The sequence below is a fragment of the Helicoverpa armigera genome, chromosome 12, assembly GCF_030705265.1.
Source record: "Helicoverpa armigera isolate CAAS_96S chromosome 12, ASM3070526v1, whole genome shotgun sequence".
NCBI lineage: Eukaryota > Metazoa > Arthropoda > Insecta > Lepidoptera > Noctuidae > Helicoverpa > Helicoverpa armigera.
Window position 1 is genome coordinate 7,493,652 of NC_087131.1, and position 70,604 is coordinate 7,564,255.

At 36.2% G+C, this 70,604-nt stretch overlaps 8 protein-coding genes and 1 long non-coding RNA gene across 12 annotated transcripts; 4 read left to right on the top strand and 5 right to left on the bottom strand.

Annotated features, from left to right (window-relative positions):
• The first annotated feature begins 970 nt into the window (after positions 1-970).
• On the top strand, positions 971-9,041 carry LOC110384021 (leucine-rich melanocyte differentiation-associated protein). Of its 2 annotated transcripts, none has more exons than XM_064037259.1 (6): positions 971-1,164; positions 5,152-5,237; positions 5,785-5,926; positions 6,456-6,595; positions 7,654-7,862; positions 8,216-9,035. In XM_064037259.1, exons 1-6 carry the CDS (start codon positions 1,114-1,116, stop codon positions 8,278-8,280), a joined length of 693 nt encoding a protein of 230 aa, XP_063893329.1. In that variant the 5' UTR covers positions 971-1,113; the 3' UTR covers positions 8,281-9,035. The 2 variants fall into 2 exon arrangements, with proteins under 2 accessions (XP_063893329.1, XP_063893328.1); XM_064037258.1 differs by lacking the exon at positions 971-1,164 and adding an exon at positions 3,145-3,539 and having other exon boundaries at positions 8,216-9,041.
• Positions 9,042-9,730: 689 nt separating this feature from the next.
• On the bottom strand, positions 9,731-29,482 carry LOC110383914 (SH3 domain-containing kinase-binding protein 1). 3 transcript variants are annotated; one of them, XM_021344876.3, is made up of 15 exons: positions 29,289-29,482; positions 27,314-27,494; positions 24,758-24,863; positions 24,073-24,205; positions 22,482-22,664; positions 18,381-18,510; positions 17,811-17,934; positions 16,926-17,029; positions 16,070-16,231; positions 15,287-15,372; positions 13,539-13,773; positions 13,247-13,355; positions 13,027-13,129; positions 12,397-12,818; positions 9,731-12,087 (listed from the first exon to the last, which is right to left on the bottom strand). In XM_021344876.3, exons 1-15 carry the CDS (start codon positions 29,311-29,313, stop codon positions 11,935-11,937), a joined length of 2,256 nt encoding a protein of 751 aa, XP_021200551.3. In that variant the 5' UTR covers positions 29,314-29,482; the 3' UTR covers positions 9,731-11,934. The 3 variants fall into 3 exon arrangements, with proteins under 3 accessions (XP_021200551.3, XP_049694655.2, XP_049694656.2); XM_049838698.2 differs by lacking the exon at positions 29,289-29,482 and adding an exon at positions 28,870-29,014; XM_049838699.2 differs by lacking the exons at positions 27,314-27,494; positions 29,289-29,482 and adding an exon at positions 25,659-25,976.
• A 2,186-nt stretch (positions 29,483-31,668) lies between these two features.
• Positions 31,669-32,985, bottom strand: LOC110383955 (NADH dehydrogenase [ubiquinone] 1 beta subcomplex subunit 2, mitochondrial). The gene is made up of 3 exons (XM_021344945.3): positions 32,783-32,985; positions 32,400-32,526; positions 31,669-31,826 (listed from the first exon to the last, which is right to left on the bottom strand). Exons 1-3 carry the CDS (start codon positions 32,878-32,880, stop codon positions 31,740-31,742), a joined length of 312 nt encoding a protein of 103 aa, XP_021200620.1. The 5' UTR covers positions 32,881-32,985; the 3' UTR covers positions 31,669-31,739.
• Positions 32,986-34,275: 1,290 nt separating this feature from the next.
• LOC110383967 (complex III assembly factor LYRM7) lies at positions 34,276-35,580 on the bottom strand. The gene is made up of 4 exons (XM_021344957.3): positions 35,408-35,580; positions 34,972-35,115; positions 34,807-34,888; positions 34,276-34,708 (listed from the first exon to the last, which is right to left on the bottom strand). The coding sequence occupies exons 1-4, from the start codon at positions 35,426-35,428 to the stop codon at positions 34,584-34,586; spliced, it is 372 nt and encodes a 123-aa protein (XP_021200632.1). The 5' UTR covers positions 35,429-35,580; the 3' UTR covers positions 34,276-34,583.
• Positions 35,581-35,654: 74 nt separating this feature from the next.
• On the top strand, positions 35,655-37,881 carry LOC110383966 (major facilitator superfamily domain-containing protein 9). The gene is made up of 5 exons (XM_021344956.3): positions 35,655-35,854; positions 35,931-36,062; positions 36,143-36,272; positions 36,626-36,844; positions 37,118-37,881. Exons 1-5 carry the CDS (start codon positions 35,813-35,815, stop codon positions 37,819-37,821), a joined length of 1,227 nt encoding a protein of 408 aa, XP_021200631.1. The 5' UTR covers positions 35,655-35,812; the 3' UTR covers positions 37,822-37,881.
• On the bottom strand, positions 37,813-38,420 carry LOC110383968 (protein PET100 homolog, mitochondrial). The gene has a single exon (XM_021344958.3). It carries the CDS (start codon positions 38,321-38,323, stop codon positions 38,105-38,107), a length of 219 nt encoding a protein of 72 aa, XP_021200633.1. The 5' UTR covers positions 38,324-38,420; the 3' UTR covers positions 37,813-38,104.
• Positions 38,421-42,550: 4,130 nt separating this feature from the next.
• Positions 42,551-43,229, bottom strand: LOC135117677 (uncharacterized). The gene is made up of 2 exons (XR_010277044.1): positions 43,039-43,229; positions 42,551-42,777 (listed from the first exon to the last, which is right to left on the bottom strand). It is a non-coding gene; the product is annotated as an uncharacterized LOC135117677 (long non-coding RNA).
• A 7,035-nt stretch (positions 43,230-50,264) lies between these two features.
• On the top strand, positions 50,265-51,862 carry LOC110384029 (tRNA-specific adenosine deaminase 1). Its single transcript, XM_021345057.3, has 2 exons — positions 50,265-51,338; positions 51,544-51,862. Exons 1-2 carry the CDS (start codon positions 50,404-50,406, stop codon positions 51,845-51,847), a joined length of 1,239 nt encoding a protein of 412 aa, XP_021200732.3. The 5' UTR covers positions 50,265-50,403; the 3' UTR covers positions 51,848-51,862.
• A 9,909-nt stretch (positions 51,863-61,771) lies between these two features.
• LOC110383971 (ras-related and estrogen-regulated growth inhibitor-like protein) lies at positions 61,772-70,138 on the top strand. Its single transcript, XM_021344961.3, has 6 exons — positions 61,772-62,175; positions 67,187-67,243; positions 67,612-67,688; positions 68,770-68,951; positions 69,385-69,571; positions 69,688-70,138. Exons 1-6 carry the CDS (start codon positions 62,112-62,114, stop codon positions 69,754-69,756), a joined length of 636 nt encoding a protein of 211 aa, XP_021200636.1. The 5' UTR covers positions 61,772-62,111; the 3' UTR covers positions 69,757-70,138.
• The last annotated feature ends 466 nt before the right edge of the window (positions 70,139-70,604 follow it).

A 70,604-nucleotide genomic window follows, 5' to 3' on the forward strand; every position in this document is an offset into this window, starting at 1 on the left:
TCTCAGGTCTGTTCTAAATGATAAAGATTTTGCACAGGTATCTATTTATCTGGTATGTTTCCTTTATAGTAGATACCTATTCTAAATTTAACCTTACCTTAGATGTAAGAGAAGTTGTTTGTAAAAGTCAAACAGGTCCTTCTTTTGAAAATAATGTCCGTACCTAATGTAATCTGTATGTTTTCATACTTGTGGTATCTACTGCACCTACCTAGCCACCATTACGATACCTAGATACCTAGATAGGTATCGTAATGGAGCGTAAGATGGATAAAAGTTCAGTTCAGGCAAGTTTAGGCAAACTGAAACGCAGAACGCCCTTTTTTGTTTTATGGGTGTAAGTATTTAAGTATGGGTAAAGTGTAGGTACCTACCATACCAACTCACCTTGTTCTGCGTACGCAAACTATGAACCTACAAACTTCTAGGAAAATATTTCCATACCTACGTCAGCATTGTAGTACTTATGTACAGTACTCGCTGTAGATGTTACTGCAATCTCCGTTGAAGTCCCCGTTGAAACCCCGTGACCCTCTGAATGAGTGGAAAAGACAAAATTACTTGGGAAGAGGGAAGTGGATGGGGAAGAATCTGCCAACGACGGGGCACTCGATGCCGACCGGCCAGCGGGAAACTTCCTCCTCACTTTCTTCAGTAAAGCCTTTCGTCGGGTCTTGGTGATACGGGAACTAGCGGACAGCACTTCTAGCTAGGGTTTTATAGTTTTCTTTCGCACAACGGACCGTGGGCGAAAAGATATTTGACAGACAGAAGAAGAAAAACAAAAGCGAAACCCGTCATGGCAGGAAAAATAAAAAAGAAAGAAATGAGAAACGACCAAGAAGTTTGTACAGTATACGTTAGTATTAGTAACAAAAACTAACTAGAACTATAATAATTTAACACAACTCTAAAAGATCAATTGTCATTTTAACGTCAATGTCAAACTGCTGTCAACTTACTAATGTAAACAAATTATGTTCTTGAAACAAAGAGACGCTCACGAAGCTCTATGACTTGTTTTCAATAATTTTTCGAAAGCTGGAGTGCTACTGATCTCTTTTGTAGTGTTTGATAATACTATAATTGTTAATATCGTGTGTACAAGTTAATATGGAGGAGAGCCACGTGAATCATTCTGCATTATATTTTGAAAAAGGCCAAGTAAGTATTTATTTATCAATTTATTTTTAATATCATAGATAACATTATTTGCTTAGAGATTTTGAACTTACATTGTAACTTGTAAGATATCCAGTGGAAGTCTCAGGGTGGCAAACCTTTAGACCTCCACTACTCAAATTATGATAAAAAAGTTATCCAAACTTTCTTTAAATTAAATCTACCTACCATAGAAACGAACTCATTGTAACTCAAGCCTTATTTATTATTTTTACTATTATCCAGTTATGTTATTACAATTTATATTTTCTCAACGTTATAATTTTTTCAAATTCATAACATTTTTTAACGCTTTTTAGTTGTTTGTTTTACTAGGATAGTTTTTGATATTAATTGTAAACATGTATTGTTAATATCTATGTAAATTCATAAAATAAAATATTACAATCGTAAAACACGTCCTGCCTAAAGGTTCATAATAAATAACAAATGAATCAGAACTTTTCCACTTTAATCAAGTTTGCAAAAGAACTGCCTTGCATTGCGGTATCCATAGTCATGCTGTCTGTTGCGAGTATTCTACAAATGATTCAGGATCCTCGCCTTATTAGTTATTGATAAAAATACAAGAACAAATGCACTCTCTGTGCAACTAGAAATGAGTTTGCAATGTTAAATTAATGTCAATGTGTGTCCTTATTTTGTATGCTCTTTAAACTTATTCCCGTGGTACACATTCAAAATATATTTCTTAAGTTCCTAATTAAGAAATTGCAATGGCATTTGACAGTGATTAGCGTTAAGTCCTAATTGTACATGGCTAATTAAGTGTAATGAACCATATTGTAACCGCATTCCTATGCTCATGTGTGCCATGAAATCACTTTATCAACACCGACTGCCTCGATGGTCTAGTGGTCGCAAGCGCGGCTGCTGTGCCAGAGGTCTCAGGTTAGATTCCCGGGTCGGGCCGAAATCGCTTTGTGGGTTTTCTTAAACTTTCACAAAGCAGCCCGTAGTCTGAAAGTTGGTGATTGATTCACCCGTGCATCGGAGAGCACGTAAATGTCGGTCCTGCGCCTGATCTCTTTCCGTTTGCACTATAATATGTCCTGCGCAGCTGGCTGATCTCCTTACATGAAAACAGCGGCCGTGGCCGAAACCGGCCGTGGACGCCATTATTATTATCAACACATACATTTTATACAAGATCCCAAGTCCATACCAATCTTCAACAACTGACCCTGTTCAAGGTCTGCCTAGCGTTTGCTACTATGAATTCCTACCTACCCTTGGTGGTGTTTAGACCATTTTTAGCCAATCCTGAAACTGTACCTAATCTCAGGCTTCATGTTCCCATAATCGCGGTCTATCCTATGCTGGGTTGCAACAGACGCTCCCACTATGTCGCTATGAGATCGCAGCTTAGGCCTAAACACCAAACTTCCGAATGCAGCGGCAACTGAGTTTCACTCCCGGACCATGCGTAACTCGGACATTTCTGTGCTATTGCCTCCAAAACCCATAGCGAAATGGTGGTTATGGTAGTATCTTTAAGGAGTTTAGTAATAAAAATAGCTCTTGTAACGCCTTAAGTCTTTCTGAAATGATAACTGTTCTACTTATGAACGGTTTCACGCTATGGATAATACGAAACGCACTTGACATACTTCAGTGGAATCTTGTCAAGAAATATAGCCTATGTAGGTACAACAAGTATGCACTAATTAAATTATGTGCGGATGCCATAAATACGATGTCATGAAGGTGATGCAGTACATTCTTCTAATCTTTCACAAATGTTCAGTTAAAAGTGTATCGCGACAGTATCTTATAACAATGTGATGTTAACAAGAGTATTGAGTACCTATAAGAATAGCAATTAATTAATTTTATCAAAGCATTAAAGTGCGTGATTTTCTAAATCGTGCACTCGGCATCTGTATACGGAAGTTATTTTAAAGTATGTAATTGACAAGTCGCACTACAAGATAGAACCTATTGTAAAACATAAGTTTTCCAATGTTGGCTGAAAAGTATGTGAAAAACGTTTATCGTAATTAGCATTACCGGCATTAGGTACAGTGTTGTTTCTGAAAATGCCATCGTACATCGATACAGTGTCTAGAAAACTGTCGGCGAATTTCGGAAATGTTTTAAATGTCGGTATTATAATTCTAACGTACTTCGAATCGTACTTGTTTCCCTTAGCCATTTTTAAGTTATTGATAGTGGTGACAAAGTATGGCGGCGTAATATCTCGGTTAAGAAAAGAGGAAGACTTGAAAAAAGTGGTGAAAACACGTTACAAATATAAGTTACAGCTTCTGACAATAGAAAATTATGTGTTGCCGGATAATAGAACAGTCGAACGCATTTCTAATGTTAGTATGAGTATTGAAGAAGAAGAAATTCAGGTGAGATTGATAACAGTGGACAATCATAATGTTATGTCATTGGTTAATGTTTCTCTGAATGTAAAATAAACTTCTCGTATCGATTTTCCCTCAGAATTCTAGACAAATGTACCTACCTAAGTAAATCATACACAAGATTAACGTTTGTACCTAAGTGAAGCTTGTCCCCAAGATGACCTCATATCGTTACTAAATAAGAACGATAACCGACCTACAATGTTACTGGGCAGGGCTAACCGGTCTGACTGCATTTATGTATTCATTTATACACAAACCAAACAAAGAGCAAACAAGATGTTTGGCTAATCAAATCTCAAAAATATTTTCATTAACATACCTAATATGACATCACTACTATTTTCGGTTTCATATTATACAGCCTTGTAAGTCTGGTAATTTAGTAATTGCCCATATTTTGCCAGTTAACTATAGGCTAACGCGTAAACCTACTTTTGCGTCAAAAAAGATTTTACGTCCAAAAATCTAATATCAGTAAAAAAATATAGCTATGTATGAAGGAACGAATAAACCTGGACATAACTTGATCTTAGGGTCGTAATACTATAGCGGTACTACAGTTATGTATCGCTCATACGCATCTGTAACATCGTGGGTAATAAATAAGTTGTTATGAGGCAAATAAAATGACCCGTACTCGCAGTAAAGATAAAGCAAGTACAATACGTGCAAATAAAACTGGAAAGTGACACGGCCGTAAAGTCCTTCCAGAATATGTAACTTTACCTTGAGTTAAGGATGTTAATTTTTTACGACATCTTCGAGCTTTTAGGGTGTTATAAAAGCTTTACTAACAATTAGATACGGCCTCCATGATTCTTACTCTTTTTTTTCATCTAATTTTGTAGATTAGGCGCAATGTCCATCTTTTACCTTATTTATCATTTGAACAGATTGATTCTTGCACATAAGTACTCAACCAAAGATTAAGTGGCATGCAGTCTCTTAATCTTGAATCCGAACCGGTTTGAAAAACTTTTATACCGTAGATCTATACTTGGCAAGGCGCGACTATTCAATTATTTACATCGATCCCAATAAATAAACATTTATAATTCTTATCAATACTTAAATGGATATATCTTTGTATTACTTGATTGCGTTTATGTAACATATCATCCTACAAGTACCTACCTAAGTGGCCTGTAAATGCAATTTGTGATCATGGTATCTTATCAACGATATAGTTGAAATCAAACAACATAAATCAATTACATACAATAATCTCTATGTAATTTCGTGGGTATAGTAGGTACCTAGGTAGTATAAAAAATCTAAAATCTATCTATTGGCCCGAATCGCAATTATCTTTCCCTGGAATCCACGAGTTTTGATTTTGACCCCTGCAAAGAAAGGCTGTTCTGAATTCAGGTATTGTTTGTTTGTCTATTTAATGGTTCTACTGACGTATACAATATCTTTAACAGCGTTTCTGAAAGGACACTGCAGGCCAATAGAATAATTTTATCGTCTGTAACAGATTTCACACATTCCTATGTGTGAAAACAACAAACCGCCATACAACAAGTTAAAATGATATCGTAATAAGTAATTTACCTTAGAAATATATTATGTATATTATTTATTGTTTTAGTTGAGCTACTGCGGACAGGATTGCAGAAGAATACCTCCAGCGCTGCAAAAAATGTATGGCGGCAAAGTGAGGTGTTTGGATTTAAGGTAAAGGGACATGCACAAAATACCTACATAATTAACAAACAACTGAAGTGAGGCATATTTTCCTCAATTAATACCCAAAATTCAATAAAAACTCCCCTGCTAAGCCGTTGGTAGACTGGTTGCGTTGGCAGGGCAGAGTTGTAAAGCACAGACTTTTTTCAATCATGTCCTTAATTCTTTGTCAGTTAATCAACAGCACATCCCTGTATGTCTTTAGATTATGATTTATCCATATAAGACTGTCCTACATTCATTATCGTTTAAGTATTATATTAAGTCTCGATTCGTAGATATAATAGGTAATAGACCGATATAATGAACCTAAAATAGGTACGTCAGATATAATGCACCTAGAGAAATCCTTTTGATCAATGCAAAACTGACAAGTATCTAAATGTTAAGCTCCTTTTCGGGCGGTATCTATACAAGAAACAACCATTTCGCATCTAAACGCCAGGTTTCTAAGCTGCATTAAAGCTATAGGTATCTGTAACAGAGTATCCTACAAACATAAATCCAATGTTCTAAAATATCAAAATGCTTGCAGCTATAACAGTATCGAGACGCTCAAAGGATTGGAACAGTTCGGTCGACTAGAGGAACTTATATTAGACAACAATAAGCTGGGTGATGCTATAACGTTCCCATACTTATCCAATTTGAGGACACTTTCGCTCAATAATAACGAAGTGAGTACAATTTTAGTCTCATATTTTTTTTTCCTAGATTTCAGATTAATTTGTTTATGAACGCCACCCACAAATAACCACAGGCAAACCTTGTGATTTCACTTATTCAATTTGGCTAGCATCCTGATTTGGGTACATCAAGAAAGAAGAAGAAATAATGGACTAATCGTACTAGTAACAGTACTATTTTTCCTACATTCAGATCGAACAGAAAGTTTCGTAAATAAGTTGTACACATTCTGTTAATAAGTTGGGTACAAGGAAACTTCGATCAATTTAACAAAAACAAAGGCGCCTTATGGAAAAGGTTCAGATTGCTAAAACAAGTTTATAAGGCACTTAACAAATTACGAACATAAAATCATGATTAAATTAATTAAAACTCACGTCAAACATTACTCAATCAAGTTTTGTTCGACAAGAAAATTAAATGTTTTAATAAAGGGAAGAAAATTAACTGTCTATCAGCTGACTTGTATTGTCACTATCAGGATAGTAACGGGTAATTAAAGCCGCTGTCTTTTTTCAGATAATAGACTTGGAAGAACTGGTTAATAAAATATGCAAGCATTTCCCTTCACTGACGTACTTGAGTCTACTGAGTAACAAAGCGTGTCCCAACCAACTGTCAGATAGCGACAAAGATGGTTCGGATTACCAAAGATACAGGTAGGTAAATTAAATTTAGGATTCTTATATCACATTCTTGTCCCTACGGCGAATTAATAAAATCAAGGAACATCTCTAAACAGAGGAAAACATGTAAGTCGTCATACCACAATTCATTATTTCAAATATACGAAATCGTTGGTAGGTATTTCATAATTGAGCTTCAAAAAATATGTCTTGACTAGCTGTTTTCTGCGGCTTCACCCGCGTCCGAAGGATTCCTTCTTCCGGATAAAAAAATACTCCTTCATTGCTCCATCAGTTTCTGCCAATGAAAGTCCCGTCATAATCAGTTTACCAATTTCAGAGATTAGCCGGAACAAACAGAATGACAAGTTTTTAATATTTTTGTTTCGGAGTATGTAAAATGCTTTGCAGATATGTAGAGATTTGTATAGGTGCCTACTGATATCGATACGTGTATGAGGAATGTCGCCACACGAATACTTCATGCCACAAATTAAATTCCTATTCAGGCATTCGAGTGCTACCAGAAATTAATGTTTACATTTCGATGGTTCATTTCGAAGCGAAAAGGTATTTTTATTAAGTGGAACAATGTAAATCGCGCACATAATAAGATCAGATTATGTGTATGGTATGGTGTAGGTAATACCTACAACAAAAAATAATTCCAAGATAAAAAAAAGCGAAAACAAAAAACACTGACGTCTAGATTGAAGCTTGCTATTTAAATTAGCATATTATATAATAGGCTAATTTGAATAATAAAATAGTCTGTTATATTATAGGCTAATTTGACATTATGATTAATGATTTCCCGTGGATTCACCAGCTTCCCGCGACAAATGTTATTCGCCTGTTACTCGGGAATAGTGTAGCTTTTCCAACACAAAGAATTTTTCAAATCGGTTCAGCAGTTTCTCATCTTTCACAAATGTGTACAATCAAACAAAATTCATATAATATACAATCAAACAAAACATGTTTCCTCTTTATAAATATATTAGAATAGATTTAACTTTGACAATATTATTTTCGAATTGGTAATCACACAGAAAACCTACTGTTTTCTATAAACATTTTTTTATATTCAGATACTTCGTGATACACATGATACCGAACTTACGGTTCCTGGATTCCCGGCGCGTTTCGTCAGCTGAGCGTAAGGAGGCGGCCATACGGGGCGAGTTCATGCGAGTGCGCAGGCCTCCCTCCGATGTGTTCGATGCGCCCGTCACACCGGCCCCACAGACAAGGCTGCGACCCCTGCCTGTGGATTTAGGCGCGTTGGGCAAACATAAAGGTATGAACTGTGAAGAGTTTTTGGCTTTACAATGTTTTGTGTGTCTAGTTGCGTAAAGCTCGCGCAGATGTATTATTCGTATAAATTCGAATACAATCCAATATGGGTCAAGCAAGCAATGTAGAAAGCATCTTTCTGAGCAGTTTTTTTGTAACTTGGTTTAAATAAATGTAGGTGAAGCAATTAGCTTTACCTTTTTTCGTTTCTCCTATTTTCTTAGGCGCTCTGTAGGTGCAAAATTAAAGATTGCGCAATGATTTCGTAGACTGAGGGGCCACCTTACTTGATTTCGAATATTATGTCAGAATAAATAATAAACTTCATCTTTACTTAACAAAACTTGTTTGTTTCAGGTGCCTACGGCAAATGCAATTACAAATACACAGGCAAGCATTCGGAGGAAATCGATTCATTTTAAATAGTGACTTATGACCGCATTTACTAAGAGTCTACATACTTACTATTTAACCAAAAGTGCTAATAAATATAACTTTACGAAAAACCTTCTCCAATTATAATCAATTTTGATTTGACTCCATAATTATTGTGCAGCTTACTTTCAGATAAAGCCACATGATAAATATCTCTGTTCAAAAAATCATTCGAATATTTCTTATTTTACGGTAGCTTATTGAATAAAGCTATAACGTAAATTATATTGCCATCTTGGATCAATTTATGGTACAAAAATTGATGAAGCAACTTTTAACAGCCAATATATAGCGAGGCAAACCCAAAATCGTATGCATATTTATTCACTATCTGGCATTCCATTTAAGTATCAATGATATGCATAAAAAATTAAAGTGACATTATTACATACTAACAAAAACAGTTTACAAGGTTCTGCCAAAATGATAATTTTTTGTTTAGGGAACTTGTCGCTCACCAATATTATTTTTTAACAAAGAAGCAAATGGTTTGCTCGCTAATCATGATTGACATTAAAGGTATTTAGGAGCATTTTTATTTAAAATGGTTTCTATCAAGTGCCTTATCTAAGACAATCAATAGTTATTTTTTAAACTATCTCTGATAATCAAAGAAACAAAAAACTACTTCATAATCATGTTCATGGAAAAGCCATTACCTACTTACATTTAAGGACTTTATTTTTGTTATGTTTCTAGTATAAGAATTACACCTGTATTTTTTTTGTTTTATTAAATGTTGTTTTGCAAAAAAGTTGTTTTATAATGTGGAGCAAAGTGTCCAACCCAGTGGAGCAACGTACCCTTTTCCATTCTAGTCTTGTACGAGATAAGCCATGGGGTCAGGAGGTTGCATGCAACCATCGTCTGTTTTTGAAAAAAAAAAAAACAATTTTATCCATAAACATAGTTTATTATTTAATTTTATTAATCATTATGAATTGTTTAAATTGTAGGAATGCATCGTCGGAAGTACAGCATACATAAAAATAAATTAAGTACTAAAAATTACATCAAAAATTGTCCTATATCATACAACGTTACCTACGGTTTATCATATAAACCTTTAACATTATTGTTATGTACTTTTCACCAAGCTTGTATATACAACATTATAGGAATAACTAGTTATTATGTATTTATATGTATTTACATAATTAATTAAATGCAATTACAATTGGCTGAATAACTGTTGTTACAAACGAAAACATAAGCTTGGTGAGTCTTTAGAAGCAATAGGAGTAAATAATACAACCGACATATTCATTCAAATACGGATTTGATAATTTACACAGTACTGACAAATTACTTTCGATTAGCAATCTCTTTAGTCATTAGTATATGTAAGTACTTTCACTATTTTTTTTATACTGACGATCGTTGATCTGCTGCAAAACAGTATGTTTTTATTTTATTTGATAATCTTGTATGTATGTGTTGTCGTAAAAATGCATTTTTTCTTAATCTGCAAATGGATATTAGTTCCGTCAATGCTAATCTCAATGACAAAGACGCCACGCTTAAAACGAATGTCACGTTTGTATCGACTACATGATCATTACTTACGTAAGTTTAGTAAATATACATCTGCAGTCTATAAAAATCTCAGGTACAACCCCGTAAAAATAATACAACACGAATCTCACGTTTTATTCACAAAAGCTGCTTCTGAACGACTATAGTTCAAGCTTACTATTAAAATACGTGGCATTAATTTCAAAGTTTCAATAACAACTATATCGCGGTGTTGGAACGTATAAGCAAGGAAAATTGCAATTTCAGTTTCATTTAAATATAGATACAACAGTGACTTTATTATTTTTAAATATATTCAACAATCGGGGAAGTCTGATTTAATAATCCAATCAAATAAAAATCTATAAAATGCTTGTGTGACTCAATTTGTGCATTATTAAAGCCATTGAATGTTTTACAAAGTTAGTTTAAAACATACCGTTAGTTAGGCATCGTCTATCACATAGTAGCCTAAAACTACATCTTCTAAAATAATACTAAGCAATTATTATTAATAAACAACTATAGTAATCAGTTGCCATGATTCAATTTTTATTTTTATTATATCTATTTCGAATAAATTAATTGCCAAGACGAGGTATACAATGGATGGCCAAACACAACCTGGGTTAAATTTTTCTCAAATAATAATTACATCTGAAATTAGTACCTATTATTCATTTTCAATACAATAATATTACAAAATCGATTTATAATTAATTCAGAAATAAATATGTATCGAGATATGTCTTACAAAAAGGTACACTCGGTGTCTAAATAAAACGTAAATAATCTCTGTACAAGTACAAAAATATATTAACTGTTACATAAAAATATTGATCTCGATAAATATAATATGTGTACATATTCTATTGTGTTAATGCCGTTCCAAATGAAGCTTTGGTTAATACAATGCGCCCTATAGCAGATCGAATCAATATTACGTACATTATTCTTACTATACAAGTCAAAATGGAATGTGTTAATCACAAAATATTAGGCTGTCGTAATCTACTTGCATCACATGTTACATTATTTTGTATAACACATAAAAATACACTTTGCGTTATATTACCATAATATGCATCGATCAAATAAAATGGCACAAAATTTTGTTAACGTACATGACGCTACTATTATCTACGCTCTTCAGACTAAAGCACTTAATTACATTGAAAATAACAAAAATACTCTAAACAACGCAATCAGCTACAACTTGAAATCGATACATCAATGAAAATAACAAAACAGGCAATAATATATAATTTTATTTCAGCACTGATAAAGAATATACAAATATTGAACAATTAAGGTACAAGTAGTTACCCTCTTCTGGTCTTGATTGTACATGATGTAAAAATTACTCTTAATATAATACTACTGTTGTTAGTGACCGTTAAATGGGGAGAAATAACAAAACTGACTAAATAAGTACCTGAATCACTAAGCGAGCTTGGGAGCATCGCTAAAGTTAATGATAAACATCATTGTAAAATAATAATACATAATACATCTTGAATGTTGTAAACTTACAAGTATGACTTACAAAAAATAAATCGCTATCTGAAGATAAAGCAGCCTAGTCGATAGGTCTTTGAAACTATAGCCGGTCGCGAACTGAACCTGAGCTTTCACGCGAACTATCACTCGACGAATAGCAAAAGTCTCTCACGTTTAGGCCTAGCTACAAACACTGCACCATAACACCGTTAACGCGGTTTCGAAATAAACCCTGTCACAATCTCTTGAAACTTTAGACAAAAAATTCAAACACCATGGCCAGTATTTTAAATATCAACTTTCTGAAATTTAGTACTTTTTTTATAAAAATAAAATAAAATTGAAGTGACGAAAGAACAATAACATGTATTGAAATTGAGTTTACAGTCTCGCTAAGTTACGTCAACCTACTTGTACTTGGTGTAATTTTAAATGCAGCTACTAACTTATAAACGCGTGTACAACTTAGCAGTCACAGTTTCAAGAATTATTTCCGCATTATCGAAACCGCGTCGGGCGGCACACAGAGCACTAACATGCCGTAACTAGAAGTGCACATAGCTGGAGTATTCCCTGGTGAGGGCGCGGCCGCGGGCGCAGTGCTCGGGCGTCGGCCGCAGCGAGGGCTACACTTGCGTCACGCAGTGAGCCAGTTTCTCTAACTCCGACTGCAAAGCTTGTCGCTTCTCACTCTCTTGACTCAGCTTGGCTTTCAAATCCTCGATGGCCGTGTTGAAAACTGTGTTTTGTACTTCTATGAGCTTTTCTAAGTTTGTTATCTGTGGAAGAATTTTTTGTTGTTAGTTTTTTTTTTTTCAACAATACACTTGACAAAGTGGTAGGTGAGAATAGACTGCACTAAGGGGATACAAAAAAATCTTGACATTTAAAATTACGGGTTGGTTTGTCTTTGCAATGCCTTTATTTAGTTTGCAGTAAAAGAATAGCAAGTAGAAACGTTGCAAAAAAAGTCTGCTAAAAATATGCAGAAAGCTTTTTATCAAAGGCAGAACCACCTGAAGAACGGACCATGATCACGGATATCTTCACAATCTCAAACATAATGAACTACAAAAATGATAACTCACCCTATTATTGAGCTGCGCAATCAAGGCATCGTTGGATTCGACCTTCTCCGTCTTGACGGAATGTAGTCGCCTCTCCAGCGTCCCCGCGCTGGGCTTGTCCCCACTAGCGTTGGTCGCGGGAACTTTCTCTACTGACTTCTCTATTCTCTCAAGAGTGCTCGTTTTACTTATTTGTCTGGTGAGGGCCGCTATTTCTGGTTGCTTCTCAGGTATGACGGGCGATTTGTCTGGTTTGGCGGGTGATTTGTCTGGGATGATAGCAGTGAGCATGGTGGCGGCGAGGGGCGGTGACGTGGCGAGCGGGGGCTGCGTGGTGGGGGCCGGGGGCGGGGCGGCAGTGGGGGCGGCGGGGGGAGCGGTGGTCGGTGGGGGCGGCGCCGGCGGCTTCTTTATCTCGTCCAACATCGACATGATTGTTCGGCCTAAACATTAAAGAAAAACTGTCTTAGGAACGATCCATAAATAAACTAAGGGAAATTGATAAAACAACAAGCAAACAGACGTCTTACGATAATCGCTCGTTCTGAATTGAACCTTTCTTAACAACAGACAATCATATTCGTATTTACAATAATATCATGTATCAAAACAGGCCCTTATGATAATATAATAACTAAAGCAAAGTCCTACCTGCAGCGGTGGGTGACTGTACGGGCTTCACAGCGTGGGACTCCATGTCGCGGGGAGCTGGCGTCGCGTCCTTCTTCGAGTCCAACGAATGACGTACTTTTGTCTGGAATAATATCGTCTTTATTAAATAGATGTTTACATTAAGGGTAGTCAGAATCCAAAATCTGTCGAAACAAACAAATATGATGTCATATTATAAGACAATGAGTAATTATATTACCTCCTCGAAGCTCTCCATTATGGACATTCGACTGCTAATAGACGAGGTGCTCTTCGACATCTCCATAGAATGAGTTGATCTCTTTTCTTCTAGACCACAGTCTAGGATTCTGAAATTAATCATTTGGACCATTAGATTACCCCAAAATAGTTGGGAAAAGTATTTCAAATCCAAATGTCAGGTATATAAAATACAGTTCTTCTGGAAAATACCAAACTTAACAATTTAAGATAGAAGTTTTTTAACATCAAAAATAACTCAAAAATCATACGGAATAATTGAAAAACTTTACCTGTCTGTGCTGCCACTTCCCGCCTTACTAGCGACGCCGATTTCAGGACCCGACAGTCGGGTCTTCCCGTCTGCTATGAAACTGGTCTTCTTAGCTTGGTTTAACTTAAGCTCTTCCATCCACGGCGCCTTACGTTTCTCCCATTCACGGGCGCGAGGCTTAATCTCCTCTGTAGTGTCTGGGACTGGGTGTTCAGTTCTCACTGCTTTCTCTGGTGGCTTTTCCGGTGCTGGAACTAAAGTACAGAAAATTTTATTAGTATAAATTCGACTCAGTTATGGTAGCTGATGCTAGGATTCTATGAAGTACCATCACATCGCCGAAGTTTTTCGTTTATCAGAGTGGCTAAACGCACCAATCTTCGGATTAAGGGTATATATTTCATTGCGCTAAATGTTTACTCGGGAGACGGCGAAACCGCGTGAAACAGTTACAGAATTTACTAATAAATACTTTCTGATGAAGCAAGGTCAAAGGTTTTTATTTCAAATTATTTCAAATACACTGGTTCTCACGAAACGTCCATATCTAGGTGCACGGTTCCAAGAAGTGAGCCTTATAAAGGAAAACTGGCAAGAAAGCCCATCGGCACTCTTTTGTTATTTTTTATAAATAAAAGTTGTTATCCTTTTGATGACTAATATTCATCAACTGTACCCCAGATGACAATTATGTATTGAAGTCTATTGTGCGCATTGTTCAATTCGTATTACATGGCGCGGGGCAAGGCCAAGGTTGACGGAGACAATCAAATATTAAGATGTCGGCCTATCGAAGCGGAATCAAGCAGAACCATTGCTCTTGATTAAAAACTTTAAACACGACACTTGTAAAAAATACTTAGTAAGTTACTTGTAAAAGTTTATTCAAATAAGCCTGTTAAATAAACACTTTTCGAAACGTCAGAATCAAAAGACAGCCTCCATAACGCCCATCCTTCACCACTTCCTATGTATTTTTGCTGGGAAGAAGAAGTGGCACAACCAACTTCGCAGCTAAATTGTGTTTGACATCACTACATAGTATAAAACAAAGTCGTCGCTTTTTCTGTCCCTATATCCTATCCCTTATCTCTTTGAACGCTTAAATCTTAAAAACTACGCAACCGATTTTCATACAGTTTTTTTATCAGATAGAGTGATTCAAAAGGAAGGTTTATATGTTTATACATAAGTACTGTTATCCCGTGCAAAGCCGGACCGGGGCGCTAGAATTATAATAATGACGTTACATTTAACTTCTTCATAACAAATTGCAATGGACATACCTATGTATAGTTTAGTAGTTTCTAAGGAAAGTACTACGGAAAAGTATGAATACCAAGTAGATCACATTTCAATAGATAATGTAGGTCAAATATAATTCCATTCATAAAAGCTAGATAAGTAGACATGCTTTATACGTGTTGGGTGGCAAGAAATCGGTCAAAGGTTACACTTATCTTAGGTTAGGCGTTACATTGATTTATTGTGGTCAAATGTTAGTAATTATTAAATAGGTTTGGGGTATAAGTCCAGTCGTGATATCGTGAAAGATATGGAGTTATATAGAAAAGGTTTTTGACTTTGTATTCCAGGAATAATTCATGTTTATGACTGCATTTTTATCATCAGATGACTGATCAAATACCGTGTAATCGACTTACGACTATCGTTATTTATAATATCGAATACCTATCGATAAATTGGGCTTCTAGGGGTCCCTATAAATTGTATTTTCATTATGGATTTCATTTTTATTAAACATACCTTCGTGTCCGTTGCTCAGTCCTATTTGCTGTGGCGTGTCTTCACGAAGCGCTTGACTGGGCGGCCGGCGCCGAGGTGCTTTTACTCTGTAACAACAAATTATATACGTTAATATTTATTTAAAAAACAACATCCGAATCGAGAACCCTCCTTTTTGGGACATCGGTTGATTAGTTCACCAATCTTATAAAGTTGAAGAGTTTTGTTTGCTTGAACGCGCTTATTTCAATGTTAGATAGCCCAATCATTGAGGAAGGCATCATTTATCCGGGTTCGTGCAGAGGTCCCCACGGGACGCGGGTGAAACCAGTGGCGGAAGCTTGTCAATATCTATGTATAGCTATGTGGTTCACATTGTGCATGTATATTTCATTTAAGATAGTTCGGTATCAAAATACTGGAATAATCAATAGACTAGACGATTCACCTAAGCAGTTGCACAGTAGGATCCAAAATCCTGACATTGGATTTTACACATTGATTTGACATTTAATCGAAGCCGAAAATCGATCTCAGTGGCGTGCACTTGGAGAAGCCTATGTCCAGCAGTGGACTGCGATAGGCTGATGATGATGATTTGACATTTAATATTGGAATAAATGGTTTTAATGGGACAACAAAAACCATTTTTACTCTAAATCATTTTTAGTAACATCCCTGTCCCGCGACTCATGTGATACACACCTTTTGTTTAACTATTGTGTATACATTGTGGACAGGGAAGTGGTTAATTCCATCATATGAAGAGAAAGTAAAGCTAAAAATAAAGTTTTCTTAGGTTACCTGCCAGCCCTAGGGTCGTTGAGCAAGGAATTCCTCTCGACGTGATCGAAAGTATTGGTATTAGTGTTAATGTTGGCGCGACTGGCGGCGGCGCCGTCCGGCCGGTCCCACTCGCCACCACTGCTGCTCCCACTAGATACCGTCGTTGATGATGATTTCTCTCTGAAAACAAATATTATTTCTATGTAAGAATACTTCTTTATAAATGTTGTTTTAAGGGTGCATGTAGCAGGAGCAAGTTAACGTAACAAGTGACAAGAGCACGCAGGTGGGTATGTTGCTTTGTATATGTACAGGCGCGAGTCGCTGGATCAGCTCATTTTTGAAATGCATGTAATCTACGCATGTATCTCAACATGCGCAAGCTACTTGCGCCGTGTGGATGTACCCTTAGTACTAGGGCCCAGTTCCATTGGTTAACAACGTGTCAGTTAGCTATCTGATAATTAACGCTGTCTGCCAGATAAAGCTGCTTATGCCTTCTGCTGGATATTGCTATCCGAGACTTCATCAGTAACCGATGAAACTGGAGACAAGTCATGAAAGAATTTGTAATCATGGTGTTTTGTAGGGATTAACTGGCTTTTCCTTTCACAATCGAGTTAAGCAAACATGGGCTTCATATTTAAAATTGTTAATATATCTTGAACAAGCTATAAAATCCATGATCTTGGCTTTTATAATGGCTAAATATTCGTGTTTGAAGTGGATAAAAAAGAAAAATATTTGGAATCAGTAGGTCTGGGCCAAATCCAATAGGCCACACACTATACTAGATAGATCAAATCACGTCAACTACCACGCAAATATTATAATTTTAATTACAAATGCAGAAGGTTAATACTCAATAACTTACTTTTCAGTAGATGATAGCATTTTATTCTTAAGCCCACTGAATAAACTGCCGACGCCTGAAGCAGGAGTGGGGCTCTTTTTCAATGGCACTGGAGGTTTCTTCACCTGAAATACATTAAAATAAACTTTTATTAAATATTATTTATTTTATTATAAAAAGAAAACTAAGCAAACCGACAATGATACGTAATGCGATGTTATCTCAAATGTACAAGGATATGCACTTTAAGCAAATCAAACAAATTCAGATTAAAATCAGCTACAGTTTACTAATTGCATTGTTTTCTTCAGTTATATTCAGTAGCTATTTATTTTAGACTAGCTTCTGTCAGTGATTTCACTCGCATCCCGTGGGAACTACTTCCCGTACCGGGATAAAATATATATATATATATATTTTATCCTTATATATAGCCTTTCTCGATAAATGGGCTATCTAACACTGAAAGAAATTTTCAAATCGGACCAGTAGTTCCTGAGAATAGCGCGTTTAAACAAACAAACAAACTCTTCAGCTTTATAATATTAGTATAGATTGGTCATTAGCTACTTTGGATAATAATTTGGATCAGTAAAATAATTATAATTAACTTACACAATATTTCTTCAAGTATTGACTAAACAAAGTGAGGAAATACAGAAGCTATTTATGCAGAGATTGCAGCTGACCTTTTCCTAATCTAGAGTATTTGAATTCATGTATTTGGAACTAATATAATATAACTACTAATAATATAGTAATGTATACGGCAGATTTCTATATCCAATCTTTGTTTTGCGATTTAATTTTTACACTACCTTCATATAAATTATGCCTTGCAATTTCTAATCTTAAAACCACGGATAGGTTATAGAAATCCGCAATAGTGACGTTAAACATTCTCACCTGTTCCAAAGATCCATCATTGACCGTCTCGCTGTGAATAATCTTTTCCGATTCACTCTTGTTTGTGTGCGTGATAGTACTGTTTGTGCTCGTCTCCTTACTAACTGTGTTTTCCTTGTGTACGCTGAAACGTTAAAAAGTCGTTAAGAAACTTATGAACACCTTAAACGTCGTGTTTTACGATGAATACTTTATGAGTATGTTTGGCAGATCCGTTAAAGTTCGACCTGAATTAGTGTGTTCGAAAGTCTTAGGGCCAAAATTTGATCATCAGTGACAGAACAAAACCTTTAGAAAGTAGTAAGCTTGGCTGCATTATGTGCGCTCTAAACATACAGATGATAATAATATTCAATTTAAGACCGTTCTATGTATTTTCAAGATAATATAAAAAAAACAAAATATAGGTCTTTAGTATTTTGTGCATTACGAATACTATTTATAAATTGCATATTTTACCTTAATTTGCATTCTGCCATAAACGGCTTGACTATACTTGTAATTGGCAACAGAAAATATCTGCATTCATTATTATTCTCTCTCACAGTGTGTAGGTAGTAAAGCAAATACCTGATTTTAGAAGTGGTGAGTTCCTTGACGGAGGCTGTTTTCTCGGAGTATTTGTTCAAGATGGGGTAGACAGCATTCGTAGTCTTCGCCGGCGGTCGGTCCGGCTTTTTCTCTTCCAATTCATTTGATACTGCAAACAATAAAGCAAATCTTAGTATTGTTGATTTTTCATAAGTACTTTTATCTTAGGACCTTTTCAGTTATTTTTGAATAGTTTTCGGTTATACTCAATGTTACGAAATAATTTGACAATATTCGTATAAACTTACATATTTTAGAAAATATTGTTTGCTCAGTTGAAAACATCTTTCTAAACTGCAGCATAATAATCCAGCAACAACAACAATTTTATTCTCCTTTTTCCAAAAAGGAGTAAAATCATAAATGCGCGCGAATGTCAGGTATACACTTCATTATCATAGGAGCTCCTTTCAAAATTCACGAAAGAACACTTAGGAACACACTCCCTTATAACTTAACAAACATTCGACCAACACTGTAAACAATATCGAGTCACACTCGAAAACCATTTCAGAGAATCACAAAATCGAGGCAATTAATTGAACGGAGTGCAATATTAGTGTTACACCGACACGAAAAGTGAGGCAACTAGTTATAAAAAGACAGTGTCGAGACACACCGTGCTGAGGCAAGTTACGCAAAATCACGACTCGGCTCGCAACCTTCATGAGAAATGTCAATAGCAGAACACTGAACAGCGAATACTAGAGTGGGCGGACTGTTTACCAACAGGCTGAGAATGTATTAGTGCGCTCACGACGCCAACGATACTCCGCGGTGCTTAATGGATCTATGTTATTGTTTATAAGGCAAACGATATCGTAAAGTTTATGTGGTCGCTGTTAGTATAGGCGAAGTGTTAAGATTTCAAGGTTGCTTTTCGTTGTGCTAGTTGCCTTAACATTGTAAATATATGCGCATGCGACAAAATGGTTTATAACATACAATTTAATGCCTCGGATAACTAACCGATAAACTTATTTTTTTTAGTTCCAATCACAATTTAATAGTGGACAGTGTAATTGGACGGGAGTGGGCATTCTACATTGTTTTATTGACAAATTAAAAGCCTTATGAGGTGTTTCTATTAACCATGAACTCAATAACAACATTTTTGAATACTTCTCCATATTTTATACATAAACAGTGTGATAGTTACGATAGGCATAAATTAGTGGAATCTGCGCTTCTTGCAAACGACTGCTTTCTAGTGAGTGATGCATAGTTTACGTCATATGAGATTAAATTAATACGTATGTATGAATTTGTAGCCGGACTTAATGCTAACCTTGCAATACATTAGAGTGTTTGGTACATTTAAATCATGCAAATATCGACAGCTTTGCTAATTAGAATACCAAACTGCCTACTGATGTGATAGTTTATGTTTTTTTTTAAGTATGTAGTTATATACGCAGTAACTCTGTCTATTTGCCTATCAGGTTTTCGTGATTCCTCGAGTGAACAAAATATGAAATTTTGTGAGGTTGCGAAATAGATATAAATTAAAACTTAGGCTGGGGTATTAAGTAGTTCTCGCATCCGTTTAATGTTACAATGGTCATGTATTCTTATTCAAGTCTACATATTCGCGCATATTTTTACTTTATTATCAATAACATCTTACCTCTCTAAATTCAATTGTTTCAGTAAAAGCGTGAAAAGTATGAACGCTGCAAAAAATTCAGAACTAACCTTGATATTAATCCAGATATTTTAGACAGTCTAGTTTAAAACGCTCTCGTATTAGAACTGACTTTTAGCACAAACTGTTCTTCTTGATTCAAAATCACCTATTGACTGATCATTATAACAAAACTCGTTTCAAGTTAAGCATCAATAATCAACATAGTACATATAAGTTGTTTAGGAGACTGAGTACAACAAACTATAAATAATCTCAAGGTAGGTGTGGCGATTACATCAGTTATCTGTCATTGTACTGATATACAACGAAGAAGAAGTTACCTACTAAGTAGCCAGAGACCGTACACTTGATTTTTTTGTATGAGTCATATATTAATTTTGCAAATGAATAAAGTGTTAAACAGTTTCATCAGTGAATTCTTTGCTTTGGATGTCTTTGATTCACGAGCGGATTTAATGAAATAGGCAATAAAGTGCAATCTGTGTAATGTGTCTGATGATGATGACACAACGCAATGTCGTCACTTAATTGACTAAAGTTTCGCATGCATGGCCCAATATGGCAGATTATTTTACAAGACATTAATCATCAAAGAATTTTGTGATAGTTTTTCCGGAAAGAAGGTTAACCTGGTCTTAGACATTTTTAAGGTGTGAGCAAAGCCAAAATCCACATTTTTACATTTATCCATTTTCGGCTAAAGTTACATCTCACAACTACTTGTGGCGTCAATAGTAACAAATTCCATTTAAAAAAAAGTATTGTATAAGTGAAAAAGTATTTTTTTTTTAACTGAACGTCTATGGAATTGGTAGAGCAACTAAAGCGTTCTGGAGCAGTGAATTTAATGTATTCTTGCACATATTGTACTATGTGCAAAATGTAAACACAAATCTCTCCAAGGCCGTATATGTAGTATCTAAATTACCACCAAAGAATCCTTCGGACGTTTGAAACAAACGTTATCAAATGATCTATAATAACTACGATATTTGATGGAAATGACTGTAGATAAGATAATTATAATAACAATATGTTTTGTCACATGCAAAATTACGCTTTAGCTATTCATCATACCTATGTATTTATAAGTCTAGTCAGTACCTGATAATATAATTAATTGCATCCGTATTAAAATTTCATTAATATACATACCAGCAAGCAGCTAACAATATAATGTATGCAAATCTTTAATATACTGCACATATTGTGATACGCTTTACTATACATATTTAAGATGGGTACCCATAACTCCGCAGGGGAACAATACCATAACGCTAATGCGCAGATTCGTATTCAAGACGTTATGGACATGATGCAATCAACTATATTTACAACTGTAATTCTACTGATGAGCGGAAATAATTGAGAGCACAGAAAAATCCGTAACTAATTCTACCAAAGGCATGCATTATATTATTTTTAACAGTTATTTATATTACAGGTAGTAAACATAGATTTCGTAGTAATACAGTAGGCCTTGTGTCGTCAATTTAAATTAAATTGAACAACCTTGATTTTCACGCCTCGAATTTATTTGAAGTTAGAATTCGCTCTTCTCGAAAAACATACTTTAAATAAATCATCATCCACCTAGCCTCTTCCCAACTATGTTAGGGTCGGCTTCTCGAACTGACCCGCTTAGACTATAAGTCCCAGTGTTTTACAAGGAGCGACTGCCTATCTGACTTCCTCAACCCAGTAACCAATACCCAAAATCAAAACCCAATACCCCTCAGCAGGACTGGTTATCAGAAGTTCGGGCTTCTGAGTACTCGTAAAGATTGCCAAAAATGCTTCAAATGAAAGCAGGGACCTACAGTTTACCGTGTTTTCCGAAGCTCTGAATAATGTGGACGGTAGAATCAACATTAATTGTTGTCGGCATTTCTTGTTCTACATAACATTAAAGGTACATGTACGCAAAAGGTCATGTCGATTTCCTCGAGGAAACAACACAAAATGTTAAACAGAGGAATACCGGAAATTTTGTTGTTTAGCTAATAAATGCGAACATAAACTCCGAAAACAGTAGACCCAAGCCCACGCTAGATAATGTCGTGATTTACTCGTATATTTTTTGGTTGTTATTTGTATAACTGTGTAAGGGAAAAGGCTTACTAAATTCCAGTTCTTTATCTCCTAAAATTTTGTTGTAATAAGCAGTTTTTATCAAATTACTATCTCCGAATTTTCCTCCAAGTTACACTAGCTATCGCGGATTCCCAGGTGGTTTTTAGGAATTTTTCACAGTATAGTTAGGTATAGATACATCCACAAAGCCTGTCGGTCCTGCGCCCGATGTTTTTCCTATCATGTCCGTTTGCAGTCCTATTAGGTAAGAGAGTACCTACATCTTCATCTGTAATTCGCTTGTCAAGTTACTATAGACCCTTTGATAGTATTATAAAATTATCCTGTTATAGTTTTACCTGCAGGCAGCAATTGCACGAAGTTGTCAGGAAACAGTCCGACTCGACCGTTGAGTTCGCCGCGCCACCAGCCGCGGTCCGGCGCCTCCTTCGACACTATGGTCACTATGTCACCTTCCGATAGCGTCAGTTCATCCTCATTTACAGCCTGATACGGGAATAACACCCGACATAGCTCCTTCACTGTGAACAAATAAAGACCATTATTGCATATCACAAACAACTAATGAAGCATGAGGATGTTATCAACCTTCAAAAGTTAAAACGTTTATTTTTCATCTACGGTAGTGGATTTAAAAGACATCATTTATTGACCTTAAGAAATGTCTGCATTTAACACATCCGGGTTTCTATGAGCTCATTCACTTCACTTACAAAGTTTCAAAGATATCAAAGGCGCTCGAAAACTAGGATACAGTTGGACAAAGACGTCTTATTCATCACACACACAATAGTTTCATTTGTTCGCGATAATCACTTTTTTAAAGTTATCATTTTCTGATAACATAAACAAAAAGGGCTTCGACCTATAACAACAATGTCATTCAACATACCTTCATGACACACTAATACAATAAAAGTAGGTACATTCCTAATAAAAAATACGGTTTTTCACAAGCTAATTTAAACACATCCTGAAATTATCGCCAACGGAAGACACAGTCAGTCACTAAAATGATAACCAGTGCTTCCCCCACAAGTTGTCATCACTTTTATTAACGCAAATATACCAACAATGTATCAATAAGACTGTGTGACAAACGAGCTTCCTACAAGTATATACTACGGTTTATGAACATGAGTCAGATCCTATGAGAAAAATATCAACCAGTAATAGAGCATGAATACCATAAATAACTGCCTGCATTGTAGACTTTTAATCTAAATATGAGATTGTGAGAATTAATTTAAACTTTATTTACTGATAATTTAGTTTATTTACAGTTATTAAAAAAGGAAGAAAAGTACCTTATATGTATTTGCTAAGAGATAATCTTATTTCAAATAACTCATGTACATTAAATCTGCATAAGTATATTTGCGTGAAGTTTATATTGTGAATATTTGTATTCCTATTTATAGACGTTTAGTAGATAATAATGAGCAAAACAATTAAGACTAATTAGTACAACTGGATGTCATCTGCATTATTGGTATGAACTCTAATATTAATGTAGGTCATGAAACTAACAGAATATTCAAGGCAAATTACGAACATTATTACATACACTGCAATGTTGGCACTTCCTCATTGGAACAGCAACTAAAACGGGTTTAGAGTGGCAACAAATCGCTCAGTATTCCCAAAATAATCACAAGTTAATTAAATAGGCATTAATGATTTTTAAGGACTATAAGCATCATTCATAAGACAAAGCAACTTTATTACTACACGCAAAAAAATAATCCATGCCTTAGTACTAAAATCATAAGGAGGATTTTTTGTTTATTTATATCCTCCTAAGGCTCCTAAACAACAGATTTGAAAAATTCTTTCATTGTTGGGAAGCTATACTAATGCTATACTTTAAATACTATCCCCAGCTGACATTAACTATATTTATTATACATATATGGGTACGGTACTTACCAGGTTTAGGCGGGAGCGCTGGTGCCGGCTCGAAGGGCGGCGCTGGCTGCGGCGGGTCCAGCATTACCACGAAGTTTGAGGGAAACACCCCCACGCGACCCTGACGGCGGCCTTGCCACCAACCCTCCTCTACCTGTACAATGAAAAAGTATATTAATTATTGTTATATCCAGATAACCGAATAAAAGACGATTTACGAAAGTATAAAATGATGGGAAAACAATTCTGCCACCTTCTCAATCGTACACGAGGATACCTATTCACGAAAGACGTTTTATCAAAGTACTTCAAAATACTTAAGACAAATGGTGTGAAACAACTAATTACTAGGATTGTAATCTTCAGATAAAACACAAAAAAAACATGTAACAAAAAAGTACAACTGTCTGTTTTGTGATACTTTCGAAAGAGGACTGCCAACTTAGCACCTAAAGTTAATTGACAGTTAATTAGAAAACGATTACCAGTTGTTAGTTCAAGTTGAGTCATATTAGAATGATTCCATTAACTTAGTAATTCACCTTTAGTCCCATTTCGTAGTTTTATAGCTTTATTATATTACCGAAATTGATATGAACTTGACATAGATGGGTCATCAGTTGCTAAACTATAAAACTCAAAATTCCACTGGCAATATTATCATTTGACTTTACTATAAACCTTTGAAAATTTTATATTCTGTTACCTCTCCAAGTACTTCGAGGACGTCACCGACGCACAGTGGAAGTTCGTCGGGATTCGCTGGCTGGTAGCTGAACACCGCCCGACATCGGCCCTGCACGCCCGTCGGTCTGCATACAAAAAACTTGACCATTACTAACACATAACATTTCTACATTTAAGTAGGCACTTAAGGTAAACAATGGTTTTAAAAAATTGGCTAAAATCAATGTAAATGTAATAAATAACAATTACTCAATCATTTAAAACATTATTTCAAGCAGTAGTTTATTTTTTAGATATGTATTTGTGTTCTATCAAGATTGTTTACCTTTAGGTCCTTTAGTTAAGTGGCTACTCAAATGATTACATACACATCAAATGCTTAACAAACTGTGAAACAAAATTAACAAATTCCCAACACTAGTTTTGATGTTGCGTGCTAAATGTGGTGCCTTGACTGAACATGTAAAATTGACGCCAATTAACGGAAGCTCAGAAAGGAATTTGGTTTGTATGTAAATTATTGTTATATTTTGTAAGACTTATTTCATATTTATTTTGTGGCACAATTGGAAGAGAATAAAAAATACTTTTAGTTCGATTTATATTTTCCCGGTTGCCGGAATGCTCGGTTTAACTGCAAATTTTGATGATACGAGAAAATCATGACATATGATACGATTAAATCAGGATATTATTATTTAAAAAAAAATGTTTGTATCCTCATATGAAAACATTAGCGGGGTTTTCTGTTAACGATAGTTCCTCGATGAAAAAACTGCAGGATTTGCATTAAATTGTCATAACTAGTCTACGACTAAACATACACCGTATATGTACGAGTATATTTTATTATCAATGGATACGTGGGCAGTGTTGACCAATATCTATAAAATATGAAAATTTGTAGCTAGAGCACGTACCTTTTTAATTTTCCACTTAATATTGCCAATATAATAACACTAGAAGATATTGTAGCTAAAACTTTAAGACAGACCAAATATATCAGTAAGGGCCACACACACAACAAACACTGACTAGCGGTCCGCGCGTCTTATCGCGCTATCCAAACTGATTAGATAGTACGTACACTCATTATTCTACTAATCGAAAATATAATTTTAAAGACATATCAAATCGTTTTACAATGAACGGTTGCGGTTATACAACGATCGACTTTCTCCGGGAGTGACCGTCAACTCAGACGGATGTCGATCCGTATTAAAAACAACAACATTGAAGTTACACTGAGACCTCTACGAAACTTTAAAACCATACTGCTAACTAAACACTTTGTAATACATATAATCATTCTTTAAGAGAATGACATCACTGATTGTGTTAGCAAGTGTATGACTAAAATGGAATAACTTTGTGTGTACGACTTACGAGTAGTTACGAGTAACTCGGCATAGAAAATGTCTTTGTCATCAATACAAGTTTTTAAGTTTTTATATACAATTGATTACTGAGCGATAACATTATATAGGTAGTGTCTGCTTTCCTATGCCACGTTTTTGATGTATTATAGACTATTTAATTACGGAGTAGCGGCTATTAATATCCAAATAGGGAGAACATAACACTATCGTCCATAGATAGTTAATTGCCGGTTTTGTATTTCAGTTTGGTCTAACATTCGCTCCTTGTTGTACCTACATATGATGAGTAAGCTGATAAGACTGCATTACGATATCATTAGATAATGTGAATTCGGATTAAATTATAAATTAATACCAAAAAAAAATCTCAAAATTGGTAAGCAAAAGCGCTAACAAAAATACTAAAATGTAAATTAATAATACATAATGTGTGTCAGTGAACTAGACATCAGAATACACATGGTAATTTTATGTCGTGTCGTATGGCACAGAAACCTGTTCCTCATTGTAGGAACTGTGCGCTTAGCTAGATATTGCTGGGTACCGGCCGGTGTTCAAATACGCTAACTGTAAACTGGTGTGACCTTAGCATCAATCTCTACACTTGGTATTGAACTTTGACATGCACATTGTTCTATTTGACCCAGTTTATCGAAAACCTTATAATTTAGGCTAAAAAGGCTAATATTCTAAAGCACAAATCGTAGTAGAACATTTGGTTAAATTACATACGTAGTAGTTTATAAGCTGGACTAATCGGCTATTCCTATAACGCTTTAAGTTAAAGGCAGAGCAGTTGTTTAGATAGTTTTAGAGAGAAGATAAGATATTAAATTGATGTGCAACAGTTGATGCATCTAAGTAAATACTTTCGATATTGAATCATCAAGACAACAAATACGATGACGTAAAGATTAACTACGGTTACGGCCCCTCAAAAGAGTCTAACTTCCTGATTGTTACATCGGAGCTTGATTGATGCTAGTTCGGATTTATCGACCGTGGAGCTCAAGATGTTTATCGATGTCACAAAAGTGTTTCTGGAAGAGACTACTATTTGAACAATTCAAATGTCGTGTATACCACATTCAGAAAGCAAATTCATCTACCTATCAACATTCATTTGTCGATGAACGTTCTCACTCACCACTTCTTATATCCTGATGATCAGAACACGGGAAAGTTGTTATTCTCACCTTGCACTGGCGTGTTCGAGGACTGACACAAAGTTATCAGGGAACATTCCGCGGCGGCCACGTAGCTCACCTCGCCACCAGCCGCCGGGAAGCCGTTCTACGTCACGGATGACGTCACCAGGCCTCACTGACAGCTCGTCAGATTCTGACGCGTCGTATGGATAGTTCACCATACACGATACTGCAACAATACAAATTAATAGTTTATAATCAATGGCTACATCTTAGTCTTTATTCGTACAGGTTTTGTTGAGAAGCTTTAGTAAAAAAATGTATGCACAAAACACAACCAAGTGATGCATCAAATGGGCAATTTCAGAAAAGGAACATTATTTGGCACAGAGTAAAAATGTTCTGATGATGATCCAGCCAGACCTATTGCGGCCACAGCAACTGCTTGAATTTCGCAGTGATATTAGTTATCTTGTTGGGGGTGTGCTTGCATGTGACTGTAGTACTCAATCATCGTTGAGAAGGTCTGCGCACATCACGAGAATGTAAGAACATTATGATGTATATAAATTGCACTTCAGCAACAAACATCATCCAAAACGCCCACCCTTCACCACTTTTTAAGTGTTTTTGCTGGGAAGAAGTGGCACAACAAGCTCCCCAGCAACAATCAAATCTATTAACACAATCAAAATAACAAAATATCAGACATTCAGCTTTCATTGTGAGATGTTTACAAACCATACAACTTATTTAATATTTAAAAACCCAATAGCCCTTTATCTGACCTCAAGCTGAGTCATACTTGCAACCATTAGAATGAGGCTGTAATGATTTTAAAACTTATTGTTTGTTATCACTATTATAGCACAAACGGTTTATCAAGAATTATTGGATTTAAACTAACTTGTCACTGTCTTACAGCAAATTTATTTATTTATTTATTTTATTTAATATTTCTGCACATTTTGTACAAGGGCGGACTTAACGCCTTAGGCGCAAATTATACCACCACTATAATAATAAATAATAATATTGTACCTTTATTAGAAACTTCCTTTCTAATTCATGTAACTATATAGATATATGCTTACTGCAATAAGCATTATACTACAATTTTCTTTTCTTACTTTATAGAGCTTTAGAAAAAAAATACAATATGACAACCGTTTATGTAGAATTTGCTTTATCTTCTACTATCCACACTTACTTAAACAAATAAGATAACAGATAAGAACACAACCCAGTGGCTGAATAAACAGCAAAGAAGGAAATATACCATCAGTTTAAAAAGTCAACATATTATACAAAATCATTGCAAAAAAGAACATGCATGTTCAATTATCCAACATTACATTCTATTATTTACAATATCACTATTAAAACCCAGTAAGCTCATATGCATCATGCATCAATCATATAATTTACTTTTATTTGAAGGACTCTCAAATTTAAGGACTTTGAAAGTATTATTGTTTATGAGATTATCATTTCATAACATAACCTATTTACCTGAAGCTATGAATAAATTAAGAATTTGCAAATAGGACCCAAGAAATTATTTTAATAACAAAAGTAGTAATAATATAATCAAAGTATCTAACCCAACATGTTGTACAGTGGTAGTGGCACGTCGCGCCTGGCTTATTAGTATTTAACATGCACACATCACAATGCCAACAAAGTGAGTCATACACAAGCTCAGGAACACTCAAGAAGAGCAACAGTTGAATTAATCAAGAATACTATCAGATTTCAATGTTTCAATACGTCTTCACGCCAAATTTTAAGCGATAAGAAAGTCGTCAAAACCTGATAAGCTCATTTTTGTCGTGTGACGCCCGAAACGGCAACATATCTTATGTTTTAATGATATCGCTTACATTTGCAAAAATACTCAAGACGTATCATAAATATCAGTTTAGGGCAACATACGTCAGCCAAATTCATGTCGCAAGACTTGCAAGTTACAGTTATTCATACACAAACAAGACTAGACCTTTCCGAGTGGCAATGTACTCACCCTTCAGATTTGCATTTGTCTCCATTTCGAACACTATGAACACATCACATTATCACCAAAACACTTTTATTTAAACAAACTATAGCACATGTTTTGTATATATTTCAACAAATTGTCCGTATTATTTAACAAGAATTAGGACAAACAAGCGTGCAGGAGAAATTTATTTCACTGTTTTTGATTAACGTCAAACTTTTTTTTTTACTACGCGCAGTGCTGTGATTTCTTTATTTGCAACACGAGGCTTTTGAGTTTCAGATATAAGAAAATGGTTACTTAGAATTTATCGTTGAAACGTAATAATATATGCAAAATACCAACTAAACACACTGCTACACTGTCAGTAACCAGTCCGATACGGCTCCAGTACCTAGTTATTTTAATAGCATGTCTTCGAACACTTGCCATAATAGCACCAAGTGAGTTTTTAAATGCCAAACGGTTTACAGATTTCGAGGAAAGATTGAAATAAATCTCAATGTTTCAGTAGTACCAGAAAGCATGCATTCGGAGGAATTCGGCCAAAATCTCTTTAACTCGCCCAAATTCTCAACAAGACAAAAAAACTCAACAGTATTATAGTTATCGGCACCAGTGGCGGCGTAGCATCGGGTGGCACCCGGGGCGTACTACCTATTGAGCACCCCCCGTTCTCCCCCCCCAAAAAAACGACAAAATATAATCACGGGCTAAAATTGTAAATTAAAGTACTTAAAAATCGTGTAGAAATCATTCATGGTGCTTTTTGCTAGGTTTAACATAAAGAAACCGGAGACAGATCACTGCAAACTTATAAAGCCCTAGCGAAGCGATTCCGTGTCATTTGAGTTTTGAGACTTAAAATAACTCAAACATGTTTCTAAAAAACCAGTGTCCAGTGAAAAAGCCGCGAGCGTAGCGAGCGCGAAATTTTTGAATTTTAGAACAGTAAAATCCCTTAAAGAGTTTAAAAGAAACAGGCGTAAAGTGGAAAAGCCGCGAGCGGAGAGAGCGCGAAATTTTTGAGTTTTAGAACAGTAAAGTCCCTTAAAGAGTTTAAAAGAAAGAGGCGTAAAGTGGAAAAGTCGCGAGCGAAGCGAGCGCGAAATTTTTGAGTTTTACGATAGTAAAGTCCCTTAAAGAGTTTAAAATAAACAGGCGTAAAGTGGAAAAGCCGCGAGCGTAGCGAGCGCGAAATTTTTGATTTTTGGGACTCAATAATACCTAAAGAAATTAGAAAAACCACCGTAATGTGAAAGGCGCGAGCGGAGCGAGCGCGAAATTTTTTGAGTTTTGGGACACAAAAGTCCTCCACTTCCTAAACAACTTAGAAATCGTCAGCGTAGAGCGTCAGTTGTTTTTGCTACTTCGGTGCTTTAACTTTTTGTTAGATTGAGGACTCAAGAAGTAAACGCAGAAGAAGTTTTTTTCTAAGTTTGAGGAATTAATTTAAGTAATCAGGAAACAGAACAAAAATAAACAAGAAAGAGAGGGGTGACAGCCGGACTGTGTCACCCCTCTCAGTGTTGCCTCGACGTCTCGCGCATGCACTGTTGTGATTTTGTTTGAATATCGTGCATTTAGTGAACCTAGGCTTTGCAGATTAGAATGGCACCCTCAGTGACTTGTCAATTTTGCCCGCGCCATCCTGGTCGTGCAGATATGTGCCGACCGAGATGGCACCCCCTTAGACGTGGCACCCGGGGCGGACCGCCCCCTCCGCCCCCCCCTTACGCCGCTACTGATCGGCACGGATAATGAGATCTCGGCGGAAGAGTGGGGATCACTTTGCGCATTGTACACAACCAATAAATCACTTCTGCGTAGGTGAAGGTCAGGGCTCAGTATCCTTGCCGATGATTATTTTGCTTTCATACAAGCGCACGGATCCTACGGGCACTAGACTAGATAGTCAATAAAATTGAGCAATAAAAATATTTTGTGATTATAATGATCACTGAAACTTAGCATTTGCATTGTGCGGTCTAGGGAATACCTAAGGCAGCCACCCTAGCCTATGTTCAATATTAACCCTAAACTATCAATTTTGCATCATTCGTAATACTTATGCAGTGTGGGCACAATCAATTAAATTGCGTAATATAAATATAAAAGTGAGCGAAAAATCCGCTAGTGTGAATGAACCCTAATTGATGTAAATGCAAATTGTTTTGGATGTTATACTTATACCACTTATAGAGGTCAGTGACTTATACTCTACTTGTACCCTACGGCAGAATAGAATGAAACACTGTAAGGACATTATAATAGTCTTCAAACTTTTTTTTTTTTCAAATAAACAGTTCTACAGTTTAAGCAGGAGTTGAAATTCAAATTGGAGCATGTACATCATTTAGATAACCTTACAAAATTACCTCCATAAAACACAAGATAAACCAACTTATTATTTACTCATTATTTTTATTGAACATCATAAATTAAAAGTATCTACAAATCAACTAAAATTCCAGTTCATTTCTTCAAAGGTCCTTCAGAGTCGGGTGGGATGCCAAGTTCTGCATCAGTGTAGGTTCTTGGATCAATGTATTTAAATTCTCCCTGAAAATAGAGAAGAGTTTAAAATTAGACTGGTCCATTTAACTATTTGTTGCTTTCTAAGAGGCTGACAGAACCCCAAACACTCTTGTACGTATTTATTTACGTAATGAATAGCTTTAAAATGAGTTAAGTAATCAAAAATAAAAAGTTCTGTATTTACATCTGGACTTGTTAATGTTACAAATTTTATCAATGTACATTCATAAGTACTACAGATATTTTTGAAAGAAGATCATTTTAAGAGGTAAGTTTACAATTTTTGTATATCAAGAAAACTTTTCAAAAATGTGTTCAAAATTAATATATATTTTTTTCGCCATCAAAAACTGTATAGACTTGGCCAAAAAATTGTTTGAGGCAAGCCAATTTGGGCTGTCACTGCCTTAAAAATAAATGCAATGTATGTGTATGTTATTTTTGAGTCTGGCCAATAATATCTTGAAGGAATATAATTAACAAATATGCAGTATGTCTTCTCATCAAAATTACAATGAGTTTTTGATGAAAATTTGGATATTTGAATATACTTTTCATAACAATTCAAATGTGTTAAAAAAGGTATTATTTCCTAACCAGGATGTGTTCAGGTTCCGTGATGATATGCCAAAAGATCCACCACCAGGCAAAGGCTCCAAGACCCTCAGCTAGCAATATAGCTTTCTTAGAGGGCAGTGGTGGTGGTACACGGTAACTCCAAACCCTGAAAGTATAACACCAGCGTAAGAAATATCATCCTTTACTAATATCAAACATGCATGCTTATGAGACCTCGAGGAGGTTGTCACAGAGTTTACCAACATTGTTTTGTTATTCATGTATCAGAGCATCATTTAATCCCATTAATGAACGTGACAAAGAGTTTTCAACATCGCAGAAAGATTTGTTTTAGAACACAAGCTATGCTCACATGAAAAAAATGCTCATGAATCTATCCAATGACATAACAACCGACTTACCCATGGCCAGCATTCCTTTTAGCTTGCTTTACGTTATCAGCAGCATTTTTTAGGGTTCGAAGGAGAAGAGCTCTAGAAACCAATGTTCTAGTTAACATTGTGTTTTTATAGCTAAAATTCCAAAGCAAATTTTTGCAAATTTACTCCAATCGCAGTCACACTCGACCTGATAGACAGCTGTTTGTGACAAGAATGACGGTTGACAGTAGTGGCAGAAATATGAAGGAACTTTCAAAATTGCCAGAGTCTTTCTATTATAAATCTTTACAAATTAGGAAATTAAATACAAACTACTAACTAGTTATTATTTTAAAATAACTGTAAATAATTTAAAAACTAACACAAAAAAAGAAATAAATTCCGTGCCAAAATCAAAAAATGTCTCAAGAAAACATTGGGCCAACCCCCAGGGTATATATCCGTGGCAATCAAAATCTCTCAGGACGAGCGGATATATATTCTTTACGGCCCTTTCACACGGCAGTCCAGTTTTTTGCAGGATACCGTTTTTTGCAGAATCCTGTTTGATCGCAAAAGATATTATATGCTAGTGTTCACACGAGCAAACCGCATGCAGGATCCTGCAAAATGCTGTTCCCGTCGATTTGAAACTGGAACGTTCGTCCAGTGAAAAGCGGGAATCCTGCAAAAACGGACGCTGTGTTCACACGTAGTTCAGTTTTGCAGGATTCAGTAAAATGCCGGTCCCGCAAAACTGGACTGCCGTGTGAAAGAGCTGTTACTTCTCTTAGGCCGCGGCCCCATGTTCACGGCGGCCGGCGCCGCGCCTCGTGGACATGGGGCCGCGGCCTTATTCCCTTTATTCTATGCAGCTATCTTATTCAAACCTGTGATGGGCTTTCTAATACAGCTAGGGGATTCGATCCCGGTCTTCGTGATCCCGATCATATTTTCAGTCCCGAAATTCTCGGGATTTAATTCAATGAATCCAGGGACTAATATTTTTTTTTATGTATGTTAACAAAAATGATATAAAAGTTTTATTTTCGTGGCTTAAATATGGACATTATAGTTTCTGGTGTATTTGATTTAGAATATGAGTCTCATTGATAGAACATACACTGATCTCTTTTGACAAATTTTATTTAGCGACCCGCTCCGGTTTCGCACGGGATAACAGTATTTCCCAACTAATTAATGTATGTTAAGTCATAATACATATAAACGTTCCACTTTCATCACTCATCTATTAAAAAACTGCATGAAAATCGATTGCGTATTTTTCAAAACTACGCAATCGATTTAAGCGTAAAAAGGGACATAGATATATAAAAAACGAACTAAGCAATCGACCGGGATCGAATCCTCTAACTACAGCAGAAGGGCATTAGGGTTTTCCTTGCTTCAAAAAGTATTGAAGGATAAAATGAAAATAAAGCTTTTCAGTCAGTACTCGCTCACTCAGTAAGCATGAAATATGGTATAGTTATTAACAAGACATAAGTGATGACAAAAAAAATAAAATATTCATGTTATGTGAAACCATGTATTCAGTACCTATTGACTACTGTTTTAAAACTTAATAAATTACAATGACACACATGTTTTCTAAAGCTTATCTAGATAATTAAATTATAGCATTACAGATTTTATGCCAATTACTTTATAAAATAAATAAAGATAGAAATCCAAAAAGTGCTTCTCTTATAAATTATGAAGAAACAAAAGATAGCAGACCTAAAACTAGTTAACAAAAAGTTTTTTAAGCTTATTTTCAAATAATGATTCAAAGATTATAATATCTTGTCTAGTGCCTCATTACCGACGTCTATTAGAATCTTTAGTTATTTTTAGCTTTATCTTGACAACATGGCCTGTTCCCAGCAACTGTTCCATCTTCTAATACTGCGTTATCATCATAGGGGATATTTTCAAACTTTGCAGTGTCTTCAGTAATTTTAGCCACTGGAAAATAAAGCTACACTAAAGTACTGCATTTTTAGAACTTAAACATTTTTATGACTAGATTTACTATAATTTTTATTATTATGTAGAACACCTACCAAAGACACCAGGCTTCACTTCTCGAGCTTGTATAACTTGAGTTCGAAGTTCCTTTTCAACATCCTCAGCTAGTTTGACCATCTGTAGGCATAAAAGCAATACATGTATGACAGAGGCAATTTACCGATTATTTAAATATTAAATTAAATAGAACAAAAACATACAGCCTTTATAGCATCCTCATTGGTAACATGTTTGTTTTTCTGGAACTCTTCATTTATTTTTAATCTTCCAGCAGTTAGTGCTCTGTCATCCCCCGCAAATACCTTCATCCTTGTTCTGTGAAGTTTCTTGAATGTTTGCAAGACCTAAAGGTACAATAATACTTTTTTAATGGGTGCCGCTGTACATTAAGCATCAATAGAAGTACACACTTTTTGGGTATTGATGGGTGATATAACACCATTTTCAGGTTTGTACTGAACATAGTAAGGTTATGTTGGCTATAAGTTTTTATCAATGCTGTTTAGTTTACAAAACTTAAGGTATATTTTCTCAAATCTCTGGCTTATGGAAGTTTATACGTAAAAACAACTTCAAAATTATTGAAACAGTAAATGCGTATCATTTGGATGTACTGTTTATTTCTGCGGTACTTACTGACAACCTTGTCGTGCTCATGGTTTTGAAGTTAATATAAGTTTTGAGTGCGGTTTCTATGGTTTTCTTGAACGGTGACTGCAAAACTTTCACAATAGTTACAAGAAGATTATGATTTATTTACAAAAATATATTTTCCTTAATGAAAATTAACTGTCAATGTCATTTTCGATCAGCTGTTGAAATTGAAAATGCTGGCGCGATTGATGTCTTTGTCATAATGTTTGCTGAAGTCAATGTCAAAATACGCTGTGTTTATCCTCGTCATACTCGATCTCACTCTAATATTATAATTTAGTACCTACCTAATAAATAAATAAAAAATCCGCCTACCATTAAAGTATTTTTTAACAAGGTGCTACACACGTGCTATTATGTGGTATAGAATATAAATAAAAATCCACAATGTCATTCGCGATTTATTTACTTCAAGCGGTTGCTTTCTTGGTTAGTGTTTACCTAACATACTATGTAGTTTATTTTTATTTGAGTAATACGGACACGAAGTCTGGTTTGCTTTCAGGATCTGTTGGCAGTAGGACTCATTGTGCCCTTAGTAGCCAGCCATGTACGCGACATGGGAGGTAATCATTTGTATGTGGGATTGCTTGGATCAATCTATGCTGGGTTTCAGCTTGGTTCCGGACCGCTTATCGTAAGTACTCTTTGGATAAGTACCTGTTACCATAAATTAAGTTTATTTGGCATCTCTTTATAATTATGAAACATTTTCAGGGCAGTTTGAGTGACCTGAAGGGGCGGAAAACTATTTTGATATTGACTCTGCTTGTGTGTGGTATAGCATACACTGTGCTTGGACTCACCAGTTCAATATTGGTCATATTAATGATAAGAGCAGTGTTAGGTACATCTGAAAAAATATTTGTTTACATTCATACATACATAAAAATATCACCTTCTTTCCCATAGAATAGTGCATGTCTAACATGCTCTATTTCACAAGTTTGTATTCTTGGATAAAAAATCCCTCCATCACAAGTGATATCTATGATCTATACAAATTGTTTATCAAAATGAGTTAATTTTGCTTTCTGTTAACATAATTGAAAAAAGAAAATGATATTTAATTACATAGCATTTTAAGTCTCAGGAAACAGTTATTTCTCATATCTTGGTTGAGGCCATTGCTTGGGTTTCACCCATAGCATCAAGAAATGTTAGGTAAGAATAATAATCACAATAATCAAAAACTTGCAGGTCTGTTCAAACAAACCCAAATGTTGACCAAAGCTTTGGTTCCTGATTATGAAAAGAATGAACGGAAGCAAGGTGAAATATATGGGAAGATGGCGGCCATATCTGGAGCTGGTATCACTTTGGGTCCAATGATCGGTGGTCATATAGCTGAGCATGACCCAGACAATGGATTCATGTTAATTGCCATTATTGTTGGTATTGGTTTCGCTGCCAACTCTGGTAAGAAACCTTAGTATTGAATGTGTTGCTATAACAGATATTGGAATACATATAAAATAATGTAAAAGCAAAGTATTTAGGAGAACAAATATAAAATATTTTTCTCCAGTTTTAAACATAATTTTTTAAGATTTCTAGTTCATTAAGTTTGAACAATTCCAAACTAATTTTAAACAAAATGTCCGTTACTTCATCTGGTATTAATCTTATTACAATAAATAAAGTACTTTATAGAAAAAGCATTTTAGGATTAATACGATAACATTGTTTCAGGTTTGGTATACTTTCTACCAAAGGTAGATAAGCAGCCGAAAAGGAATGTAGCTAAGGAAGAAACACAAACAAGTTTACTAAAAACACTTTTTTCTAGTGTTCAACAATCTTTTGTTCAGCTGTATTACATAGAATGGTCTAAATATTGGGATATATTCATGTTTAAAGCTTTAATTAGCTTTGCAATGGGTGTATATTATTCAAATTATTCACTTTACTTAAAAACAGTATATGAGCTCTCACCAAAATATATCGGTTACGTAATATCCTTTCAAGGTGTAATAGGTTCAATATCTAGCTATTTTATAGGTTACATAAACAGCTTTTATATTCATGACAAAGACTACAGTATAAGAAATTTTCATGTATTTTTACTCACTAGCGTATCCTTAGTAGGTCTAGCATTATCTTTTAATGTTTTTCTTTATACTTTTTGGTTGATACCAATGGCTGTTGGTAATGCAACTGGTAGATTAGTAACATTAGAGATGGTGTTGAAGAGAAGTCATGGAGACCATAGAGGAACCCTCATTGGTGCTTCAAACAGTGTTCGGTCATTGACCGGTGTAGTTGCTCCTATGGTTGCAGGAGTGATAGGAGAGTTCTATGGAGTCTCTTATGTTATCTATGCTTCATTGTGTTCTACGACATTGGGCATTGTATTGAGTTACCTGCATAAAAATAAAACAGTGAAAATAGATTAAACTTTTTAATAAAGTTTATTTGTTATTATTACATCTAATAAAGAGGAAAATATCTTCTAATGTGTTTTATCAGTTCTGTATCCTTCTTTCACTAATTTCATGGCCACTCATAATCTACTTGTGGTTCAATGTTGTTTGAGTGGTGTTGTTAGGAGCTATATCTTTATAGGATAAAATATGATATTATTAACAGATTAACTGAACACTATTGAACCACTACTAGTCAACAAGTTATCAAATGCGTCACTTATGTACAAACTTAGGTATTAGGACTGATATCAACTTATTCCTTGTCTAAGGCTTCCATTTGCTTTTTCCTCATTTCTCTGATTAGTTCCTGGATAGCTTCCCTGTCTTTCATGTTCTCTGGTGGGAAGATTTGACGCTTAGTATTTGTTACCCATTCTTCGAAATATGTTGGTTGATTAAAGAAGAAAAATAGTCCCACGGGAAAAGATGTATACATAGCCATTCTTCCGACTTCCAGTTTCCAATTCCCCATGTTTAATAGAAGTATAAGTCAAATTATTTTCGATTACAGAGGTTGTTTTGAGAAGGCAAGGAAGGAGCTGATCAGTGATCAGCGATCTGTCAATGTTCTATGACAATGACATTTAAAGCAAATGACATTTGACAGAGTACGGTAGGGCGTAGGTACAGGTGTAGGTGTAGATTAATGTTAATTATCAACTAATTTAATTCGATTAAAATATAAATTATAGTATAATTTAATCGTATCATAGGTAAATAAATGTTACGTGGTTTCACATAGTTCTGCAAATACGTTCAAAGTTTTAAAAGATCCCTTATGACTGGTAATCAATGGCCAGCCATTGAATGTGACATTGGGTTGGGGTAACCCAAGACACACCGCCGGGTACACCGGAATGCTTCGTGAAGCCTTTTTGTTTTGTAGTGCTTGTACATGTTATTATTTATCATACTTGTTTAGATTAGAAAATTAGAAGCTCAAGACAGTGCTGCAACGCCAGCAGAACACAAATTCAATGTTCTCTAGCTCTTAGTTTATAGCTAATCTTCACTTTTTTTTCTGTACAACTCAATCATAAAAAGGAATAATATAAGCTGGTTCAATGTCCTCGATGCACTTTACGGGATATTGCCCGCCGCATGGCAAAATTGCAATGTTATTACAGGAATTTACTCCGTATAATGGGCATGGCTAAGATCCCTTCCCATCATCACCCCTATTAGGACCTGAAAATAATGCAACAATCATAGCTAAGATTCTGCCTCAAAATTAGTTTATTTGCCTCCATTGCTAGGTAGGTAGATAGTTTTGCGGTTGAATTTGTATGAGATGAGATAGTTACGCTTGCTTGGAATAACAAAATTGTGTGGCTAGAAGGTATAATTAAAAAAAAAATGTTTTATAATATTAAATCTTCCAATATATTTTTTTCTAATTACCTCTGTCTAACTTTAAAGTAGGAACGTTAATGTTTTTTTTTAGTTGAAACAAACATTTTTGTAGCAGTTTGGTATGTATCTAGGTATAATATTTGTTAAATACCATCCCAGTTATTCACAATGTTGTACTTAGACCACCCAAGTTTATTACGATTGTTGTTAATTTATTATTGGCACTTGCTTTACTTCGCATCGCTCGCATTACAGGGGCCCGATTCTCCTAATTTTACTCAAGCGCCATTCGATTGACGTTCGACTCGATTCGACTGAGATCCAATCCCGACTCGATTACGATTGAAGCGTATGTGGCATTCCGCTATTTTTTCTTTGAAATAAACGTTTTTATCCTTTTCTGTCATACAATAATGAATCATTTTGTCTGCAAATGATTTTCGATTGCAAAATGATTGTACAGCAAACTACCGTATAGACCAAAATCATCAAAATAGCAGACCAATCGCACACCAATCAAATGTCAATCGAATACGATTGGTCTTTTATTAGTAGCAGAATGCCCGTTATGGTTAAAACTGCTATTACGATCATATTGCGATTCGATTTCTATTCGATTTTGACATTATTAACTTAGGAGAATCGGGGCCCAGTAGTTAAAGAAATTGCTGTTCATTGTAATAAGCTTCGTAGTTACCTATACTTTCAACTTATTATGTGTTTTACCATCAAGTGCTTTGCATTGCAGCTGTAAATCAATTAGAAGATTTATCGATTGGATTAAGATTGGAACATGGTAATGTTTATATTTGTGAGGGCTAGTCCTTCCTAGTTGAGTTCTTAGTGGGTGAAAGGTTAAGGTGTAAGACATACCTACCTAGTTCCTGATAAAAGTAAGTTTTTAACACTTAACAGTTAATTTATTATTTTTTAATTCTACGGTAGCAGTGGAGTCTTTTATGTAAAAGGCACCGTTAAAACTCTCCGGGCCGGACACATAAAGATGTCCTTACTAGGAGTAAAGCTAATTGATCCCTAGTCAGCTTTCAGATCCTCCGGCTTTGCAGACACGAGACACGTAGCGTCGGAGCCCTGTTCGCTACGCTCGTAAATTGTCATATTAAGTGGCGCTTAATTTATGAACAAATCCGCTTACCGACTGTTCGTTTTGCATTAAGACATTATGGTCTATGAAATTGAGCTCTACATACTAATATCTATTATGTTTGGCTTATTAAGTATATTTCATTTTCTTGATTTTGTACCGTCTATGTTGCGAATTGGAGTTCAAGATTACACAAACGTGGTTTAAACAATGTTTATACTGGCATCAGTGCTTCCGTCTCACGCAATAGTAGTTTCGAGGAATCGGGCGGTCCATATCGGATGGTGTAGGGCGAGGTTCGCGATTACTCTGCACGATATGAGCTGTCTACGCGGCAGGAACAACATGGCAACTGTAATAACATTTGAAATAGTGTACCAGGGAGCGCATTACGGCTGGTGTATTACCTATCAGATGCCGTGCGGCCCGGAACGTGCTGCGTGCTAATGTGGACCCGGCACGATTCTGATTTGTTATCTGCCGTATTGAAACCGAAATGTTCCTCGGGTAGAAGTGCTTTTATGTAATTTGTATTAAGATAAACTGTTCGACTATTAGATGGCTGACATTGTGCCTGCTTATACCTAAGATTTTCTGTTTAAAGTAAAGGAGACGATTAAATACGAAAATAAGGTGGATTACTTAATTAGTGCAAATATTTCTGGCATAGGAGTATCCAAAATGGACTATGTGGTTAAGTCTGAAATTACAGGCTTATGTTGGATATACATGGAGACTAATAAAAGGACGATTTCGGAGTTTCCAAAAGTCCTGTTTAATAAATAAGTACCTAGGTAGCTAATACATAACAATTATGTAGGTAGATGAGTGCATTCTTTAATTATCAGAATAATTGGAAGGAACATTAGAAATTCACACAGTAGCACTACAACGTTACCTATATTATGAGAATACCCAGGAATACCTACCCTTTCTTATGTAAGAAAGATCTCATCTATAGTTTTCTTTCAGAGTGTATCTACTTTCATTACACCACTTGACCTCAGTTGAGCAGGTTCAGCTCCCTTGCATTAGACGGATCACGATGTTCTTTGTCATCATTGGTATCAATGTCATTGTCAATGCGGCGCCGATTACGGGTGAAGCGGAGCCACGTTCATCGACATCAATCTATATTCAGCTAATAAAGTTATTAGACTTTACATGAATGTGTAGCTTCAGTCTCAGCAGGCAGTCTGGGTAGGAGGATATTACATGAGCGATGTACATACCTATTTTAGTGATATGATGTCCTCCCAGAGCCGACTATCGGCTACATCGGCTGTTCTCAACAGCCGCCTTAGCCGATAGTCAGGAATTTAGCCAACTGCGCAGGACATAATATAGTGCACAAGCATTTGCACAGACACAGGTGCACTTACTATTCCTTCACTCTCATAACCTGATGGGACGTTAATACAGTGATATGCTATGTAGCTTATCATGGCCCTGCCAACTACCCGAAGCTCCTGTTTGCGAAATCTATAAAGCACCTCTTTTTTACACGACTGTGCAATGAGGGTTTCGTAAAATGGCGTCCACGAGGTGGCAGCACCGAGTCGTCAGGTCCAAATAACTGTCAAAGTGCTTATCTTTACTATGAATAGTGAACGATTTTAGTGTTTTTTTTATTTTATAATTAAAGCACTGCATTATTGTTTTACTATTGCGGTTGAGTAAATAAAAAAAACTAAATCATATTGTGTTAAAAAATTTTTCAACAAGCTTTTCCTTAGTACCATTGACTTTTGCACCCTCTCTCTTAGCTCAATTTTTAGTTCGGAAACCTTATTCTGACCGTAGTCCATAATAAAATCAATAACACTTCCAATATAACAGAATTTCAATAAACAATAAGTTCGGCACCTACAATTCCATACTATTTGACAACTGTTTGGACCAGACGCATACGTGGCGCCACCCGGTGGCAGAAAAAATTTCAAAAACCCTCATTCCTTGGCTCGGCCCTCGAAGTCACTTGTTAGTTGTTTGTAGAGTAGGGTAGACTGGGTACAGTTGTGCCAATTTTCGTTTGATCACCAATAATTTTGTTATTTTACTAATTAGCTCCCAGAAAAGGAACTTGTATCGCAATTTGGACATTTGTGTACGTAAAAACACTAATATATTGTTCCTTAATACAATGTATTACTCATAAGATCAATTTTAAAAAAAATGGGAAAGTGTCACAACCGGCCACATACCAAGGGCGGTTGGGACACGCATAAACATATATCAAAATGGTCTATAATATCTTTTATTGTAGAAATGTTTAACCTAATAAGCTTACAAACATAGTTTTAACAATCAACAAAACAACATTTACTCTGTTAAAACTTGTAGCTGTAGAAAGGCTTGTAGCTTGTGCTACACTTACGAAATCCCTTGTTTCGCTTCTTCATCGGCATCTTTATATTTTTTTACATCATACTGCTGTCTCCGGTCTTCCACAAACGTATTCTGGACATCTAAAAGCAAAAAATAATAATATGAGATTTTTATATGTATAGATATTCGTCACAACCGTACCCAAAAAAATTGTCACAATCGTACTCAACGCATCATTTTGAAAACAAAAATTCGCCATGATTTTGCCAAATACTTTACGTAAAAAGAAATCACTTGTAATTAAATATTAATGTCCAACTTTTAAAGAAAAAAATAACAAGATAATCTATCTGTTTAAAAATAACAGAAATTAGGAAAAGAAATCGAACAAAAATACTTACTTTTGATTGTTGAAAAGCAATGTGGGCTCCTGCTTACGTCAACGTCCTGCGCCGGCTAACGCAATATTGGGGAACGTGTTTAGGCTTGTGAGCCACGTCTTTCTCCCTCACACCCCTCCCCCGTATTACGTATAGTTTCGTTACAATTGCGACTGTCACTACCGTACCCTGGCACAACCGTACCCAGTTTACCCTAACGGGGTCGTTTTTTGTCAATTATGACGAGAGTGTGTCAGCTTCTGAAGATTTTTGTGCTGGTTTCATAACGGGCCTTTGTGGTCCTTTTTATTTTTTTCACTTTAGTAGGGTACTGACTAAATAAAATAAATAATAAGTAGGTACCTAAAAGCCCTAATTTATGTTCGCTGTAACTGTCATGAATTTCTGTTCCTATCTACATTGCATTTGCATTTTATATTTTAACATACCTACTTTTACGACTCATGCATGCGTGTACTTACTTCGTGTTACGAAATGTATCAACCAATATTCGATCCATAATAAAATATTTCTACGTTTTTATTGCAGGGCAGAACTGCGAGGTGCTCAGCGGGGGTCTGTGTTGATTCAAAACGATTTCAATTTGTTCCGTTGCATAATTTTGGGAAACTAAATAATTCATGTTACATTTGAATGACGACCAACATTGAAGATGTTAGATAAAAGTTCCGAAATATTGCAACTAGTCTGAACGACCTTGTACCTACTGCTGTTTGCAATCAATGTTTTGGTGTTGGGAACGCTCTGCTTTATCGTTCACAACAAATCACCTACGACCTTAAGTTATGGCACGACTTTTTTTAGTTTATTGCAATTTGAACTTTAACCTCAATTGTGCATACGTGACCTTCTTACTTTGGAAGGAACTGAACAATGTGGCGCTCGGACTTGGCTATTGCAGTTATTGCACATTGTTTAGAAAAGAAGGAATTTGTGATTGTTCCGTTAAATTCTTTAGATTTTTTTTCACAATTACTACCCGTGAAGGTAATCCGTGAAGAATCATAGTTATTAAGCGTTAATCCATTATTATTTACGAGAAATGCCTAGCTTTATGCCTACCTAATAAGTAAGATTAGTAAGACGCTACTGGGCACTTGTGATATGAAACTACCGCAGTGTTAACGAACGTTAAACATTTGAAAAACTTTACGAACAAAGCGACGCGCGACATTTTGAAAATAGGTAATAACAATATTAAAGTAAAATAGGGAAGTGGAAGATCAGATGGAGCAATAAAACAAACAAACAGCAACGCTTATAGAAATCTCTAGGAAATGATCACTTAGCCTAGCTTTGTTTCCTTTCCTTTCACTGCTCAGATCGCCGTTGAAATTCATTTTAACACCCGACTCTTTATTTAAGACAACAATTACCTAGGCATGAAATAATCAAGCTTATTATCGTGGATTAAATTAAGAAGGTAGCTTACAATCCATCTGTGGCATCCCTGATTTTATCTTCTCCAGAGATAAACCAGCAATTTTCAAAGTCAATTTGTTTCCGAGGTGTGTGTTAAAACCGCAGTTTGCAACAAAAACAGGAAGCTTGGGTTGCATATTTTGACGAAACCTGTGGTTGAGGACCCCAGTAATGAGGCATGATGATGTGGCATGCGTAACTGCTGGGAACTGTTAATACACAACAATTTTGACCGCTTTGCCTCGCTACATTTCAGTGACTGGAATTTTTTAAACAGGTGTTGTTAAATTAGGTACTACTAAAAATACATCGATGGCACACAATGTGATTAGGTATGGTAAATTCTGAAATATCGGATAAATAAATAAGTATGTAGCATTAAATTGGTAGACTCAGAAAACATTTTTCATCCAAAGCTCATTCGTAAAGTCACGATGCAATGTCTTTATCAGTGGGGTCAATAGCTCGTAATGTTATCATTTACCTTCGAATACTGCATTTCCCCTGCAATGTTGACCAGGCCCGCCGCTAGCTGTTTGTTCGCCCGCGTGCAAAACCGATTATGCCGCCCTACGACTACATATTATACTGGGTTTTGTCAAAAAATATATAAGGGGGGGGGGTCCAGGGGGTCCGGACTTTATGGTTAATGGTTTTTGGTGGGTTTCCCGTCGAAAAAGTCAACGCATGAGACATATTCCATATGTAAGGAAGCGCGAGCGAAGCGAGCGCGAAATTTTTTTAGTCTAAGGACACAAAACAAATAAAAGCCACTGTAAATTAACAAAGCAAAGTCAAAAAGTAAGATATGCACAGAAATGAAGTGCAAATGTACATGAAGCCGCGAGCGAAGCGAGCGCGATTTTTTCCTAGAGTTTTCATGAAGTAAACATATCATAAAAAGCCAAAGTGAACAAAAACCTATAACGGACGTGCGCGAAAAATGATTTTTCGAAATTAAATGCCTCAACAATTAAACAAAGATAAATTGCGATTAGTGCCGGTTTTAACTCTACAAGCGCCCTGGGCGAGATTTCTACGGCGCCCTCCAACTGCAATTCAAACCCATACGAAAAACAGAGACGTATTTAGTTACCGACTGCGCGAGCGAAGCGAGCGCGAATATTTTTTTATAGTTAACAAGTCGAAGCAAAAATTACGTAAAATGTAGCCCAATCGTACATAAGTTATTGCTGGTTGGTGAATGCAAAAATACCGGAACATGTCTTCTGATTGCGCGAGCGAAGCGAGCGCGAAATTTTTTGTTATATCTAAGAACTCAAAACAAAAATTACTTAAAATTTTGCCTAAACGTACATAACTCTTTGTTGATGATGGCGCCTATGTATTTTGGGACTTAAAGTAGTACCGTAAATAAGAAAGTTCACATGGAAACTAGAAGTTACTTTCTTATTAATAAAAGAACTTAAAAACGACGCTCCCTTTTTGCTAGGGTAGACTAAAAAAATCTTGAAAAATAAAAACAACTGTAAAGTGAAGCAAGCCCGAAAATTTTTGAGTTTTGGATCACTAAAAGTCCTAAACATATATAATAAAAGCGACTGTGAAGTGAAGGAGCCGCGAGCGAAGGGAGCGCGATTTTTTTTTTTGAGTATTGGGACATAAAAGTAGTGTTTCTTCGAGAATTTCTCAAAGGACAATGGGCACAAATATATGGGACCTGGTATACCCCACCAATAGGAATGTAATATATATCATTGGATAGGCCTTTTTATGTAGAACAATATTTACTATGACAGCTTTGCTGAAATGTTTGTCCGTTCTGAGATATAGATCAAAAACTGTGCAAAAGTTAGAACTAAGTAATCTATTGATACCTCAAGTTTTTAAAGGAAAATCTAAGTACTAATAACTTTAAGTCCTGTAAGTACTACTGTGCCCGTTAGGATCCATAATTGTTACTATTATGTAGCATTTCAACCTTTTATTGTACCAACTGGATGTTGGGCGTAGTGAGAAACCGCACCAATAGGAAAGTCATACATATCATTGGATAGGTCTTTTTAACTGGAACAACATTTACTATGACAGCTTTGTTCTATTGTTTGTCCGTTCTGAGATATAGATAACAAACAATCTTAAAACTGATGCTAATCAATACTGTAATCTGATTTTCTTTCATACAAGACTTACACTTAGTAGTTCTTAGATTTTCCTTTAAAAACTTGAGTTATCAATAGATTACTTAGTTCTAACTTTTGCACAGTTTTTGATCTATATCTCAGAACGGACAAACATTTCAGCAAAGCTGTCATAGTAAATATTGTTCTACATAAAAAGGCCTATCCAATGATATATATGACATTGCTATTGGTGGGGTATACCAATCTGCCCATTGTCCTTTAACGCGGAATTAAACACAAATTCGCTTCGGCGCCACACACCCTACACCATAGGTTAAGATGGCCCTGATGCTATCCATTCATTTGGATACAGTTCTTGTAAGTTGCAGTCTTTGATGAAATTTAAAACAATAATAGGAGTAACATTCTGATCAAGGATTGTATGGGGGCGCCTGCGGCGCCCTGAGCCGTCACCCAACCGCGCCCTACCCTAAAGCCGCTACTGATTGCGATATCGGACATGGAGGCCCGAGCGCAGCGAGCGCGAATTTTTTTGGGGATGCAAAGGATGGACCCGTCAAAATTGATAGGGGACGACCAAAGCGAGGGCGGCTTTTTCTGAAATTTTATTGTTAATCTACTCATTTATTTTTAGTAAAAATATTTTTATTACATAATTATGGTTTAATTTTGCCGTATGGGTTAATTTTGCCGCTCCCTAAATAGTGCCGCCCAGGGCATTTGCCCCCCCTGCTCTCTCCCCCCACGCTACGCTAATGGTTGATCTTAAATCGTTTTTAATAATTTTTAATTTTGAAAATGATCAACAGATGTACATAACTGAAACCTGCAGTGTAAGTAATATTCTTAGCGCTATTGCTGTGTTCGGAAATATTGAAATCAAATAATTGGTAAAAAGATATTGTATTTTTTTAATATTACGTCGCTGGATTTGCCGCCCCCTAGGACGTGCCGCCCGCGTGCGGTGCACGCGTTGCACGCCCGCTTACGGCGGGCCTGATGTTGACGTCGTTAATATTTATTCCTGTATCATTTAGTCGAAAATTAAAACGTTTTCAATGTATAACCATTTGGTACCTGTTCGGTTACATGTACAGGTTGATTTAGTTTTCACTGAAACTCTTTAGGTACCCAAAAATTAAGTTCTTAAAATATTTACATTCTTGTAGTCTTGTTCTGTTGGCTAGAAGAATAGTCAGTTTTTTTTTTAATATTCTGATGTAGGTATGTACCTATCTATCTTATGTAGGTAACCTATACAGCAGAGAGGTAGAAATACAAAACTCAAGAATACTAACTTTCCAAAGGAAAAAAATTAAACTAAATAATATGACCTCCTTTCTTTACGTAAACATCCTGTATGAATATTATGCAAAGTGATTTTTTATAGCGGAACGGAACAATATCGATTTTATCGATCGCTAAAGAATTGAGTGAACTTATTGAAAGTCATCGTATACCTATTATTGGAATATTTTGATAGCAATTTATCTAGCGTGAAGGGAGCGCTTTGATATTCAAATTGGTCCTGAGATCGGGCGCGTCATCTCGCTCTATAATGAGGCGTGGAATGACAAACTACCCTCTTTCATCACCGCCCACTAATGGCCAATATAATGAACACTAGGAACCTTAACATCCGTATCCGGCAACTTATGATAAATGCCGATGCCAGTAACTTCGAGATATTGTTTCGTATATTTTTTGCTCTCAAGGATTGAAATTTCTCACGATTTAACATTTGAAAAATACTTTTGTATCACTGACGATGGAAGGATTTAGACAGCTAGGCTGAATAATTCGTGACTCGATATCTAACATCAAAAAATGTTTCAAATACCTAGTAACTTACTAAATAACAATTTAACTGACATAATGCGAATTAAACTACTGACTATAATGCGAAATTAAACTGCACTGTGTTTCCGCGAGCACGGCCAAAGAGTAATCTAATAGTTGGTACCTACCCACCTAATGTATCAGTCACAAAATGAGTTCCTACTCGTTAGTCGTAAAATATCTATGAATTTTATCTTACACATCTAGGTATCTATAATTCTCAAATCCATCTTAGATGTGCATTTTACTGCATGCTTCATTTGAAAGTACGACATGGACTCGGCGTTCCGATCTTTATTTCGATACAGATGTGCATCCATTGATGCTATCTAACATTCCAGGGATGGCGGACAAATCAAAACATAATACCGCAGTTTAAATAGGTTGATAGTTGTGCTTGGGTGCTTACAGTAATTTTACGAAGAGGTATATTGTTTAGTATGTAGGTAATATGTATGTTGGTAATATTTTCCGGCTTTTTGTTCATGCCATTGTTTTACTTACAACCTGTAAGCAGATAACTAGGTAATAATGATTCATTGGGTAGTTAAGTACATAGTACTCACTAGTAGGTTTTGATACTTGCAAGCGGAATTGCTGAACAAGAGTAAAAGGACAATGCTCAAAAAAAACCCAAGCCCGGCGCAAACGAAAAGTAACTCAAATTGTAGGTAATAATAAGTAATGAAATACTGCATAGGAGGCATCATCGAAATCAATGGCTAAATGTATGAAATTGCTATTTGATTTTTTAAAGGGGTAACATGAGCAGCTGGGGCTTATAGTTTAATTAAAGTGCTATCTGAAACAACAAACAAGTAATATGGCAAGTAATAAGCTTCTCCAAAAAGTTAAACAATACCGAAGTACAGGCTGCAGCGCCCACGTCATCGCGTCATGAGCGTTTTACATTACTTAGGGTGGGCTAGACATGAGGAACAGTTTGCGCATCCCGCAACATTTTTGGATCTCGTCGTGTTAGAAATAAAGAATCGATGACTTTTAAGCGTTATTATTAAAATAAAAAGCACATTCATATCCTGTTTTAGTTCTATCATCCTATTATCTTGTAAAAGTAGGCAGAATAGTGGAGAAGTTGCTATAAACATGTCATTATGTACACTCTTAAACCACAACTGTATCTGTTTGCTGTTCCTTTTACTAACACATTATGTTACCTCTAAAATCTTGAGTAGCAATGTACCGCAGATGTTAAAATTCGAATAGCAATTTCACACATATAGCCACTGATTTCGATAATGCCCTCTATGTAATATTTAATTACTTATTTTTACCTATATTTTGAGCTACATTTCTTTTGCGCCGGGCCTGGGTTTTTTTCTCATACTTCATGAGCATTGTCCTTTAGGGTCAAAAAGTGAAAGTGTTCTTTCTGGAATTTCTGATGAGCGGAGATGATAATTAAAAAACATAGCCGTGAATTACAAAAAACTATCCAGATTTATCAGTACTTACTATCTATCAGTTCGATGAATCTTGGAAGACTTATGTGCAAAATCTGAAAAATGAAACATAATTTAAACACATTGTATGCCAAATATTGTTATATTCCTCGCAAATTCAATGGAACGCAGTTTAAACGTTCCAATTTAAGCAAAAATATTATAATCTTATTTGCGACTTTTTAACAATACTCACATTTTTATTTCACAACATACCTATAAAACTTTACCTATGAACGAATTATCACAGAATTATTACTTCTAACTTCACCAACATTCAACTGGAAATCATTGAAATGTACGATTGGATATTTTCGCTGCGCGAATTTTTTGCGTAACGAAGAATTCGTAGAGATCTGTCAATGCTGTCAAAACAACCTAAACGTCAGTCAGTGTTGTTTACAATTTAGGGAAGCTTTTTATTTTCACATTAAACATATTTATTACAAATAAAGAAGAAAAGTTGTGATATGAACATTCTCTTATATTTATTTTCAAGCAATATGTGTCTAGAAATATTCAAAACCTTCTAAAATATGCATAACCTAAGCGATACACTAGTTGAAAAGGTAGTGCAAAACTGTTTCAATTTATATAATAAGTTACCGAAGAATGGAAAACCTATTGAGAAAGAGTGGACAGTACTTTCCTGTTTTGTGCAATATGATAAATCCAATGAGAGGACTGAGGTTGTATCGTTAGGAACCGGCTCAAAATGTGTTGGTGCCACGAAAATGGTACCAAATGGAAGTATACTAAATGATAGCCATGCTGAAGTATTCGCTCGACGTGGCTTTTTAATATATCTATACGAGAATGTTCGCAGAGCTTTAAATAGTAAGGAATCTATATTTTATGATGATAATGGGCAGCTTGTACTGAAAGATAATATTGAATTTATATTTTATTCTTCCCAATTACCATGTGGGGATGCATCTATAATATCTACACAAGGGGATCAAGAGCATCATGGTGATGTTCTGAACCCACAGAAACGGCCAGCTGATGATGACAATTGTAACATACAAGTTAAGAAATGGAAAGGTGATGGCTATGTTCTGAAGACAGGGGCAAAATGCCTTCCTCATTGTGAACAAGATGTGAAGGATCAAGGAACAAATATTCAGCTTCATCTCGGACAAGTGAGAACCAAGCCGGGCAGAGGAGATAGAACTTTGTCAGTCTCATGTAGTGATAAAATTGCTAAATGGGTGCACTTAGGAGTACAGGGAAGCCTGTTGAGTATGCTCTGTGAACCGGTATACATAAAACATTTTATATTCGGCGCTGGCGTTCCATATTCAAAAGATTCTTTACACAGAGCACTTTTAAACAGGCCAGAGTGTTCATCATTGAAATTGGAGGTTGAACCTCAGTTTTATCAAACCTCTTTAGTGTTTTCCAATATAAGCTCAGAGAATAATACAAGACCTGCACCTGGGAGCATTGTATGGGTGAAAACAACTAACCAGTGAGTATGAATATTTGACTAAGCAGTTTTATTTACTCTGTGACTAAATTACTTCTGTCCAAATATATAGTTTATTCTATGCCCTTTATGCACACATATATTTAAAAAACGCACATCTCTCACCCTAAACGCATATACCTGCTCCGTTCCGCCGTGGGTAAAAATACAATTTAAAATATGTTTGAAAGCAATAAATCTGTTTCAGGCTCCTAGAAGTAGCAGTCCAAGGCAGAAAGTTAGGCGTCACCGTTAAGAAAGCTATTTCACCTGCCTGCAGTTTGAACATCAGTAAATACAACCTATACAAACAATTCTTAACAGTTCTTAATACAAATGAAGAATTAAAACAAAGAATATGTGGCCAGGAACAAATTGAGAGCATACCTTACAATAAGATGAAGAAAAAATCAACAAAGTACTATGAAAAATGGTTAGATGTTAAGGAAAAGTTTTTTAGGACCTGGACTGTAAAACCTGATATGTGGGATTTCTGTGTTAACTTAAATTAATTATACAATCTATAATTAATCAATTCATGTGTTTTTTTTTCTATCGAAATTGGTTAAAAATACATTTACCTATTTGAAATGGAGTGGTAGTGGTAGTGTAGTGGGGTGTGGGATTAAGACATATTCCATTATAATTCACAATACACCTTTATTGGAATATTATGTACTTACCTAGATCTAGATACAAGATTGGCACAGTTGCGTTTTCGCGGGTTCGAAGTAGATCGTAAGTAGATAATATTTGTACTCCCATGAATATTTTTATAAAGCTATATCAATATAAGTACTGGATCATCCAAACGAGCCCATATGTTTCTAACTAAAACTGCGAACAAATCCGTTTTTTTTAATAACGCGATCGATAGACTAACTCCTATCCTATCTCTGGTAAGCAAACTTACAGATAGATAGAATATAGGGCCGTTGTTGTAATGACCGTTAGATGGTTCGCTGATATTCGTAACATTATGACATCACTAGTTTATTCATGATCAGTGTTCTACATCCCTCTCAGTTATTTATGAGTGTTCGCCAAAAAATTCAGGGCGCGCATAATATTTACATATTAGATGCTTTTAGCTTTAGATAAGCTACTTAATCATATATTTATGGTATCGCCATAATTAATGTGAACAGTTAGATATTAGTCGATTACAAAATACAAGAGATTACTGCTTCTGCTTCGTAATATGTGCCCAATTAGTTATTGCGACAGTTACGAATAAACTAGTAGCATTTGGACAGACACATCGAGACAACAATGATCGGTCGGTCAGTTCGTGTGACACGGAAATAATCGGTAGATAAGTACGACAATTAAAACTGTGGGTAGTATGTAGGCCTTCGTCTTGTTCCCTGAGGGTGTAGGAACACTCACTGAATCCTCTCCATTGGTCTGATTCCAGTCTAGACAGTCCAAATAATGGAAGTTAGAGGCGGATGACCTGTCTTTTTTCCAGCCAGCATTAAAAAATTTACATGTCAAAATTTTGCCTTCATATGGAGTCCTCTTTATCATGTAAAGAATCCATCGCTACTCCATCATCTTTACTCAATATCGCATTTGAATTCTAAGCGCATGTAAACATTCGATGTTGATATATTTCCGTTCGCGAACTTAGAGTTGCCTACTTTCTTTAGCGACATGTCTGGGAGTTTTGGTGAGGGGTGACGTATGAGCAGAGTACACTGCCTAACAAATAATGAAAACGGTCTTATGTAATACATAATAACAATACAATTAGGTAGGTGGTACCTACTTACCCATAGATAGATAGCGTCACCCAAGTTCTTCGAAGCTTCTCTCTATATGTAGGTACTTAGGTAGGAACGGTCAGAGACTAGTTAGTCAATATGGTATGGTTGACGGTTATTAATTACCATGTGCGTATATTAAAACATATTAGGTGATGAAATTTTGGCGCTAACCTAGTTAGCTACTGCTGTGCCTTTTATTATGGTCAATTATTGAGAAATATGATGCATATCATATAAATGTTTGGTACTTTAAATCTTGAGTTGATTGAGTACAACAGTCTCAAGTTATTAATGTATCATTAACGTTGACTTTAATTTGGTCTGGAGCAAAGATTAATGAGGCATTTTTGTCAATGAACCAATATTCTCCTAACGAAACTGCAAAATAATGTGCTGTATACCTATCTATAGGTATCTTTTCCATAAATTCGGCAGTTGAACGGCATCACTAAATCTTTACAAAATAAAGCGTTATCATAACTTGCATGGAGCTCAGAATTACCTTGACGGTAAACATTGGCCTAAATCCCCGTGGGATTGAAAACATAATGCTCCATCTTATGATCACATTATGACCTCCAAGTGAATTTTATTTTGAAACCACCCACACACTAAATTGAGATAAAATCCCGGAAAGGATCACCGTTAAACAATCGTCCGAAGTTGGGCCGCGAGTGGATGCGCCCGCGCCGCCGATGCATAAGAGCATTAACGTTTAAGTAAAACAAATGGGTGCATGTCAGGTACCGCCCACATACGCGGAACGGATTATTAGTTATTGATTGTGGATTATTACGGAGACGAATGACTCTGTTTAGTATTTTCGGGTCGTATGAAGTAACATGTGCGCGTTAAACCGTCACTTTGTTATAATTGCCTATATGTTTAAGAGTGTGCAGGTATTCAATGCTTTCACACCGAGCGTTTAACTAATTAATAAATACTTATTAGGAGCTGTATTGAAAAGAATAGAGAAAATGTACAATATGTGAAGCTAAGCTCATAATAGGCTTTTGCTACGGAAATGCAATTAGCAATTCAGATACCCATAACACTGGGTAAATAAATAGATACCGAAACATGAGCCGTATGTCTTCTTCTTGTGACGGAGTTCGCTTTCCGTATCTTCTTCCAGTTCGCTGTATCCAAAACAGTCAGTTAGCAGATCACAAGTGCACATTAAGCATCAGCTCCCAATTATCACAGGATCGGTGAGAATCCGACAGCAACCGTCGCCGCTTTGTCATTATTTCGACGAGAATCAAACTGATCCGGCCCGTTCCGTGTTCAGGTTCACCCACTTTCTACCGGAAGGCAATTAAAAATAATTTGCATTTCTCTTTATGCGTCTGTCAATATTTTTGTGCGAATTTGTTGCTAGTTTAAAAGAGCCGATGATTTATTGATCTTGCAATATTTGTCGTGTCTGCTACCAAATTAGGGGAGCTCTAATTTTGTATGCTGGGTTACAAAATGCTTAATGAGAAGTGTAGGTATAGTCGGAGTAGTTATTGTTTCTGGGCCTTCATGAGTACCATCTAAGATCTATTGTGCGATCGATACGATTGTTAAATTTTTCAGTGGTAGTGGATAGTCACTTAGGAACTAGGTAGATGTTCAAGTCGCAGTACCTATGTAGATCAGAAGTTCGTAAATTGTCCCAGGTACTTAGTTACGAGTTGAAACTAAAGAACCAGCTTTAAAGAAATAAATTGAGCGATCAGTTATTACGTGAGCTAGAGTATTATAACTAGAAGTTACCGTTATGTGATCATAGACAAGCTCAGGCTTTTTTACTGCACTATAAATACGGGTGCTATATTATACTTACTTACCTAATATATGTATATTGTGTGGGTTGTACTATAGATAGGTAAGTATAGTTTCTTAAATAGTGGTAAGTTTTACAAAAAATTAAGATATTTACAAATGATAGACCACCATATTTTTGACAGAATCGAAGAGTGAACAGTTTCCGCCTTATTTACAGGGGGAAGTAAAAGGATTTTATCACTCCAATCAGACAGGTTTCAAGTTACGCCTATTTCCAATAGACGTCCAGCGATATCTACCATTATGTTTCATGCGACAATGGCAAATACTGCTGTAGTTTTCAATAGAGATATAAGCCTAAGATAAAGAAATAAATAATTGTGTGCACATGTAGAGTGTTTCGTTCATAAGACATTTAAGGTTAGATAGTTCATAATTTTCCGCTAGCCGGCTGGGACAGGACAATGGCGGGCTTAGAGCATAAATCACGGCAGGTGAGCGTGCACTGATCGTCCTCAGGCCTTCCAGGTGTTTTTCGTTTGTTTGTAGTTACGTAGCCTTGTCATAGACTTCTCTCCTTCTTCAAGTCCTAAAATATAAGTTGCGCCTGCATTTTTGTTTCTGCATAAAAGATTGGCGCAACTCACGATGTCAAGGTTATCGAAGTCCATTGCTTGGGTTTGACTGACAATAGTTGTAATTAGATTAAGGCGTTGATTAATTTTAATGCCAAATTAAGTGTTGTTGCAAAATGTGTTTACAACACTGTTTACTGTGTTAAGGAGTTGGAAAGAAATTGAATGATTGCATTTTGACTTACCTATCTACGCGTTATGATCACCTACTTATACCCATTAGTTTCTTTTATTTAGGTACATGAGAAGTGGCGTGTGCCCTGCGGTGGGACAATAAATGTCCGGTATTAATTAGCCCAGGGTTAAGCTGGAATGCTGTCGAATGGATGTTTAGTTTATTAGAAATTCAATTAAAAATTACAGCACGTCGATGTAAGACTTGTCGAATATTATAAACATCACAGTTAGGTTATAAATTGGATACCTACTCGTCGCGGATCCCGCTATCGGGAGGCGGAGGGAGTGTCTCCTCACGACTTATTGTTTATCCACAACAAATTGTTACGGACATATTCTAAGGAAAGCTGCCATCAACCCAATAATTTCAATACCTAGAAATCAAAATGTTATAGCATTTGCATTTGATAGTTTTAAACTTGGCCTATCACCGATAATCCAATATTTCCGCAATTTCATTCGTGTTTTCTTGGCAGTTTTTACATATCGTATCTAATACTACACAATAAGTTTCTTTTGAAAATAAACGTGTTAATAAACGGAGCGCATTCAACCCAAAACTATTGTTGAAATGGACTTCCCCGACTGCATATTTTTTGTCTCTGCCGATGTTTTTTAGGGGCAGTGCATAGTGTTCCATGAAACGTTAATGATCCTTTATGGCCTTCTTTTTGTTAGACTCAAATATTTTAGGCCTAGTTGGCCTAAACTTCGATAATCCGAGAAAATCGATTACAGTACAGTTACCGGTAAAGAGCTCTGTAAAAAGTAACACCCATTTAATAGACTTGTAAGGAAGGATGCAATCGCGTTCTGTCCATCTTAAGATAAACAGTTACAATGCTGTTGTCGTGTACGCCGGGGACTTCTATAGCTTTAAACGGTTCATTGGCTAGTGAAATTGTTAAAGAGCATGACAATATATCCACGGGCCATCAGTTTGCGGGCTGTTCCGTGCCCACGTTGACGGTTTTGGGTTAAAGGTATTTATTTACCTAACAAGATACAACGTAAGATAGCCTTTTCCCCAACTTAATGTATCACCTATAAAGAACCATTTCACATTAACCTCGCGGTAATCCATTTATCTGAGTTTGAAGACGTTGGGATTTATTAAAGCGTAAATAATGTTTTATCATTGAAAAAACTCGTAAGTTTTTACATCGTCAAAAGGCATTACGTTAACTGTTAATCGCATTTCAATATGTTATCTTTATGAATTGCCGTCGTCTGCAATGTGGAGAAAACTCGTACTGAAGTCCGGGCTTCGTTTATTTTTATTATTTGTGTTCCAAATATGATGACGAGGTTTCTTCGGATTTAATGTACTTACCGTTTCGTTGGTACCTCACAAATCATGTAACAACTCTCCTTTGACCTACTTTTACCTATATTGTTGTCCTGTGTTTGATCTTGGCTCTGTCTACATCTCATGTTTTATCATACACTTAGGGAGAAGACCTGGTAGAATTGAAATCTCGTAGCAGAGATTAAATCATTTGAAAGGGACTTGAAACAATGATTATGAAATCAATGGAGAATTTTCCACACATAGGTACTTACTCTTAAGAAAGAAAACCAGAACGCTGATAAATCTTATCGGGCTTAAATACACGTTAGATAGGAAGCAATTTCTGAGCTGGGACGTCGGGGCAAGGATGATAGAAAAAGCGCTCCTTTAAAAATAGAACTTAACTGAAATCTAGTAGAATATGATGGTACCTATCGGCTTCTATTTCAATCAAAAGTAATTTCTGTCTAAATTATACGTAATAAACGGTCTTGAATTGAACACTGTAATCATTTTGATGATAGACGAACATACTTGTTTTTGTACGGAGGAGTTAATCAGATCAGACGGGTTGGCGTCAATCTTGTCAAATTACTAGATTTTATGGCTTGTATAGTTAGTTCGTTCAACTTAGTGAACCTTCAAATAGACGGCGATAAAGACAAACAATTTAATTTTATACAATTTTCATTGTGTTCCTTGTTGTGTATACAGGAAATATACAACAGATCTAAGGTTTAGTCGCAATGGCGGAAATTGTGAATATATTTCCATTTATGTTTGGTTTCCGTTTCTTCAGATGTTTTGCGAAACGCATGATTCTACGATTTATATTGACGGTTTAGATTGGTTTGTTCAGTAAGTACAGTTCGTCCACCGATTTTTATACTTTGGTAATCCATGCTTTCTTCGTTCATTGACAGGATGTCTGTCGGTTGGCAATTTTGCGAACCATTTCATAAAAGAGCAGTTAAATGTAAATAGAACAGCTAGGTTTAGGTACTCTTAATTGATCTCCGTCCACATCAGTCTTGTTTATCTAGTTAGAGATACAAAGCTTTGTTCTAATATAATCGGCTGGTATTTCAAATGCAGGTCATGGAGATTTGGGTTTAAAAGGTTCTCTCCAGTGCTCTTTGTTTAAATTGATGTCATCAGGGAAACAAGCCATTGTCAGCGCAGGAATGCAGAATATAAACTCAGCGTAAAATACCAGACTGATTACTGTGTGTATTCTAAACGACACGACGTTATTCTCGCAACTCGCGAATTGCGTAGGAATTTTATCTTAGACGCGAGACAGCGGATTATTTATTAATGACATACTTAATGCTTTGTGTACGATAATGTGTGGAGCAACCGATGTTACTTTAATATTTATTATTATATTGACAATATTATGTAACGTATGAGCGTGGTTGGTGAAATCCGCTGAGTGAGGACGTGTGGACAGATCGCGCGGAGCGGCCCGACACGCGGCGGCCTGCGGACGCCGGCAGCTCTGCACCAAAGGTGTCGACTTATCCAAGTCTTATAAATGTCTTTATCAAGAAACAAACGAACATAACAATAAAACCATCCATATCATTACATTACATACATTTACGGTTTATATAACTACATATGTCGATAACGAAATTGAGTGAATTTTGGCGATCTCGGTCGATTGTCGTCGTTAAATCGAGAAAATGACGGTTTCAAAACTCAGGGGGCGATATGTCCGAATTTATCGATGTCTTTATTATTCTTGCTCGGAATAATATGACATCAAGTATTGGGCGCCATGTACAAACTATTAATAAAATTAATTGGATCGTTCGTGAAAGCCACGCAGTCTTCATTAATACGCTTTATGACTTATTTTATAAAGACTTTAGTCCTTCTGACATGAGTTATGAGCTCAGGGTCACAGGACTGTTGACAGTAATTTTAGTGTTGTTAGTCTGCCGATATAATGATCATCCTACATTTACTCGTAATTAGTTTAAAAACGTATAAGGTGCGACGAAGGTCGTGTTTTAAAATATCTTCGTGTTTTCTTATTGACTCACGCAAGAGTTACGATTGTTAAATGATGCTGTATTAATCCACATACTTTTTTATTGCTTAAAAATTTACCATAATTTATCTTTTAAACTTATGTGCAATTGGTAGGTACTCAAATTGCAGTTCTGATATTATAGATATCGAAGTTTGAAAGACATTTTATATTGCTTTAGTCAATATTTTTTAATTAGTGGTTCAGGAGGTCCGTAATACAAAGTGTTGTGTACCAATCGGGTGACCCCATCTGAGGCTGTTGGTACATATTGGGTTTTATTTAATGGCTGTGTTGGCCCGTCTGGTCGTGTGAATTTTGTATTATCAACTTTGTGATACATACCAAAGGACTTTTGTAACGGTCCCTAAAGTGTTCAGATGTGTTGTTTCCTTGTTAAGATTCAGAGCAATATTTATTTACTTCTGGGAAAACAAAGTTGATTCAAATTGTTTTTGACTTTACCTTTAACCTGTTATTTCTTCTTTAACATCAAAAGAACATGGTCCAAAGCAAATTTTATGCTTGCACTAATTGAGTATAACTGACCACAAAAAACCATAAACATGCCGCACAATTCATAACCAAAACCATTCATATACTTATACATAGTAAAACATACTATAGTAAAACATACTAGTGAAATACTCCAGTTACAATAGTCCCCGATGTGATTGATGATACTTGCTCGAACTATGAACCTGTGTGAATCGTAGACGGTTACTCACATTTGAGTCTCATAGAAGAATCTTATATAATAACACATTAAAGTCAATTAAACCCCTTTTTCGATATAGTTTAGCAATCCTAAGAAATATGGCATTAGATTTTTCATCGACGTTCGTAAGAAACCCTTGTAATTGTTTTGTAACTTTGTACACCGCTCTAAAGAGGTTAAAAGATGTAGAGATATGAATCGTTTAATAGGCAAGTGTGAACAGAACAGTGTTGCCATTGTTGGGCCCATTAACAAACTAGTTTTGACACGCGAGTCGGCTTGCGAAATGTCCAGCTCACGACTAAATAAATAAATACTTATTTACATCGTTACCCAAGCAGTTGATAAGTAATTTAATTAGAACGTACTTAATTGAATATTGGAAATAATATCGAGAGAAGCGGGTTGCAGCGACGCGATACTGTTGTAACAAATTAATCAAAATTATGATCCGCTTGTGCGTCCGCGCCGCTTTGTGGCGGTTTAACCTACCAATTTGTTATTATTGCAAAACGCATTCAGTATGTTAACAAAGGCAATAATTTTCATGCAAATGTGGTAGTTGCGATATACTGGGGTAATCGATTTACGATGTTATGCGATGATCTTGATCCTTAAATATGCGGTAAACATTAATCTTGTGCTCTTTTCTCAGCTATTTAATGCATGAGCCTTCATAAATTACTAGATAGTCTGGTGCTAAACTGCGCACTTACGATGGTATCTGAGTGTCACTAAATTAAAGAGTTGGCTATTAGCGGCTTGACGCCTATTGCATAAATACGGTAAGGCATGTTTGAGGAAGTTGTTCTCAGGTAACGATCAATTTGCGTCGAGGCGACACGGTGAGCTTTTTTTTCTACGTCACAACCTTCCTTAATGAGTAGAGAAATCCACGAAGCGAACTAACTTCTATGCAAATGTATTTTCTTCTATTTTCGAAAGTATACTTACATATTGTGAGATCGCTAATGAAGACTGACAAGTACCTAATTCATTGGGTTTTATGCTGCCTAAGTAAATAATTATAGGTACACTATCTAAAGTTTTCCGTGTATGTAAATGAATACTAGGTACCTACAAACTCCACATACTGCAACCAGTGGTCAAAAAGGCGATAGAATCATTTGTAATGAAGTGGATTAAATACTTAGGAAACTTTGGATTGAATTTTTCGTACATAATTATTGCAAAATGAGTGTGGACATTTCTAATATTACCGAACTGACATTAAAGTTTTCGCAAATAAATGAATTCATTTTTATTAATAACTATAGGTATAGCCTCTGCCCGTGGTTTCACCCACGTCGCGAGGAAGCATGTTCTGACCCAAAATTAAAGTAGCCTATTTGGTATTCTGATAAACGAGTATATATTAGGCATATCACCTACTGCCAATTTTATTAAAATCTGTTAAGTACCTAGGTAAAGGGTACTTGAGGAAGAAACTTCCAACTATACAAACCTACAAACTTTAACAATTATAATATTGATAGGATTTCATCTTCTCCTATTAGGTATTCGATCCAGTAATATTTTGGCAATGCGCCTTCTTAAACAATAATAAAGTTTCAATCAAAACGTGCCACTGAAGTATGTGAAGTCTAAATATCAATCTTTTATTAAATAACACGCGCCTGTTTAGTGCTTTTCTGCATTCCTTGGAATTTATTTTAATATCGTACTTGTTTCTAACTGGCGATGCAGAGTATCCATGTAACATAAAGGAAGCAGGGTAGCTGGCCCGTGGGCGGGGCGGATCCAATTATGTCTCAGCACAAACGAATTTATTGCGCTGAACGTCTGCATCGCTCTCACCTTGATATGTCGTCGACGTGCGTATTCTAGGTCGACCTGATCGATTTTCATCCAGTTTTCCTTATTCAGAAATAGGAATATTTAACTATTTCATACTAGATTTTCCTGGCAATTAATTTAACTCCAAATAATTTTCAAAATATTCAATAGACTCTAAGATATCCGTAATATCGATAATATTGGCGTCAGTCCAACGTTATGCATATTTAATCAGGTAGGATGTATGGATGGACAAAGTACACATTGCATACTCGGCTAGTTCGGAGGTTGGAACGGAGGCTGCGCACGCGCTTTTGATCCAAGCACCGGCTAGAGACGCCGGCAGTCGCGCGGGAAACTTCGCGGCACTCGGTCGGGCTTACGTCTGTAAGCAGCTCCGTGAAATCTATCTCTCGATCATATTTACGATAACTCTCATCGATCCGTGCGATATCGACGGCTACCGTGTTTTTTGACATAAACTGTGATCGTAAATTGATGTGGTTGTTGGACTCGGCTGCCATAATGTCCGGCTAAACAATTTTATCAAATAAAAGTGAAAAAACAACGCTGTCCAAATGAAGATGACTGTGAATCGTATAAGGGTGGTGGTGCTAGGGAGCCCCCGGAGCGGCAAGTCTGGTTAGTACAGAATGCACTTCTGCTCTATAATGATGACCATGATTTTTAGCAATTATTATTTGACAAATAATATTAACACCGCGTTAGCTGTGCGATTGTCACTCTACAAATATTTTTAAACTCGTTAAACCAAGTTCTTAAAAATGCTTTTGTGGAATCGTTCCACTTCCTGGTATGAACTTAAAAGGAGAAAATATATTTTTATAACTTTACACGAGCGATAAAATTGTCATTAACTTGACAAGCAGCCTGTGGATAACGTGTAAAATATTCAAGGAGGACGTTAAAAAATATTTTAAAAGAAAAATCTTTTAATTATTTCAGTGAGAGCTCTTGTGTACAATTCGAGGTTAAAACATAAGTTGTAAGAGTAATTTTTTAATCAAAAGTTTTATCTCCTGCAGTTAATATTTGTTATCATCGTCAGTAATAAAATAAGGGATACGTTATTAAAGTCAACGGAGTGCGAATTTGAGGTACATACTCTGTAATTTCAGTCATCCAAAAGGAGTTTTGTGTGGTTATTATATCAGAGGAATGTATAACGGGAATTAAAATTACAGTCATAACTGCTTTCTTTAAAGCGACGCTTTAGTCATTTTTAAGTGCACAATTTTTTGTCAACGGGATAGTTGACAATAAACATATTTGCAACACATTTTATACACGTAAAACATACCATGTTTATAGACGTAGACGAATCACGAAATAAACAACCATTGTGCACTCATGTATTGTTTATACTTTGTCTAGTATTGTTTAATCATGTATTGTTTAATACTGTAAATTGTATCAAGTTTAGATTAGACGAGTACGCATTTAATTGGCCGCAGCATATCACAGTATTCAATGACATTCCTCTATGTCAATGTTTTATGATATAACCCAGCATATTTGACTAATGCATTGTTTTATCTCGAGTACGGGCTCGTTTGGTTTTATTTGCTCGGTACTTACTCTGTAATCTATCTGACTACGTTTAAGCGCCCTGCAAATATTATCGAGAATCTAGATAATAGCTTCAATCTTATCGATAAGTTTCAAGTAATTTTGCTTTACAAGGATTTGCTGAAGCTCCATTTTAACTTACAGTTTTTTATAACTGTCATTTATTTTATGTTGTTTTATATACTACGGAAAATAATTCTTATAAATATTTAATTTCAAACATAAAAAATATTTAGTTTTTCGTTTCCTGGAACTAACAATTGTTTATGCACTACTCACAATAAGATCTACAGATTTAACTTAAGTTGTCAATTTTCATGATAACATACATAGGACCTGTTATATATCGATAGGTCTATATTAGAACTAAGACAATTATTTATTTGGTGATATTTTGAAACGTTATCGTCTGCAGCAATAGTTAGTAGTTAAGTTCACATACAAGTAGACCGGTGTAAGAAGATGTTTTCAATTGGAGCTATACCAAGGTCTGTTGTATCAATAGTGTATCATTAATTCAGGATCACGGCACTTGCATTCTGGTTCACAAATATGGTTATTGGCGTGTGATATACATGTGTAGAGCAACGACCTCGACAGCGGCGTTAATGGCTGATCGGACGTTTAAAGTTACACAACGTCGTCTGGTGGCGCCAGGCGTCGCAGCCGTCGGGAAATCGCGCCGCTGACCCAGCGGCCGACTCGCCGCCGACTGGTTGTAATTGCACCGCCCTAATTGTCGGCCGGCTGACGGCTGACGGACCGGCTGCGACCGCTCCGAGACGCATGCGTTTGCAATTCATTACAGACGGGAGCGAGCCGGCCGACATGCGAAATTGTTTCAATGTAGATCCTGTCCACGAACGGCCCCGTGGGAGTGCCGCTTGTCTGTCACGGATACGCCGTTCACGTCGTCGTTAAACCCCTCGGGAACATTATCTACTCATTTGACCGTTTAGTACTGACGTTATTCACGAAACCCATTCTTCATGGGGCCATTTATTTTCGCATTACACTGGATTCCGTTACCACGAATTCGCGGCTGCGCTCTGCACTTAATATTGTTCAGGATTGTATTTGGGTTACGGTAATACTTCATACGAAATGTGATGAGTATTCTCCAACCCGTTGTTACCAGACTATTAAACTTGATATATTTAAAATATTAATTATGTCGAGTCAATAAAATATTTCAATTAACGTGTCCACCGCAGCGTGGTACATGTCAACGTGCGTCCGTTTTTTGTCTGAAATGAATTGTGTTCTGAGAGCAACGAACTTTAATTTGGAAAGGAGCCACAATTTTTTGTTATGAAAGATTGCTTTTGGAGGGTCTGTAGGTTTTTGTCAGGAGTGTCGCGAAGGTGCCAAAATGGGATGTTAACAACCGCGCTGATTGTGCATGAGCTTTAGAGGGCCGGTTGTAGCGGCGTGCGCGAGCGCAGTGCTCCGTGCGACGACCTTCTCACGGCATGATGAATGAGCGCAGCGTGGAGGTACTGAAGCATCGTCGGCATCTGTACCTTGCGGATTCTGACATATTCACTTGTAATGTGTTCGTAATACTGAGTTTCGTTTCGATAAAATTGGATCGGTATATCTTTGAAGGCATCAGATGTATAATTGTATATACTCCTGAATGCAAAAATAAATAAATACTTCCACCAAATGCAATTTGCTGAGAAAATGCTTAAAATTCTGTTCGTACAGGAACAAATTCGCTTAATGTTTAGTTACAAATTGTTCTCAGTCTGCATGGCCTAAGTCGCTGTTGTCTTTAAGTTACATTAATCAATCAGTCACCTCAGTCTAGTAATCCACTTAGTAACACATCGAGACATATGTCTTTTTAAGTTGCGCCACAACACAATTACACACTGATGTCACAATTATTGTCATGTCTGCTCATATTAATAAACTAAGACCGGTATCAAAAGGAGCCAAGTCTTAGCAATAATGGTTGGTCTATGATGGCCAGCTCGACACATGATCGATGTGTCCAGTAATCTATTAATTACCCTAAAGATTCCTGTCGATAGCTACATCCATTGTTCTCGAAGATAACATACGATCTATCAACCCACGTGGTGCCGTGTTGTTTGATCACAGTAATTTGTCTTATATGCTTCCATGATTATAATTTGATGTAATTTTTTATTGGGATCTCGTCAGAAGAGCTTCGTTAATCATTTTTTGATCCTCCACAATAACCGTGGTTAATGTATTACTCATAAATGTTGGTAAATCGTTTCGAATTATGTACCCTTAATCATCGTGCAGGCTACTATTTTTAATGTTGCTGATATTTTATCAACGGTCAATGAGATTTTTTCGATAAAAATCTGATGTATAGTGAAATTTCGTTGTAATGTTTAATGGGTATCTTTAACGGGGTATGCGATGTATAGATGTAAGAAATCCAATAATTTAACCTAAATAACTAAGATAGCTCCAATCCGTGCCATAAAATGCAGAAAAAACGTAAACTGTTCTGGTAAAATGCCAAGAAGTCGGTCTAACATAAAAATAATATTAAAGTCAAAGTTATAAACTGCATTTTAATTGAATTCCGCATATTTCAGTTAAAAGTGGATCGATGAAACTTTATCACTCGCCGATTATGTACGTAATCGGATCGCAGAGAAAGTAATGCATTTAATACTCAATGCACACGGGGAAAAAATCGAAAGGAAAAATGAGAGTGAGGAATTTCGATCGTGTTTCATAAACTACGATATACCGCGGTGTGTTGTAATTTTTATCAACGCTTGAAAAGGTTTTATTGCACGCTGGTTTATTGACGTGACGATGTTTTATCGGCGGCGGCTCGTCAATCAAATATCCGAGATATCGATCTTCTCTCTCAATTATTAATGTCATCATGCGCGGACGCTGTGCGACTGTAACTTTATTACAATTCCGATTTATTTCGGCTTCCACTCAATCAAAATCATTATATGGTAATCAAAAATTTTCAGAACCTGAAAACTGAATAAACAGAGCTTTCCTTTTAAAGTTACAGAATACTCGTTTCCTTATAAGCAGTTACGTCGTCATGCCAGGAATGGCATAGTATTGTAAGGTAATAGATTTCCTATCCTAGCCTTAACCGTCTGCGCCAGAATGCGTACGGAATGCATTCCAAGTCCATTGTCATGCGACAACGTGCTGCAGTTGCATAAAAGCATTGTGGACTCTTGTGTAACTGCGTTGGGTCAAGATTCTGACACAAATAGTAACGGCGATAACTTATTCGGGAGTATTATCCACACAGTGATGTCGTAAGCGATTCTTGTAATGGAATGTTAATTAGGATTTGTTACAAAAACAGATGTCTATCTAGCATTCAGTAGATATGCACTTAGTGTTCTGTTCCTACTGTTTCATTTATCTCTGATCAAATTTTGTAATTCCGGAGATAATTTTAATTATGAATGCATTTTGAACCATCTACAACAATCTTGTTTTACGGCCTCCGGCTTGAAAGTTAAGCTTTTAATAAGATAATTAAGTACCTACCGTACTGGCATACAGGACCATGACAATATGCATTAACATTATTATTTAACGACCTATACAAAAGGGCTGCTATGTAATGTTTTGTACATTTCCACGAGGGGCATTAAGTTACGCGTTCTGAATTCAAATGACTCGTTTTCATCATCTAAATGATAGAAACTGCTGTAAGGTTTACACTCCAAAGAGTCGAGTACGAACGTAATCTCACGTCCGAAGCGGTCTCGTCGGACAAGCAATCAGCTTGTTGAATAGCGCCACTAGTTCCTTTTGATGGGCTACAGGATTCTCCACACTTCATTTCGTCGGTAGCTTACAGCCGACTCTATTCACGCAACTTGCCTTGTCATTGTTGTTGATAACTGTTTGTATTGTGTACAACCCTTTGATGGGAATTCCAGGAGTGAAAGGACTAATCAGTGTTGGATCCACTCGCTTCTAGAAAGTTGGGAGTGACGACCTCTTAATTGTTCGCCTATTTACAATATGTCTTCGATGAAGGCGTGCTTCTTACAATGTTATTCATTTGGTTCTCTTTTTGTTGCAGCGGTGGTCGTGCGTTATCTAACAAAGCGGTACATCGGAGAATATAGCTCGACAGGAGGTTAGTAAAGTTCACTCGATGAATCATTACTATCAAATAATAACAAGTATTGGTCTTTTTTTGATCTTGCATTCAATAAAGTAACGATCTGACATTTATGTGACGTCAATTTCTGGGTTAATTTACAATAACTTCAGTGGTGTTGGTTATTACAGTATGTATTATGTATTTAAATTAAAATGTCTGCTTCCTTCCGACATTAAACATGACGTTGGCGACATATTTCTCAGGACGTGAATTAAAATGTTAAGGAAACCACTTTCAGTAGTCGATATCATAGTAAATGGTGTTGCTATCGAATGACAACAACAATATCGGGACAAAAGCGATCGTTACGCGCATTACTATAGCGAACTCTCTTGTTTCAGATTTCCTTTATCAGCACAGAGTGGTTTTCGACGGAGCCGTTTCAGAAGTTGAAATACTAGATACATCTAATTGCGCGGTAAGTAACGAGTTGGCAACAATGTTGCTTTTAGCGTTAACACTAAAATATCAGTCACCGCGAACAAAAGGCTCGACGTAACGATAAGATTAAAACTCGAAGCTCGAATAGCAAACGAAGAGATAGACGGTCAAACTTAATTTACCATTAAACAATGGAGATGTTAATCTGCTGTGGGCTGTGCTGGTAGCGGCTGATGGCCGCAGTACAATTTAATTAGACGAAGTTTATGTGGCTTGTATCGGCTTATCAGATGCGATCGTTGCCGTTGCTGCATCGGTGTGGCTGCGGGCGAAATCCTACGTTCGAACCTACGCTGCGATGGAACACAAGGGGAATTCGTGTTACGTAATTGTTATGGTTTAATTGTTCAATAGGCGCACAGTGATTCTTAAACCAGTTTCGCTTCCTAAACAACGACGATGTTTATTAAACGCATCGATAACGGAACTAAAAGAAGAGAATAGATTGGATGGTCCGTATTGCGCAACCGGTGATTTTATTCGGTGCAGCGAGTGGCCCCGATACGAGATTCCGAGTACCAGTTGGGGCTCGCGACTTTATTTACAATTGTAAGTTAAGTTCACTGACTTTATTTACAATTTTAGCTATTCCAGATACTCGGACTCGAGGTTAACATTTATTTCGCATTGAGATTTATTGTAATTTATATGTTGTAAACACCATGAATTATTCGGTGAGCACAGCTTTAGCAGTTTTATTGTGTCGAGAAACACTGCTTAAATAATGATGTAGTTGGCAAGTCTATTAATTTTTGCCGACTTAGGAGTAGTAAACCTGAAACGTTTGGCATATTTTTGTTCGTGTCTTAATAATGCTTGGTCGATATTTCCGTTTATATATTTTTCTTCTACAATGAAGCCGACTACGTAAGCCACATTTTAAAGACTGTCTAAGTATAATGAGAAAAGATTTAAGTAAATCTACAGAGAGTTCAGGCAAAATTGCAGCAGCCCACAGCAGATAGTACCTACCTTCAGGCAGATGAAGCACAACTTTCATCATCAACTATCATCCAAGTTACTTGAGATCCCAAGTTCATAATAACGTTTCCCCTTAGATCCGAGGCTGCCTCGCGGAGCACGTGCGATGGGGCGACGCCTTCGCTGTGGTGTACTCCGTGTGCGAGCGTCGATCATTCCTCGCGGCTGCTGAGCTGCTGTCCTTGTTAGAACAAACCCGCCTGCCCGGCTGTGCTGCCGTCACCCTCTTGGGAAACAAACGAGACCTCGAACACGCAAGGTATGCTTTTAAGAGTGGTTATTTTTGCTGTCCTGTCATCTCGTCTTGTAGATTTCCTACCCACGGTGGTACATTGGTACATGGATGATATGCATGTAACAAATTGTGTGCTAAGTATGAGTGTAGATGAATGGACAGGAAGAGGAAGACCTAATAAAAGATCGATGGATGGACCTGAAAGATGACATGAATGAGAAGGGAGTGAGTGCAAGTATGTCAAGTAACAGGGAAGAGTGGAAGCGGAAGACATATTGCACCGACCCCAAATAAAATTGGGAACAGGGCAGGAAGAAGAAGAAGGTGGTAGTTGGTACCGCGGTGTCTTATGTTATGATTTCATGTTCCAAAAATCTGGGTGGCTGTGTTTGAATACTTCACCTGTCAGTGTTATGAAGTTATGCATTCCAGAAATTAAATGAGACTTTTTTCTTAGGGAGGTCCACGCAGAGGAGGGTCAGGAGCTGTCGCTGCGGTTCGGGTGCCAGTTCTACGAGGTGTCGGCGGCGGAGTCGTGCGCGGGCGCCGCGCTCGCCTTCCACGCGCTGCTGCGCGAGGCGCGCGCGCTCGCGCTCCTGCTGCCCGCGCCCAGGCGCAAGCTCGCCGCGTACTCCGTGTCTAAGGTAACATACCTGTGATTTAAAGCATATCATATTTTAGGCTTGCTCTTAAAATAATATTTACAAGTGAAAATGAAGTCCCTAAGTTCCATATTGTAAAACATGTTTTTTTATTCCAGGTAATTGGCACAATATTCGGGAAAAACAGCAAAAGTGTCAGAAAGAAACGGCCGTCTCTCAGCATTTAAAGTGTTAATAATTTATTTTTAGAACTTACTTATTAAATCCCCCAGACTGGTTTGTATATAATTAATTTTAATTAGATTAAGCTATTCTTTAAGGTGATCTTATCATGTAGCTGCATTAATGTAGGTATCCTACATTTGTGAATTTGAAAATAGGACTATTGGTTCAAACTAGGCACGGCATATCGAAAAATATCTCAAAAGCCATATTAAACTTTATAAGGTATGTAAATAAACTGAATAATGTAAATAAAATGAAATGGTAATACGCCTCGCATTAGAATTTATTTTTTGAATATAAACATTGTAAATAAAAAAATAAATGCATAAAAGATTGTGTGACTGTAATGAAATACAGTTATGTGATTATAATACATTTTTATACGATAAACAAATAGTTTCAATTTAAACCCTATCCTTTCATTTCTATATCTATTGCAAAATAATATATATAAAATGTCGTTTTATATATCTTATAGCGCCAAAAACACTGAAGCTAGAAGTGATCCATGAATAGGCCTATTATGCAATTAGGTTTCATACAATCACCTACATAAACATCGATGATACCAAATAACATTAACAAAAAGATGAACATGACGTGAGTGATAGCCCTGATGCTGTGATTCTATCACCACCAAGAAATCGAAACAGACAATACTAAAGGAAAATAAATTCCATTTCAACTGAAAGCTTTTGTGAAACGATTCAACGAGAGTTAAAATGTATCGTATGGCGTATGTACAATAGATTTTTCGTAGAACGAAGCTCTTACATCTTCTAAAGCGGACTGTTACAAGGTGCAACACATAGATATTTCACTGGCTGCACTATTGCCGGAACACAATCCC

Excerpts from the sequence above, each read along its gene's own strand:
- LOC110383967 (XM_021344957.3), bottom strand. The coding sequence starts at position 35,428 with ATGAGCACGACAAGGTTGTCA. Across the intron at positions 35,116-35,407 it reads TGAGCACGACAAGGTTGTCA|GTCTTGCAAACATTCAAGAA; the intron begins GTAAGTACCGCA and ends TTGTACCTTTAG. Across the intron at positions 34,709-34,806 it reads AGTGAAGCCTGGTGTCTTTG|TGGCTAAAATTACTGAAGAC; the intron begins GTAGGTGTTCTA and ends TTTATTTTCCAG.
- LOC110383966 (XM_021344956.3), top strand. The coding sequence starts at position 35,813 with ATGTCATTCGCGATTTATTTACTTCAAGCGGTTGCTTTCTTG. Across the intron at positions 36,063-36,142 it reads TTGGTTCCGGACCGCTTATC|GGCAGTTTGAGTGACCTGAA; the intron begins GTAAGTACTCTT and ends AAACATTTTCAG. Across the intron at positions 36,845-37,117 it reads TGGTTTCGCTGCCAACTCTG|GTTTGGTATACTTTCTACCA; the intron begins GTAAGAAACCTT and ends ACATTGTTTCAG.
- LOC110383914 (XM_021344876.3), bottom strand. The coding sequence starts at position 29,313 with ATGGAGACAAATGCAAATCTGAAGG. Across the intron at positions 13,356-13,538 it reads GGAAGTGGCAGCACAGACAG|AATCCTAGACTGTGGTCTAG; the intron begins GTAAAGTTTTTC and ends GATTAATTTCAG. Across the intron at positions 13,130-13,246 it reads TAATGGAGAGCTTCGAGGAG|ACAAAAGTACGTCATTCGTT; the intron begins GTAATATAATTA and ends ATATTATTCCAG.
- LOC110384021 (XM_064037258.1), top strand. The coding sequence starts at position 3,222 with ATGCCATCGTACATCGATACAGTGTCTAGAAAACTGTCGGCGAATTTC. Across the intron at positions 5,238-5,784 it reads GTGAGGTGTTTGGATTTAAG|CTATAACAGTATCGAGACGC; the intron begins GTAAAGGGACAT and ends AAATGCTTGCAG. Across the intron at positions 7,863-8,215 it reads CGCGTTGGGCAAACATAAAG|GTGCCTACGGCAAATGCAAT; the intron begins GTATGAACTGTG and ends TGTTTGTTTCAG.
- LOC110383971 (XM_021344961.3), top strand. The coding sequence starts at position 62,112 with ATGAAGATGACTGTGAATCGTATAAGGGTGGTGGTGCTAGGGAGCCCC. Across the intron at positions 62,176-67,186 it reads CCCCCGGAGCGGCAAGTCTG|CGGTGGTCGTGCGTTATCTA; the intron begins GTTAGTACAGAA and ends TTTTTGTTGCAG. Across the intron at positions 68,952-69,384 it reads CGAGACCTCGAACACGCAAG|GGAGGTCCACGCAGAGGAGG; the intron begins GTATGCTTTTAA and ends CTTTTTTCTTAG.
- LOC110384029 (XM_021345057.3), top strand. The coding sequence starts at position 50,404 with ATGCATAACCTAAGCGATACACTAGTTGAAAAGGTAGTGCAAAACTGT. Across the intron at positions 51,339-51,543 it reads TGGGTGAAAACAACTAACCA|GCTCCTAGAAGTAGCAGTCC; the intron begins GTGAGTATGAAT and ends AATCTGTTTCAG.
- LOC110383955 (XM_021344945.3), bottom strand. The coding sequence starts at position 32,880 with ATGTTAACTAGAACATTGGTTTCTAGAGCTCTTCTCCTTCGAACCCTA. Across the intron at positions 32,527-32,782 it reads AAAAGGAATGCTGGCCATGG|GGTTTGGAGTTACCGTGTAC; the intron begins GTAAGTCGGTTG and ends TTATACTTTCAG. Across the intron at positions 31,827-32,399 it reads CGGAACCTGAACACATCCTG|GGAGAATTTAAATACATTGA; the intron begins GTTAGGAAATAA and ends CTCTATTTTCAG.
- LOC110383968 (XM_021344958.3), bottom strand. The coding sequence starts at position 38,323 with ATGGGGAATTGGAAACTGGAAGTCGGAAGAATGGCTATGTATACATCT.